At 42.4% G+C, this 72089-nt stretch overlaps 4 protein-coding genes across 4 annotated transcripts; 1 reads left to right on the forward strand and 3 right to left on the reverse strand.

Moving 5' to 3' along the window:
* The first annotated feature begins 5588 nt into the window (after nt 1-5588).
* Nucleotides 5589-10764, forward strand: LOC133916991 (probable protein phosphatase 2C 8). Its single transcript, XM_062360913.1, has 3 exons — nt 5589-6381; nt 9722-9827; nt 10245-10764. Exons 1-3 carry the CDS (start codon nt 5623-5625, stop codon nt 10559-10561), a joined length of 1182 nt encoding a protein of 393 aa, XP_062216897.1. The 5' UTR covers nt 5589-5622; the 3' UTR covers nt 10562-10764.
* A 13843-nt stretch (nt 10765-24607) lies between these two features.
* LOC133889137 (uncharacterized) lies at nt 24608-25922 on the reverse strand. Its single transcript, XM_062329607.1, has one exon. It carries the CDS (start codon nt 25768-25770, stop codon nt 25450-25452), a length of 321 nt encoding a protein of 106 aa, XP_062185591.1. The 5' UTR covers nt 25771-25922; the 3' UTR covers nt 24608-25449.
* An 11284-nt stretch (nt 25923-37206) lies between these two features.
* On the reverse strand, nt 37207-38750 carry LOC133917001 (transcription factor WRKY19-like). Its single transcript, XM_062360923.1, has 3 exons — nt 38337-38750; nt 38124-38255; nt 37207-38011 (listed from the first exon to the last, which is right to left on the reverse strand). The coding sequence occupies exons 1-3, from the start codon at nt 38666-38668 to the stop codon at nt 37441-37443; spliced, it is 1035 nt and encodes a 344-aa protein (XP_062216907.1). The 5' UTR covers nt 38669-38750; the 3' UTR covers nt 37207-37440.
* A 23857-nt stretch (nt 38751-62607) lies between these two features.
* LOC133917009 (uncharacterized) lies at nt 62608-71624 on the reverse strand. Its single transcript, XM_062360936.1, has 4 exons — nt 71468-71624; nt 71265-71324; nt 66659-66836; nt 62608-66312 (listed from the first exon to the last, which is right to left on the reverse strand). The coding sequence occupies exons 3-4, from the start codon at nt 66711-66713 to the stop codon at nt 62819-62821; spliced, it is 3549 nt and encodes a 1182-aa protein (XP_062216920.1). The 5' UTR covers nt 66714-66836; nt 71265-71324; nt 71468-71624; the 3' UTR covers nt 62608-62818.
* Between the last annotated feature and the right edge of the window lie 465 nt (nt 71625-72089).

A 72089-nucleotide genomic window follows, 5' to 3' on the forward strand; every position in this document is an offset into this window, starting at 1 on the left:
GAACACCCTAACTTTATTGTTGTGGAAAATACATGAAGTTAAATAGGACAATATTTCCATGAACTATATTGATTTCATAGAATCAATCAATACAAAGATTATAAATTATCGACATATATTTTTCCTCAAAATTGCCGTACACTTTTAACTGGATCTAGACCAAAAGTCCTAGGCAAAATGTTTCAACACTCAACTGGTCAAACCAAAGGTGGTAATTAAGGAGAATTGCTTTTACTCAATAACAAAAGGTCTTACCTACGGAAGCAAGATGGATTTTCATTCTATAAGTGGTGAAATAGCGAGGCTTGTAGCACAAGAGTTTACGCAGAGATCCGGTATCAATTACGTTGCTACATACCCCATGGTATGTATGGAAATTAAGTTCCCATATTCAATATCATTGGTTGATCAAATGAATTGGATAGATTCAGACATATAAGTCCTTAATGAACTTTGTATTCTGAATTTAAATACAAATCATAATATATATTGTGTACAACTTAAATCACTTTATGATTTTAAGCTGTTAAGTTGATTATGGTATAACTAACTAAATGAGTTCCTTCCATAGAAGGGTTACTACAACCATGACGATTGCATATGTGTGTTCATAATAAAATTTCAATTGAATTTTATATCATCTTCAAACTACACATGACAAAGTTTGTAATCATCTTAACATAGAATTTAAGATAAATGATTTGGGTAAAACCAAATTTCGTTGAAGTCTACAACTAGAGTATATTCCTCTAGGAATATTTATCCATCAGTCCACTAATATTCAAATGATATTGGCTAATCATATCCATCAAAACACTTATGATTACTCAATCCCTAAATATGAATTAAGATCTATTCATATCTTGAGTTGACAATGAAAAGATATTGTACATAAAGTTCTATATCTTAGTATCATCAAAACGCTTATGTATCTAGCAAATCACAATATTTTTGATATTGCATTTGCAGATAACTTGCTAGCGCAAATAGCTCATCTCTAACAACGCTATTAGGTGAGAGTCAAAGATGATATCCATATATATCTTTACGGTACCAAAGATCTAAGTTTTTCTATCAGGAAAATCAAGATATGGCTATAGTGGAATATCCATATTTTGGCTATATAATTGATCCTCATAACGTCAGATTATAGACAAAATTTTATGGTGATATAGTCATCTTATAGGAGTCATCAAAACAGATTCCAATAGCTATTTCTATCTATCATTCTGAAATATCACATACATATGTATGACTTCGCAGAATAGTGAACCACATACAATAGTCTAGTCATGTGGTATTGGTTCCATTGAATCATCAACCATTATCTATAAAAATAATGTTACTTATGTTGCACATATGCAAACAGGTTATATGAAGAGTAATATCACTAAGCCTCATGAGTTATAACAAAATGGAGAGATAAACATCTTGCAAACTAAATCTTGCGATAACATCGTAGATTTATTCTCGAAGTCCTTACCAATTTCAACATCCCAATATGTTCATGGTATTGGTATGCGACGACTTCGAGATTTGTAAGTATAAGAGGAAGCCGCCTCTTGAATTTTAACAGCATATCACCGTATTATATTTCTCCTTAAGGTTTTTCCATAGAGTTTTTGTAGGAGTTTTTTATGTAATGTATACGGACGATCAAATTGATCAAGGTGGAGTGTTATAAAATAACTACCTCTAGTGAAGAGACACCCTTTAGATATTTAATCATATGACCAATTGATCAACTATCAAGAGTTGTGTCTATTAAGAAAAGAGTATCTTTCTAATAGACATATCCTTTTATCATATCTATTCAACATATATAAATATATAACCACCACATGAATTAAAAAAAATGAGTTTTCATTTTCTCTAATTTTTTTTATCTCTATACAATTATTTGTAATACAAGCAATGCATGCTTGCTTGAAAACCGAAACGAGATTAATCAATTTGGTTGCATGCATGTCAATGGTGCGATTGTTCCATTTTCTTTTCATTTGTTTGTATCCAAGGACGCAACACGCACTGATGCACAAGCGCAAAAATATCTTTTGCTGGGTGCATGCCTGGCATTACTGATCGTCGTCAATACGACGTGGTGCGCGTGCATTCAAAAGTAGATATTTTCGCGTGGTCTCAACCAAATGGGAATTCCTTTTCAATACGTACGTATATCCCCCGGCCAACGTACCGGAAAGAATATTTTTATCAGCATACACGCGACTTTGAAAAAAAGAGTTGTGCACTTGGCATTCTTCCGTTGAGCCAGTACCAGCCTTGGAGTTCCCATGATCTGACCAAGCCAAACTCTGGATGCTTCCTTCCTTGGACTGTACGTACGTGTACCCTGAGATCCTGGTCAGCACTGCTTAATTCACCGAGGCATCACCCACGTCCTCTCGAAGCAATTTCTCACCAGCTACCGAACCTCCATTAGAACGCTACGCGACAGGCAGACTCTCTCCGTAGACGAGTACAGAACGAACCTCACTTCACGTCAAACAGGCTGCCGCACCACTCTACGTTCGAGGACCCCGATGACCCATCGAACCCGACGATCAGCCGCGAGGTTTTCAAAAACCAGAGACCTGGGTCTGACACGTAAAGAGAAAGGCATGGCGGGGCGGGGCCCCACGTTTGCGAACTCTTCGGTGTCGCCACACGTGGCGAGCGGCGCAGCGAACTGGAAGACGGCCAGGCCATCCTCGTCGTACCGAGGTCGGCAAGGACGACAGGGGCGCGGAGAGAGAGAGAGTCTGCAGGGGAAAGGAGGGAGGCACGCGCCCGGTATAACGGCCAGGGTCTCCACGTACGCCGCCAGTCTGCGCGCCCACAGTAGTGTGGGCTGTGGGGTCCGGCGCGCAGAACCCTGGGAGAGGGATGCGACGAGGAGGACGTGGGGGCGGGCGCAGGTTGCGTGCTGCACCTGGACCCCGGCATGCCCCCCGCGCCCCGAGCCGTCGACACGCGTTCCCCCGCCACGCTCCAAACATCGCAGGCTGACCGCTATTTCTCCGCTCCACCCGGCCAACCGTCCCACGACCGAGCACCCGATCGCTCTCAACACCCGCAAGGCAGCAATCAAAGAGCAAACGAGACTTGTGACGAATCCCTCTTTCCAAAAGGAGTTGTCACGTGTCCGTTGTAAAATGGCGCTTGATTAACTGGGAGTTAATTTTTGCATCTTTGATTTTCTGCCTTTGTGTCTTATGGATTTGAATTTGTAAATTGAGATTTTTTTCAAAACATTGAGCAAATTTATCTTAGTAGTTGTCCTCATATTATTTCTAGTTTGTTTTTTAATCTAATCTAATTTGCTTATAATATTTAATAAAATTGCTTTTATGTATTTGGTGAATAAGAAAAGTATATATGGTATTACTATATGTACAGACCGTCCTGGCTCTCTATTTGTATTACTATATGTACAGACCGTCCTGGCTCTCTATTTGTGTCACCGACTTAAGGAGAATACCAACTAGAAAAGCAAAAGCTACTCAACAACATATCATCCTATACCAGTTGAATCGGGGTATAGATCGTACAGGCATATGATAACTTTAAGGAAGCCCGTGTTTTGCTTTCTTTTAGAAAACTAAAGCCCCAATAAATTCTTCTTGAACTTTGAGGCCCAATTCTCTCATGCTCTTCTTATCTTGCTCTACATTTATATCGAATAAGGTGAGCTAGTTGCATGTAAAATTTCGAATATTCATCTCAAGGAATTAGAATCAAGAAAAGCCCAAGCTCATGTGTGGGGAAGAGATAGGGGATGTGTTGAGTTTCTTTAGTTCTAGTTTTGTTGGTTTTTTAGTTATGAGTTGACAATGATAATATGACTAATGTCAATGTTACCTAGATATCTGTGTCCAATTTTTTTTATAATTCGGATACTTTGAATACGAATCGGATTTTGACATCCATGTCGGATTTCAAGTTATATTTTGCATGTCTAAATTTTCTTTGCCAAGTCAGTCACCGAATTCGAGTCGTATTCTAACAATTGTGTCTGTGTCTAAATAACACTGACTACCGTTAGCGCTAATCCACATCAAAATCCATAATTCAACCTTTTATTGACTGAGACTTGCTTGCGACACACTGAAACTTTTGATTTTAAAAAAACACTAAAGCATTTTAGAAACTCATGAAAACTCACATTATCTAGCAACATGCCATGAAAGTCCATTAATTGTTTAGCTACTCATTTTCTATGTATAGTATTTTTCAATGGAATGTAAAGTAACTAGTTAAGTGCATGTGTGTTATAACGAAAATATAAATACTAAATGTGGTAACATCAAATATAAACTCATATTATAGATATGTGGATGCGTTATGACAGTGTCACTGAACAAATACATTGGGATCAATACTGTAGTTTGATTTTAGATGAGATCTGAAAAAGGACGAGGAGATTATCCGCTATTTTTTCTCCTAATTTTTTTTATTTTTATTAATAAAATGAGTTCCATGTCCGTAGCCGGTAACAAGGTGGGGAGATTGAATGACAATGATAGATTGCAAAAATGAGTAAATTATTCGAATTTTAGAGTCTTTTTATTACAAAAATGAGTATATTATTCGAATTTATTAGGTTTTTATTACAAAATTTGTAGATTAAAAGGAGAGTAAATGAAGGGATGACATGAAAACCAATTCGTGTTTTATATAGTAGATATTTTTACTTTCTAGAATTCTTTGAGAGACATAAATAAGTTCTGGAAGAGAGGTTGTTATTACCTAATTTGAACATCGTCAAACTCTAAGGTATTGCATCACTCCCAATATTTTATTTCTTAGATGATGTCTAAGGGAAGAGAGAGTAAAAAATGATGTTAAGAAATAAACTTTCAATATATGCATGTATGTTTTTAGTTTCTTGAGGTATTGTAAAAAAAATTATTATCTTATAATCATCTAGACTGCTTAAAGAGCTAGTTTATTTAAAAAAAATAAGTTTATTCTCTCTTATCTTTAAATTACTTACTATATCATTTTTTTACTTACGTAGATATCTAATTAATATTAAAAAACTAGTTTTAGAATAAATTTAACCACTGGCATCCACGTCTTAAAAAAAAAAAAAGCATCCAAAGGTACCTGAATCTTGCACATTGTCATGGCTTAATGGCGTGCGTCTACCAATTCCTTCCTACCAGTCAAAATCACACGACATGCCCCCACCGGGTACCTTTCCTCTCTCCTCCACGTAACCCCTCTCCCCTTCACACTCGGGTCCCACGCGTTACATAAAAGCGCCAAACGGCGAGGCCACTGGCTGCGCCTTCTCCACGCACACTCCGACCACTGACATCTAGGCCCCACAAGCAAGCAGCGGGAACCCGTCTCTACGGTCCACGTGAGCCGCGCGCACCACGCCCTTCCGAGCCCCGAGATCGAAAACCGTTTGTGGAGAGCGCCACGCGACGGGCACCGGCTGATCCGCACCGTCCACGTCCAGTTCCGCGAGATCCACGTTCGGGTTCGGCTCCCGCCCGCGTTGGCGCGCATCGGGGCCATCTACGGCCGATCCGACGGTTACCCCCGTGGTCGCTGGTATTAAAGGCTGCTTGCCTCCCCACCCCCGGACGTCTTTTGCTCTCCTTCACCTAGGAGATGAGCGGCAGTGAGACGAGCACGCGAGATCATGGCGTGCCCGTACGCGAGGCGCTCGCGGCGGGGGACAAGAGGGTGACCGCCGTGGCGCGGTCAGCGCGGCGGCGAAGGCTGGAGCTGCGGCGGCTGGGACGGACGGCGTCGGTGGCGGAGGAGGACGAGGCGGCGAAGCGGATGCGCCCGGTGTCCGAAAGCTCCTCGGACTCGTCCGACTCGGCGAAGGTGGCGCCAGAGCCGCACCCAGCGGCGGAGGCGGTGGCCCGAGCGTCGGAGAGGTGGCCCGCGTGCGTGTCGCACGGCGCGGTGTCGGTGATCGGGCGGCGGCGGGAGATGGAGGACGCGGTCGCTGTCGCGGCGCCGTTCCTGGCCGCGGCGGGAGAGGAGAAGGGCGGCGCGGTCGAGGGAGGGAAGGGGGAGTTCTTCGCGGTGTACGACGGGCACGGCGGGTCCCGGATTGCGGAGGCGTGCCGGGAGCGGATGCACGTTGTGCTCGCGGAGGAGGTGGTGCGGCTGCACCTCGGGGCGGACGAAGACGAGGACGGCGCGCGGTGGAAGGAGGCCATGACCGCCTGCTTCGCCCGGGTGGACGGCGAGGTCGGCGGCGCCGACGACGAGGAGGACTCCGGCGAGCAGACGGTTGGCTCCACCGCCGTCATCGCCGTCGTGAGCCCCCGCCGCATCGTGGTCGCGAACTGCGGCGACTCCCGCGCCGTCCTCTCCCGCGGCGGCGTCGCCGTTCCACTCTCCTCCGACCACAAGGTACACGACACATACGCCCTCCAAACAAACTCATCCCGACTCTGCCGCCTGACACCATCAAGGACGGCAAACTGATAACTCGCCAAGTGTTCCAGATCCGCATTAATTTGGATTTGTGCGCGATCCGGCTGCGAATTAGAGACGTAACGCATGGACGTCGACGTCATGACGCCATCGCCTCCGCGAAGATTGTTTTTGGCCCGGATCGCAGGTGTCGCGCGTAGGCTGCAAGCCTCCAACGTCTCGGCGCGCACCGGACCAACCCCTATTTTCGCGTGCGGCCGTGTCGAAACAGGAGTGCTCGAACGTGCCGTTCGCTTTCGGCAAGGCGCCTTGCACGGCTCGTGCTGAACCAAATTAGAAGGTGATTTTGCTCGTGTCCGCCGGGTGGGGTGGGAAGGAAATTCTATCACACTTTTTATCGAAAGAATCCTACGAAACTTCTGATTTTTCTGATTTAACACTTGACACGTGTAATTAAGAAATAGAAAAAAAACATGTGTCATATGTAAGAAAGAATTTTTACGTGAGATCAAATCTTATAAAATTTCTTAGATGAAAATGGGGGTGGGGATAGAGGTGGTCGTGTGGGGCTAGGCGACCGAGCTTGACTCATTGCGTGAGAAAGGATTAGTCCCCGAGAACTCTCCCACCTCCCCGGCCGGGTTTGTTAAGGTAAAGGCCAAGCGGCGGGTGGCTTACACCTGGCCGGGTCCTGGTCACGCGGGGAAGCGGGCGACACGTAGGGGTGGAGTTCCCCATTGGGCCAAGCCATGGTTCCCACTTCCCAGCCAAGACGGGTCACCGATTTCTGTGTTGGATCGAGGTCAGTGTGGCTGCTTTTTCCTGTTGCCGTGCGGCATCATACATGTATGTTGGCTATCTGTGATGGGCTCCTTTTGTACTAGGAAGGCTGCTCAGGTCATCATTTTTCCTAATCTGTGAAGGGTTTGGTTAATATATTTACATATGCGTACCTGAAACAATTTAGGCTACACACACTTGCGTACAGCTCATACAACGTGGAATTGTCTTCTCACTAGCAAGCAAGATTACTGTGCTCTTTTATTTATCGTTCAGGATATCGACACGGTTTTTAACAAATACGTTTGACTATTACTTTTGACAATTACCTTACAATAAAAGTTGATAAAAATTAGATGATGTTTAAATATTTTTCATAATAAATTTATTACTATCATTTTCATGTGCCAAATCCTAATAGTTTTGTGTATATTAATGGTTAAAGTTTTTAAAGTTTGACCGTACGTATTCTAGGACAACATCTATTTGAGAACGAATATAGTATGTTTGTTGGGCCATTGTCACGAAATTTTGGTTTGATTAGTAATGATTTAGGCAGAACAGATGGGACTCAAATTCGACATGTGGCCAAAAGAAACTGTTCTTCAGACATAAGCCCCTACCTCCTGTATCTTCGTGGCCTGTCTCTCTCTAGACTATGCTCAAGTTCTCTTTTGCAGAATGAAACCGCAAATGTTCCATCCCAGTAATTGAGTCGTCTTATTTAGTTTAGTAGGGTGGTAATTGTGTGCACTGCACCGGGAGAGTGAGTTCGCTTCTTTCTTTCGGTGGTTAGCACGGTTCAGTCCTTGAGATTTGTACTGACCTCTGCTCCTGTAGTTTCGTTGAAAACTTCAAATAGGAATAGCTGCGTTTTCAGTGTCTTTAATTACCATTTGTCGCCATACATCTAGTCTATTATTTCGAGTTCTTTAGTTTATCTCTGTCATATCTCTTGGCAAAGTTGGGTGGTTTTGTGCCTCTCAGAAAAAAAAAAATTCCTCAAGAGTTTCATACATTTAGATTGTTTTTTAAAACTGCCCATGTTCTTGGTTCAGTTGTTTATGGTAAACGTCATACAGTACCGGGACATTATTCAGTACTAATTTGTGCTTAAAATGTGCCATATAGGATGCTTCACCATATGACATCTTCAAAGGTGAGATGTTTAAGCTTTTCTGTCTTTTATCAATGTCAGAAGTACTGGGTTACAGCTTATGATCAAACTGTCAAAAAATAGAGTAGACTGTTGCCAAATGCTTCTGCGACAATGCTTAAATTTGTTTTTTTTTTGTTTTAAAGTGCTAATGGCATGCTGCAGACGTTTACCATAAACAACTGCACATCATTTGGAGGGTTAAAAATATCAAAAGGGTGTAATATACATTCTATGGTATGACATAGCTGGAAACAAGATTGTGGGTACAGTAACAGGGAATAAAGTTCTTGACATTTGGTGTGCGGATAAAGTTGAGGTGGGTGTCAAAATGTAAGTGTTGCACATTAACACTATTAATGTCAAAATGTAAGTGTTGCACATTAACACTATTAATGTTAAAGAGATAATTTGTTTTAGATGCGGGTTTGTCAAGTCATATCAAGTGCGGTGGCCACTTGCCAGGCTGCTGCTTTAAGCATTGCTATCTGTCGGCTTGGTCCTTTCACTCCCAATGTGGGGACCAACCCCCATTCTGGTTTAAGCATTAAACTGTAATGATGTAGGATGTGCAAGGAGATTATGCAACTGTTCTGCAGGTGCGCTTAACGCAATTGGTTAATGTGAGGAGATGGTTTGAAAATGCAGCATAGCTTCTCCTAAATATGTGAAAGCTCCAGTTGCAAAAAAAGGGGGGCATGTTAGCCAATTTTATTTAGATTTACCTTGCCCAGGATGTAGGCGCCAGGAGAATGCATTGATCACCCAAGCGATTAAGGAAAGTTGGTGATATACATTTTTCTATTTGTTAGTCTGGCAATACATGAATTCTGGTGTTTGCTGCCACACTTGATATGACTTGATATGCCCTCATCTAGAACAGATTGTTTCCTTGTCCACATTTCCAGAGTTTTGATGTGCCACGCTTCCGTTAGATACCCACCTCAACTTAGTCCAACATGATCTCTCTATGATATATATTTAGACAAAAGCACCATTGTTCATTATATGCATCATTTTGAACTGCGAATTGTGGAAGTTGTCTGCAGAGTACAGAAAACAGTAACACCTAAAAAGTCTGAAATGTGAAATGAACTATGTTCTGCTCTAAGTTCCATTATATCAATAAGGTTCTTCATATTTATACGAAATGTGAAATGAACTATTCCACTTTAAGTTCTGCTATGTCTAATCATTTTTCAAATCCAGGTTTTTTATTTTGTCAGTCATGTTGTGTCTGTTGTTTGACGATGCAGTTGGCTATTGAATTTCTACTGGGATCACTTTGAGATTTCCTTTCCTGCTACTTCTTCTTTTACAGTTTCAACCTTGTGTAACCTATAACGTTTGCCATTGATAATGCTTATGAATACTGTACAGCCCGATCGCCCTGATGAGTTGGAAAGAGTAGAAGCAGCTGGTGGCAGGGTCATCAACTGGAATGGGAACCGTGTCCTGGGGGTGCTAGCGACATCAAGGTCAATTGGTACGATGTTCCTTTTCTTGTACCCGTTTCCCACGTGAACAGAGACGCACAATCAACATACTCTTAGCTAGAGTTTCAACTGGCTAACAATTGCAGTAGCTTTGGTAAGGAAACAATTAATATTAGCTGAGGATAGCTGATCACGTTGTCACTCGGATCATTTTGAAATTTTCTGCAATGCCATGCTCTGTGTACCCTGAAGGTCCAATAAGCCAAGCTATACCTGTATTGGTCCCTATGATGACTAGTGAAGTAACAAACCTCACTCGGATGAGGTGCAAAACCCTATGTGGACTTGGAATTTGGTGAACTCGAAACGCTCAACACATTATATATCATGTCTACATTTAGATAAGAAATTACAGATTATGCTCTATTTTTTATTGATCACTGAATTTCTTCTATCTGCCATTTCAGGAGACTATTACTTGAAACCATATGTGACAGCGGAACCAGAGGTGACTGTCATGGACCGGACGGACAAAGACGAGTTCCTCATATTGGCGAGCGACGGGCTGTGGGATGTCGTGTCCAATGAGGTGGCTTGCAAGATTGCGAGAAACTGCTTGAGCGGGCGCGCGGCTTCCAAGTACCCAGAGTCCGTCTCCGGGAGCACCGCGACCGATGCCGCCGCCCTGCTGGTGGAGCTCGCGATGTCGCACGGCAGCAAGGACAACATCAGCGTCGTGGTGGTGGAGTTGAGACGCCTGAAGAGCAGGACGGCGAGCAGATAGCGTCCGTCTGTAGGAGTGTATGACGGGATGTTGTAAAAAGGGGCTCTCAGCGGTCTGTCCGTAGAGCTGCTCCTGTGTTGCGACTGGTGAGTGTTGGTAGCTGTGCTGCTGTATTTGTTGGTTCTTTAGCTCTATTCTGTGACATGACATTCCGGCCGAACGAAGCAGCAATAAGCATGAGCTGCTTTTCTCATTTCTGATTATCTCGTTCGAGTCAGATTAGCATCCTATTTTAGCTGAAGCAGTGTTACACCTTGTCTGTTGGACTCGCCGTTGCATCTTCAGGTCAAGCAGCTTATTGTCCAGTCCAGAGTCCAGTCAGAGCGCCAGGCCTTGTCCGTGAGAAAGTACCGAGTTGTTGACGAACACGAAAGCCCCTGGTTTCTGAGCCAGCGGCATTTGAGCGGTGTTGTGCGAGATAGAAATTTTGATCCGATTCCACTGCTAATTGGGTTTTCCTCCCTCGGATAATTGGGTTCGGGATCGCCACAAACACTCGTACCTACGTCACAGTCAGCCTCGTCAACGCACGGGAGCTCGACGTCGACGAGCAGACGATCGAGGATGATACCCGTGGAGTTCAACGTCGCCATCGGCTTCTTGAACCTTGACGGCGACTTCGCAGTGGGCCACGACGGCGGGACCGTGACGATCTCGTATGCCGGCATCAAGCTGGCCGAGGGCAGGGATGGATCCGCCGCTAGGGCGAGTATGGACGGCCGTCCGAGCTCCCCGTCGTCCAGGGGAGGCCCACTGGGCCAATGGCTCAGGCCCACATGATCAGTAGCCCGTAAATAAAACTTCAATCTGCAGCCCGCAAGCGTAACCCTAGTCCCTAGTCCTTCCACAATCTCCAGTCTCCCGACTCTCGAGTCCCGACGGTGGCTTGCGCCTTGTGGTGGCAGCAGGCGGGCAGGTGCCAGGCGGCCAGCGGGTGGGCACTGGGCAGCGCTGCAGCGGCGGTGGTCTGCGCCGTGCGGGCTGCGGCAGCAGTGGGCGCCATGCGGGCAGGGCAGTGGGTCAGGCGGCCAGCAAGGTGCCGGATTGCCGGCACCTGGGCGGCAGGCGGGTCAAGCTGGCCGTGTGCCGTGAAGCGCAGCGCAGAACGGCAGAACCGCAAAAGCGGTGAAGGAGAGCCGGAGAGGGGAGGCGGGACGCGGATTGGCGGAGCCGCGGAGGCTGAAGTGCTTCTCGTCATCTCCTGAGTAGGCTGCTGTGCTCGGTGCTCTGCTCCCCAGTCCGGGTCCGGTAGTCTCAAGCCGTCAGGCATCAGCGTGTCTACGTGGGCGCGTCCATGAGCATGCTGTCAACGTGTCTGCGTGGGCGCGTCCACGCGTGGCTGCATCGGCGGACGACCCTGTGTCACCAGGTGGCAGGTGGCACCGCGGCAGCACTTAGTGGGTAGCGACATCGGCACTACGGCAGGCCGCAAGGGGTTGCATGTGCGCGTGCGCCATTGCGGCAGGCCGGTAGGGGCTTGCGCTTGCGCTGTTGCGCCAGGCGAGCAGGTGGTAGCCGATAGCCTTGCGTCTGCGACTTCTGCGTGGCAAGTGGGTCGATCTTTGGTGAATTGAGATTTTGAGATTGAGCCATTGAGGTGAATTGACTTGAGCCATTGAGATGAATTTCATTCTGTTCCGCATCTTGCAAGCATCAAGAAAACCTTCAATAACATCAGCATTTCTTTCACAGAATATCAATTATTAGATCATCAAGACATTAATTTTTCAAACCAACATCTTTGAATACCCAAAGTACGAGGGAGAGTAGAGTTGGTGAAGGCTATGATGCAAAAAATGAAATAGTAGTTTTCACTCATGCTCCTGCAACTACTTGGATAGAATACAAAGATATTAAGGAATTTAGGCAAGAGTATATTATTGCCGATCCGGGACTTCGTATCTTAATAGATAAATTTGATCATGATATTAGAGATAAAGTTAGAAGAGCTTATGTGTTGAAGGGTCCGACTCAACCAATTAGACATACTTTTCCAAAAAACAGTTTGGTAAAGATTTAAGGATTTTTTGTGCAGCATGGTTTACTAAATATGATTGGCTAGAATATAGTGTGGAGAATGATGCATCTTATTATTTTTATTGCTATCTTTTTAGATATGATCCCTCATAGTCTCATTTTTGGTATGATATATTTTCAAAAGTAAGATTTAGAAATTGGAAGAATGCATATAAATCATTACCTGAACATGTTGGTGGGTCTAATAGTGTCCACAATAAAGCAAGAACAGCATGCGAAGATTTTAAAAATCAAAAGGCTAGTGTGTTATATAAGGTGACGACTCATAGCAAAGAATCAGAAGCCAAATATGAAATCTGTTTGGCATCTTTAGATTGTGCAAGCTATCTCCTAATGCAAAGCCATGCATCCCGTGGACACGATGAATCTTCTTCTTCATCGGACAAGGGCAATTTTCTAGAGAAGATTGATTGGTAAAAAAAAGAAACGAGGAAGTGACGATTGCATTTAGGGAGTTGTGTCCTAAAAATGTTAATATGCTTGCACCATCAGTTCAAAAGGACCTTGCAAAGAGTTGTGCACAGGAAATAACCAAAGAGATAAAGAAAGAGATTGGTGATGATTTTTCTCTATTCTTATTGATGAACCTCGCGATATATCAATCAAGGAGCAGATGGTCGTGATTGTGAGGTTAGTGCTCTTATTTATTTGTTAAATTGTGATATTGTGATGTGTGTGATATTGTAGTAATTGTTTGTGGTGTTGCGCAAGTTCGTGAATAAGGAAGGAAATGTTATGGAAAGATTTTTAGGTCTTAAGCATATCACAGAAACAACAGCAGATACATTGAAAGGAGTTTTGTTTGAGTTGCTTTCTACACACGGTTTGGACATTGCTAGAGTTCGAGGGCAGGGGTATGATGGAGCTTCGAATATGAGAGGTAAACTCAGTGATCTTCAGAAACTCATTAGAGATGAGAACCCATATGCTTTCTATGTCTATTGTTTTGCACATAAATTGCAATTGGTAGTCATTTCTGTCATAGGTAGTTACGCATCTATTCATGAGTTCTTTGAATATGTTAATATGATTGTGACCACTACTAGTGCATCTTGCAAAGGGAAGGATTTATTATCTAGTAAGCACCATGAGAACTTATTGACCAAGTTGAATAGTGGTGATATATTTTCTGGAAGAGGGAAACATCAAGAAACTAACTTGACCAGACCTGGAGATACTAGATGGGGTTCTTACTACAAAACTTTAATCCGTATTGAATCCATGTGGGTTGCAGTGATAGAGGTGCTAGGGCTTGTGTAGGAAGATGCTTGAATCCAACATCAGCGGGTGGTTTGATGAGAATAATGGAGAGCTTCAACTTTGTGTTTATTATGAAGATGATGTTGAAATTTTTTCATATTACAAGTGAGTTATCTCTACTCTTACAAAGAAAGGACCAAATAATTATTGAGGCTATGTCATTGCTGATTGATGTGAAAGCACGTTTGCTTAACTTGAGGAATCATGGTTGGGAGCCATTGTTTGTGGAAGTCAAAACATTTTGTGAACAAAATGAGATACCAATTCCAAATATGGATGAATCGGTACCAAGATGGAGCCAATCAAGGCGAAGTAAGATCAGTGTCACTCAAGACCATCATTATCGTGTTGACACCTTTTATGCAGCTCTTGATGCTATAAACACAGAGATGACTCATCATTTTAGTGAGCTATCTTCAGAGTTGCTTATATGTTTTTCTTGTCTTGATTTGCATATTCTCTAAGTTTGATATGCACAAGATTGCTAGACTTACGGAGATATATGACATAGATTTCTCTATCAGCGATCGTGCCATTATAAAAGATCAACTTGAAACATTAATTCTTCATGTTCAAAGAGTTGAAGATTTTATTGGTTGTCACGATCTTGCAAGTCTAGCAATGAAGATGGTAGAAACACAAAGATATATTGTGTTTCTATTGGTGTGCCACCTTATTAAGTTAGTATTGGTACTACCAGTTGCAATAGCATCTGTTGAAATAGTCTTCTTGGCTATGAACATCATCAAGACTGATTTACGCAACAGGATATGCGATGATTGGCTAATGACTTGATGTTGTGTTATATTGAGCGGTATTTATTCAAAAAACTAGATTCTAATACTATTAAGAACCGGTTTCAAGATATGAAAACAAGTAAGATGAATTTGCCTAATCCTTCTAGTTCTAGACATAATTAGTGGTTGTGGTTCCGTAAGTTTCTTTACTTAATTAATTCTATTGTCTTTGGTTACATTTGGTTAATTTGCTTAATTGCATATTTGCATAATTGTATATATATTTACTTCGATTCTTTTCCATTTTGCAGGTTTATATGATTTTATCGACTTATATTAGAGACCTGTTCGCTTCGTTTAACTATTATCTTAATTAAAATATTTTTCTTTAATTTTATCTTAAAATTCATCCTATCCACTTTGTCTGTCTACTTTATCTGTCTAGATCCGCCAGCCAAGGGCTCCGTGCCCAAGTTCTACGTCGCCGGCGGGCCCAAGTGGGTGGATGCGACCAGGGCCGTTGCGTCGCGCCCGGGGACGACCAGGCGCCGCTGTCGTAGGTGTTCCGCGACCACCTGTGGGTGGACCAGCGGCTGGACACCGAGGCAGAGTTGGACGTCGCGCTGAGCTTCTTCGACGTGAACATCACAACAAGCGGCCAGACCACGCTTAGCTACCACAACTTCTTATCATGTACGTCTTGGAACTATTTTGTACCTTCTACTGAGCAAAATCCCGACTATATTTGAAAATTCAATCGCTTCAAATTCCGACTGTATTTGAAAATACAATTGCTTTAAATTATTGGTCGTAGCTGAAAGGAGTGTAAAATACTAAAATATGGTTAGCCGTACTTGTGTCGTCTATATATTTCTTGGGAGAGTTAGACGTGGATATGCTGTTGATCCCTTCGATTCTTTTAGAATTGTGTAAACCTAAATATTCAACTGATTCCTTTTTCTATCGGTGCAGTTAAAAGTGCTACTCATCACGCTACCATACTCCTATAGTATCGTCATCCTCCTTCCTCCGCTCTTCCCGCCTGCTCCCTCGAGGCGAGGCCTAGACCACTTCCTTTGCAGATCTGACTCACCTTCACCACGGCTATCGGCCCTCGCCCGCTGCACTTTCCATGCTACTAGCAGCACCGCCGGTCGACCGTGTAACATTCTCCACATTTTTTTTGTCCCGAGAGTAACATTTTCCAACTTTGAAGTGGTTAATTCATTATATTAGCATGCAAATGGTTACGCTACTTATGTAGAGTTTCGTAATTGATACCACGACGACACTGTCCAAACAACATAAAACTGTTTAATCTGAAGAATTGGCGGCTGTACTCCAAGTTGCAAGAGATGGATCACCATATTGGGATGCTGGAGTGTTTAGTCTTGTCTCTCTGGGGATTTTATGGCGTTGAGGAACCTGGAGCCAGAGAGTTCAAAGCAGAAGCATTTCTGGAGTAGTTGTTAACTGGTGTGGTGTTGGTTGCTTGGGAGTTGAGTATTTTTTGCTGTGGGTTGATGTGCTAGTGTTGTTATTTTGGTGGATATTTTGTAAGAGCGTGAACGAATATTAATAGCTGAAATTGCAATGAACTTTGGTTTTATTTAAAAAAGAGTACATTTTACAAAACCACATGGAAGTTGGCAAAACTATCACAAAGCTACAGATTTAAGAACTTGTATCATAAAACTACAGATTTCCTAAACCCTTTTATTGGAAACCTATGATTTAAAAAGTTGTATCATGAAAATATAGATTTAATATCTCAATGTATCACAAAACTACAGATTTCACTAGCTAAAATATGTAGTTTTGCGATAAATTGAGACAATAAATTTGTAGTTTTACAATACAACTGCTTAAATCTTTGGTTTTACGATGCATTGACACATTAAATATGTAGTTTTGTGATGCAATTCTTAAGTCCATAGTTTTGCGATATTTTTGTGAAATTTACTTTTAACCAAGATAGGACCAGGGTCTTTGCCCTCTGTTTCTACAAAAACACATCATCTAATAATCCATATTTGCTCCGATAAAGGCTAGACTGTAAAGTTACCACAACTTTGTCAGCATCCAGCAAACATTGTAGAAAAGAGCACATAAAGAAGTCTTTTAGAAACTTCAAAATATGCTTAGTTTGAAAAATAAAGTGCATTAGCAGGTCACCTCATATGTACTACAACATAATTTTTCTGTAGGAAGAGTTCAAAGCATAGTACCTCATAAGGACTGAACTGTGAAAAAGCTTCGGCTAGATCTTCTCAATCATCCCTGTTTAGACCACTCATGAGACCAAAAAATCTAGCTCAATTTGTATTGAGAACCAAATGAATTAGGACGGAAAAGAAACAGAGTAATCAGCTCCTCTGTGGGTGCAACTGTTTTTTGACCCAGGTTCAGCCCTCTCTCCTCTGCAGAAGACACCTCTCGACTGAAATTTGGCACAAGCCTACCATCACAAACTGAAAAAAAGAATCGCAGGTGCGCGTACGGTGGGGTGTTGTAAAAAAGGGCTTTGTCTCGGGATCTGTCCATAGAGTTTTTTTTTGTTAGATTAATCTGTCCATAGAGTTGAGCGGCCTTTTCTCAGCTCTGATCTTTGTTCTCTCTCATCTGGTTCGAGTCGGATTAAAATCTCGTGCTTGGAGCACTTGGTCATGATCAGTATCCTGGCGCCCATGCATCTCCAGGTCAGTCAAGCATAGCATCGGTTTACAGTCGAATCCGAGCACCTGGCGCTGTCCGAGTCCGAGTGCAAGTAGATATAATGAGCAACACGAGATCGACGTTGAGCTGATCGGAGTATTGCGAGAGACGGAAATAGAAACAGGAATATACTAGATTCTGGGTCGCTTAAAAATGGTAGGAGTGATACGCATCAGGTCTTGTCTCGGACTCGTCGTCGTATCGGTCTCGGACTCGGAGTCCTTGCTGCCGACTCGTCCGACGAGCCTACGTGACGGCGGGACAATAAAAGGCACCTCATGTGAGGAAGTGAAGCCAATATCAAGTCACGTAAGCTAATCTCGTCGTTGTTGGTAGTGCGGCAAGTCGAGCAATCTTTACACCGCAATTGTGCACCCTCCCTAGCACCCATGGCAGGCTTCTCTGAAGACCACTGGCGGCGGCGCCGCCTTCTCTTTGATCTGGACGACGAGATGGAAGAAGGCGAGTACGTCCCCGGGTACCACTCAGCGTCGGACACCGAAGAGTACTACAACAACTATTCCTCGAGCGATTCAGACGAGACCGTGAGCGACGCCAGACCGTACTCTATCTCGCCGAACAACGACGGCAACGCCAGCGCGTCCTCCGTCGCGGCGAACAACAACGGCGACGCCAGATCGTCCTCCACCGTCGCGGCGCCGGAGTTGGTCTGCCGAGTTTGCTGGAAGGAATTCGGCAGCAGAAGGGCAGTGTGCGGGCACATGAAGGTTCACGTTCACCAACGGCCGCAGGGGCTACAGGAGCAGGGGAACGGGAAGGGGGAGGAGGTGAAGTGCAATGGGGCGGTCTCGGGGAGCTGGGGCGTCATCGGCAAGAGAGGCTGCTCGGGGTCGAGGTTCAGGGCTATATCTCCGAATGCAGAACCGGACGACTCCATGGCCATTGTGGTTGCAGAGCCCAAGCTAGTCCTGCAGTCGATGCCCTTGGCGTTCACATCAATCAATATGTCGTCCGTGTCCATGGCGTCCGCAAGAACTGATCTTTCCGGTGAGGGCAGCAGCGCGCAGCCGATACATAACGATGCCATGGCCATTGTGGTGGCAGGAGCCAATCCACCCATCGAAGCTGTCGTCCACCAGCAAATTGCGCCACCGCCACTACCTGCAGGGGAGCAAGCCCCACTCGTCCACCGGCCGCCGGCTGCAGGAGGGCAAAATCCGAACGGGTACACATGCAGTGAGTGCAGCATGTGGTACCGGACGCACCAGGGGCTTGGTGGTCACGTAGCCGGCCACAGGAACAGGGAAATCGCCGCCGCGGCAGTAGGAATGCCCCAGGATGGCGCCGTTCCATGCCGCCGCGGCCCCAATACGGAGAAGCGGCACGTGTGCGAGGAGTGCGGAGTGGATTTCCCCAGAGGAGTGCAACTCGGCGGCCACAAGAGAAAACACTACACTGGCCCGCCGATCGTGCCCAAGAAGAAGCAGCGCATTATCCAGCCCCTTCCACCGCCCGCAGATATTGCAGTGCCAGCACTTGACGCCGCTGATGCTAACATGGCAGACCTTGCGCTGCCGGTCAAAGCGGACGTGCAATCGCTTGCGCCAGCCGTGGAGGCGGAACAGCCAGCTCCAGCTCCGGCGGCGGAGGGAAGCCCCGAGCCTGCACCTGGGGCGCCCGTGACGGGCAGAGTATTTCTCTTTGGCGCTGACATTGGACCGCGAGTGCAAATGCCAACGGCCCAACAAGGCTCGCCTGCGACAGAGGACCCGGCGTCCACCGGCGGGTGGCAGTAGGCTGTAATGGAAAATTTCGCATGGACTTTCCCGCTCAAGGGAAATTTCAGTTTTTTCCCCATTTTTTTCGATGTAGATCAGGATGTAATCGTATGGTATTGATGAAGGAGCACGAGAACAATCCTATAGAGCCGGCAACCTTACATTCATATGCATGTACTATGTTGGAACGAATACAGAAGAGACATGGAATTTTTGCAATTTGCCTAGGTGTGTATGCACCTGTTAAAAGTATAGAATAACTTTATCTGTCAGCTTTATCTCCAACCATATGCTTTCAAAGATTGTAACAAATCCTGTAAATCTCAACTGAGTTATTCTCAGATTTTCCTGTTGATTATCTGAAAACAGACTCTGTCTATATAAAAGGTTCAGGCGGCGATAGTTTTGAACATGCCAGCCATTGCCAAAGCTCTATCTGTTCTTTACATGGCATCATAGCCCAATTCAATCTAAACAACTATATCAATCACAAGCAACTCCACCACCACCGGTGCTATCTCGTCCATCTCCAGCACCCTCTCATCCCCATCTTTAACTACTTCCTCAATCTCAAACTCACCTGTGAGAATTACCTATTATGGAGGGCACATATCATGCCCTACCTTTGAAGCCAATTGTTTGAAGGTTTCGTTGATGGTTTTGTCCCATGTCCGAACAAACTCACCACATAGATGACAAAGTTAGGCACCACATAGATCACCAACCCTCAGTATCTTGCCTAGTACCAGTAAGATCAAGTGGTGCTTGGTACTCTGTTCTCATCGCTCTCTAAAGAAGTTTTCTCCCAAGTGTTGTTCCTTACCTCATCAGCCTAGGTATGGAAGACACTGATGTGGATGTTTGCATCGCATTCCAAGGCAAAAGTGATGCAAACCCGTATGCAATTGGCATACCTAAAGAAGAATGATCAATTAGCAACGGATTACTTTGGCAAGGTCAAACGTCTACCCGATGTACTAGCATATGCTAGCCAGCCACTCCTAGAAGACAAGATCATCTCCTACCTTCTCACTGGCCTGGGCGAAGAGTACAACCTGTTTGTGATGTTGATGACATTGTACACTGATGATTTTACTCTCCGTGATGTCGATGCTCATTTTTCTGAGCTTTGACATGCGTCTGGAGTAGTGCCACTTCGGATTACTACTTGATGGTTCCTCTGCCAATTTTTCTCATCAAAGGGTGGCTGTGGTGGAAGGAACAATTGCAACAGAGGGCGCAGAAGGAACAACTACACCGGCTACAGCAACAACAACAACAATCAAGGCAGCAACAACCATAACAACGAGGGTAGTAGCAACAACAACAACTACAATAATTGGCTACCACGTCAGATCTGTGGGAGAACAAATCACACGGCATCAAAATGTGTTTACAGGTTTGATCATGCTTACCATGCAGATGAGAAACACAATGCTGCTTTTGTTACTCCCTCCTATGGTGTTGACATTAACTGGTACATCGATACTGACGCCACCAACCACATTACAAGTGAGCTAGATCATCTCACTATGAAGGAGCGCTACACCGGCAAGGACAAGGTGCATGCTACTGATAGTACATGTATGGCTATTAATTATATTGGTCAATCTCACATATCTACTTCTACCAAAAATCTGAAACTCAACAATATTCTTCATGTCCCTAGTGCCAAGAAAATTCTATATTCTGTCCATTGTTTAGCTAACGATAATAATACTTTCTTTGAGTTTCATCCTGATCACTTCTTCATAAAGGATTGAGCCACCAATAACCTTCTTTTGCGTGGCAAATGTGAAAGAGGCTTATATCCCCTTCCTTATGCTGATGCATCTCTACACAAAAGGTGTCTTTTGACGACGGCCTCTCTCTCTAAAGCATAGTGGCACAGTCGGCTTGGCCATCCTTATACACTAGTTCTATACCATGTCTTGAAGTCAAATAGGTTATCATTGGTGTCCAGTAAAGACAATGCTTTGGTTTATGATGCCTATCAATTAGCAAAGAGTCATCAATTACATTTCAAACAATCATCCAGGCTAAGTTCAGAACCTTTAGCTTTGATCTTCTCAGATGTATGGGGTCCAGCAATAAAATCAGCCAATAGCTTTCATTACTATGCGAGTTTCATTGATTGTTATAGTTGGTATACTTGGGTTTATCTGCTCAAGTATAGGTCCAATGTGTTTGATATCTTTCTTCAATTTCAATCCCAAGTAGAATGAGATTTTTAACAAGAAAATTGTCACTATCTAATCAGATTGTGGCGGTGAGTATCACAAGCTTCACTCGTTCTTCAAAGGGATAGGAATCCAGCACTGTGCCACATGTCCTCATACACACCAACAAAATGGGGCTGCAAAATGGAAATACTATCATATCATTGAAGTAGGGCTAGTGTTGTTGGCACACTCTTCTGTTCCCATGAAATTATGGGATGAAGCTTTTCTCTCGGCAGCCTATTTGATCATTTGTCTTCCTAGCAAAGTTATCAGCAATGCTACCCCTCTTGAGTGGCTAATTGGCATAAAACCTAACTACAATCCTTAATGTGTTTGGATGTGCATGTTGGCCAAATTTGAGACCTTACAATGCACACAATATAATACCGATCAAAGCAAAGCATTTCCATTTGGTACAGTAGTCTGCATAAAGAATACAAGTGTCTTCGTGTTCCATCTAGTTGTGTCTTGTAGCATCTATGCCCCTGGATAAGTGGAAAGTATTTCGGTGATTAATGACAACTGTATCATTGTGACTAACGTGTATGTTTTGAAGGGAATAAAAAATTTAGTTCACAATGTTAATTGGGTATTCTTGGTTCCTAAGTTGAACTCATGGATGATCAAAGGATCTTCTAGTTTTAAGTGTCACAAGGAGATGAAGGACACTTAGAGTAGTATCTGTTCCTTTTTGTTAGTTTTTTTTATCGTACTATAAAGACGGGCTAAGAGTAGTAGCTTGACCTAGGTGAATCTAGACATGGTTGATGCACACTTGTGAAACTCTAGCACTAGGTAGCTTAGAGAAGCCCATTGATAAGTCGTCGAGAAGTTAGAACTCAAAATTGGTTGAATTGGATGAGTTTAGAAGAAAATACCTACACTGGATGGTCCGACGATATTGAAGATGAACTCGATGGAGTATTCTTGGTTTAGTTCAGTAAGTTGTTGAGTGCACTGAATGGCCTGTCGATCTACAAAATCATTTACACCGGAGCTTTTTTTGGGTGACGTGACCAGAAAAACAAGTCCATGCCAGATGGTCCGGTGCTCTGCGGGATAAACACGTCAGAGTGTTTTGACTCAGAAGGGTAATTTTCAGTCTACACACTGGATGGTCTGGCGTTGAGGATGAAGAATACTGGGGCATTTTACGCAGAACATGATTTTGGGCAGAAGAATTGAGTGTGCACGCCGGATGGTCTGGCGTTCACCGGATGATATCGCCAGAGCAATTTCTGCAGAGAAGAAATTTCATATTGGTTTCTATGTTTGTACACGCCGAATGGTCCAGCGTGTGAAGCGGAGGCTTCGCTGGAGTATTTTTTTTACAGTAACGGCTAATGATAGCTGATACATTTTGGGGCTCTGAAAATGTACACGCCGGATAGTCCAGCATGGGTGAGCCGGTGCACGCCAGACCTTCCGGCATTCACAGAAAGTTAGGTTGTTGAGCAACAGCTAGATTTGGACCTCTAGCCTATAAATACCGCCTCACTGGTTTCAGTTTAATCTCTTGCAACTCAGAAGAGTTCATACAATGTGTGTGTCATCAAGAAGGAAGGGAGAGCACTTGAGTGGATTTTCAAATTCTTTAATGCAATATTAATGATGTCATTAGTGCTACAAGAGTAGCGAGTGTGCATCTAGCTGTTGTCTATGCTTGATAAGGATCAAGTGAAGCAATTAACTTGTTACTCTTGGTGATTAGCAACACCTAGCTGGTCTTGATGATTGAATGTGTTTTTGGTGAGCTCTTAGAGTTCATGTGGGAGCTCTGAGAAGAGCTTGTACTTAGTATGATGCTTGCCAATCTGAAGATGGAGAAGTGATAATCGCTAGTGAGTACTTGAGTCTTGGTGACTCAAAAGGGAGCGATTTCCTTGTGTGGATCCTCCAACGAGGATCAGGAGAGAGTGACAACTCTTTGATACCTCGGGGAAAAAATCGGTGTCCTCCTTCTCTACTCACTTACTTTTCCGTAATTTACTTCAAGCATTTACTTTTATGCAAGTTTCAATTCCCCATTACTTTTGAGTTCATTCCTTGCAGGTTTGTTTAATTTGTTCTAGCTTGCTTGCTCAAGTAGTTGTTTTTCTTTCATCTAGGTTAAGGTTACTATTTATTCTAAAAACTGACAGAACTTAAAATTTGATTAGAGCCATATTCACCCTCCTCTAGGGCTTATGTACAATACCAACAACTATGCCATAGATTGTCTGATGTCTTATTCTTACAAGGACCTGATTCTTGGGGTTATATTTGGGGCAGCAACACATACTCATCGATCAAAGCATATAAGCAATTGATGGGATATCAGGAGGTTCACCCGACTTACAAATGGGTTTGAAAATCTTCTTGCCAGCCTAAATACAAAGTTTTGTTTTGGTTACTTCTAAAAGATAGATTGAATACAAGAGGTATCCTTAACCAAAAGAACATGGAACTTCCATCGTATGAATGTGTCACTTGTGCTTCTCCAGACCAGGAAGAAGAAACAAATGAACATATCTTCTTGTTCTGTAATTTTGCAAAATCTTGTTGGTCAACTTTCGACCTGACAATAACACAACACCTACAACCTCTGCCAATTCTTATCTTCTTCCAGCAAAGATTGGGGGTACCTTTCTTTATGGAAATAATTATCATGGCCAGTTGGAGTATATGGACTACAAGAAATTAAATTAAATGGCATTAGATTCTTAATGCATTATTACCAAACATAAGCATAGTTAATTAAAAGGTTGCCCATACACTCTACAGACTTCACATTTACACCCACACCACCTATCATGTCTAGGAAAACTGATTAGCATGCACGCACGAGCTGGGGAAGTCACGGCCCAATGCCGGTCGTCCGTGTCCGAGTCGGGCACGCGGCGGGTGGACCGCGCACTCATGCGCTTGTAGGCCGGTTGGGCCGCGCGCTCGCATGCGTGTGTAGGCCAGTTGGGCCGTACTGGTCTGGGCGGTTTTTTATGTTTGGGTTGAATTTTTTTTAAGAAAGTTTGTGTTGAAAAAATTGTTTGAGAAAGTTTGTGCTGAAAAAAATTATCGAAAGCTTTTTCTCGATAACTTATTGTGCTAAAAAAGGTTTGTGCAGAATTTTTTTTCCTTAGTAACTTTTCCTTGTTAACTATTCATCAAAACCTTTTTCTCGATAACTTTTTCTAAAAACTTTTCTCGATAATTTTTCTCGGTACTTTTTAAGAATTTTTTTCAATAACTTATTTGGAGAATTTTTTTGAAAAATTTCCGAAAAAAAAGTTGCCAAAAAACTTTCCGAAAAAGAAAAGTTACAAGTTAACTTCCTGGAGCCCGCCCGAATTAGTTCCGTCCTATCATGTCCCCTATGCATACAAGAAATTTATCAAAATCACCCGAGGACTCACCATAGCTGGCGCATACAATTAGATGGCTAGGCGTGTAGATATACGATGGGCCGCAAAGCGAGCGAGCGATCCGACGCTTTGAGGCCACGGCTCACAGGCGGAAGCACGGTCGGCACGAGGCCGGATGACTCTGGCCTGATGCTCGCGCGGCGTGGACCGGTGGACGCCTGGACAGTGCATTGCCGGTGGGCAGACGAGTGGTTTAACCGCGGCTAAACGTCGCGAGTCGAGTCGCGCGCGCGCCTTTCTGGAGGCAGCAAGGCCCTTGGCCATGGCCTCGTACTAGACCTGGCAGGCTGGCGGATCCTTCAGAAGCGCAGGCACACCTGGCCTCGAGCCCAAGGGACTGGTGCTAGTTTCAAGGAAAGGCGTGTCTGATACAAATCAGAGAAGAGCGGTGAACGGCCGTCAGTTTTCCGCGACATGAGTATAGCGTGCAAGATCGAACCGAAAGGGTTTGTGAAGGGACTTGTGTGAGATCTTGAGGACGCAACATACCATACCGAAATGAAAGTTTCACTAGGAAACACATAATTTATCAGCACTTTTTGTTTTCGTTGAGATTCATGTTAGATAGGTAGGTAAAAAATTCTTAAAACATATAAGAGAGTTAATAGATAAATAAATATTAAATAGAAAAGATGAATAATCAAGATAAGCCTGTGCAGAACAAGCGGAATTACATTCCTTCGTGCCACGCCCCAAACAAACAGGCGATTCAACCGATTAATAGGTCGTACCTTCCAGAAGGGCAACTGTGTATACACGTACCTGTACAGAGTCACCCTACAAACTCTTCCAACATGTAACAGTCCTGAATATCGCCGCCGCAGCCTTGCTGCCCCTCCACCCCGTCCTCCTCCGCGCCACGCCGCGGCCGGTCACATCGGGCGCGGCTGCGCCCCGATGATCCAAACGCCGCGGTCGCGACGCCGCGCCGGGGAACGGCAGGACCATCATGTGGTTCTCCAGGACGTGGTGCAGCGACGCGAGCTCGAAGGAGTCGTAGAGCGGGCTCCCGCAGTCCCATGTGGCGGACATCAGCTCCTCCTCCTCCTCCTCCTTCCCTCTCACCTGGTCCGCTCCTCCTGCCTCAGCCTGCTGCATCCTGGAGGTCTGATCAGGCAAAGCAAAAGCCCAGAGCTGGCTACTACCGTCAGAACGGTGTGCATGTGCCGGTCAGCTACTACGGTACAGCATGACAGTGTGGTGGACTGGTGCGTAGGTTCAGGAGTAAGCTTTATGTTCAGGGCACCCCAGAGGCCAGATGTGAGATCGATATATACTCGTTTGGTCATGTGTGATCGATGATTCCAACTGTGGACGACAGTGTCAGGTTCCTAATCCCATGATGAGGAATTAATAGTGTCGGATGTCTAGTGGACCGCATCTAGAAGTGTCAGTGTATAGGCTGCTGGCATGGCAGAGAGTCGCGAGCATGCATGCATTTCATGTTCCGGATGGAACCCTTCACCATACGAGTACAATCATTTCGGTGGTCAAGAAAATTGGTTGCGGTTTACAGTAGTTCATATATATTGATACCCTGAATAGAAGATGACTACCTTTTTATTGAGTTTGAGTTTGACACAACGATTTTTAGTTATCCGGTGAATCGATGATGTCTTCCACTTTGTCAAGGTGGAGACCGGAGAAGATTTTTGTAAGAGAGAGGAGCTGAAGCTGATCTTGTCATCATAGGTTGCGGAACATAAGGTGACTAGATGAGGCAGTTGCCTTAACGGAGCTGTTGCCGACTGCATTATCATGTGGTTAGCCGAACTAGCTAGATGTTGGACCAGTATGAGTGTATGGTATATGCATGCATCTACATTTCTATACTCTAATAAATACACAAATTATAGTAGATTTGATCGATCTCTACTCTCTATCTGAATTGATCAAACGATCACTGTATAAAATTGGATCTCGTTTCTCCTTTAAAAAACATTTAATCTCTTGTTATTTATTTTTCATATCTAGGTCTCCAATATTTGCTTTCTATACATTTCAAAAATACATTCAATATGCTATTATTTATCTTCCATACATCTTCAAATTGCTATATTCTAAATTGATTCTACATGTGCGAAACACATATGTAGTGGCTAGTGTATCTCTTGTAGCTAACTTGTCTCCAATATTTGCTTTTTATACATTTCAAAAATACATTCAATATGCTATTATTTATCTTCCATACATCTTCAAATTGCTATATTCTAAATTGATTCTACATGTGCGAAACACATATGTAGTGGCTAGTGTATCTCTTGTAGCTAACTTGGCTCACACATGGCCATGTGGCTGACTTAGACACATTGCATCTAACTATCCCTTTTGCTGGTTGCCCATTGTTTTCTTTCAGATGAGTTTGTTGCTTGGGTTGTCCGTCCCTTGTTTCTTCAGGCCTTCTGACATGGTGATCTTAATTCCAACGTTCTTTTTTTTATTACCAGGTCCTTTTTACCTAAACCTTCTTGAAGACCATTTTAAAGAGGCGTGCGATACCGGAGTTTGAACCCCAATGGACGTGATCACTCCCATACATACGGCTTGCCATCGGGCTACTTGCCCGTCTAACGTTCTCTTTTGGATATGTCTTAAGAGAAGGGCATTTGGTTGATGGGTTCTACGCAATAATCTCTTCCAAAAAGACACTTGGACTTTGCGTTATCTTTTTTCCTTTGATGCCACCGAACTCTCAAAAGTTTTTTTTTCCCACTCTGAAAAGGTCGAAACAACATTGACCATTGAGAAAAGACAAAAGTATCCTCCATATTTAATCCGATTCTCGTCCAACTGACAGGATTGTTCTAGTCCGTAGTTCATGCTCTGAATACTAGAAAATATGTATGTCAGTTACAGATAAATTAACTAAAGGGCAATCTGGTCCTTTTACAATGGTCCATATTGTTGTTCCTTGCCATATAGTGGCAAAACCTGGAGAATATTTTTATAATGCTGACACCAGACCAATAAATGATAAAATGATTGCAAAACCAAAAATTGTTTTAGGAGTGAGGCACAGAACGAAAAATCTCTAGAGAAAAACATACACCAGAGCATGGTTTATCTGAAAACTCAAGAGTCAAGAGAGCAGTAAGACCTTAAAGAGGCAAGGAAAAAGGGTGGCCTCTAGTGACCTTGCAGCTTGTTAAACAACTCACGCCATCGAGTATAGTCCCAAGGGTTGCTAATGCACTCAATCACACACAAAATATAGTAGATGAACACAATAGACCAATATGGGAGGCACTTCTTTCCTTCTTTCATTCAGCTCAATTCTGGTATCTTACAATGAGGGTGCTCCCTTGTATTTATAGAGAAAATCCAGAATTTTAATAGGCACCCATTAGGAAACATTAATGACCTGCATGGGCCTAATTAAGAGGTTTCCCAATACTCCCCTTTGGACGCTTAACGCGAGATTATGCCTCATTAAAACTCCTGAAAACCCAATAAAAAAAATAAGGAGAAAGAGTACATAGCATATGCTTGCTATGATGCACAAATTGCCTCGTTAAAAACATAAGTTTTGAGAAACTTTATCGAAAACTCATCTTACGGAAAAAGAGTACAATTCACCTATATTGCATTAAATCCTTCCAGGGTCGTTTTTGGGTACTTGATCTTCATAACCAAGATTCATTGATGGATTAGCAAAGATTCTCCCCTTTAGTTTCACACTTCTCTAAGCCTCATCATCCCAATTACTCCATGGACATATATTTCAAAGCTAGATGCTGAGAGAGACTTAGTAAATAGGTCCACGAGATTCTCACATGACTTAGTGTGCAAAATATTGATTTTGTTCATCTTATGTAATTGATGAGCATAGAAGAACTTATAGTTAATATGCTTGGTGAAGTTGCTCTTAACATAACCCATCTGCACTTGTGCAACACATGCAACAATATCCTCATAGATAATTGTTGGGGTTCTTATTGTATCAAGCCACATGATTGCAATATGTGGTATGACATAATGCGAAGTTGTGCATATTCACGGGAAGCTTCATACAAAGGTATGATTTTCGAGTGGTTCATCGAAGTTGATACAAGACTTTGCTTAGACGATTTTCAGGAAATCGCAATTCCACCACATAGAAAAGCATATCCAGTCTGTGACTTTGCTGTATGCGGGTCTGATAGGTACCCAACATCTGCATATCGTACGATTGTCATATCTTGGTTCTTTCTATACATTAGACCAAGGTCTTTAGTTCCTTGAAGGTAGTAGAAAGTGTCCTTAATACCTTTCCAATGCCATTTGGTAGGCTCTACACTGTACCTTGCCAATAAATTCACTGTGAAAGCAATGTCCGGTCTTATGCAGTTTGCGAGATACATAAGTGCTCCTATTGCACTCAAATATGGGAATTCTGGTCCTAAGACTTCCTCCCCCTCTTATGCAATTCATGAGCATACATGGACCTTTTTAGCTTCATGATATATATGTTTCGATGGGCTCTATCTTGGTTTGGAATAGGAATACCTTCTGGTGCCTTTATGTAAATATCCGAATTCAAGTTCCCATATAAATAAGCGGTCACATCATCCATTAATTTCATCTCGAGATTCAAATTTACTATCATTGAGATTAAATATCTAAAGATAATTCTACCTATGATCGGGGAGTAGGTTTCCTCATAATCGACTCCTAGATGTTGAGTAAAACCTTGTTCAACAAGCACTGCTTTCTATCTTACAACCTCATTGTTCTCATTCCTTTTTCGAACAAATACCCATTTGTAACCTACAGGGGCATATATAGGGACCTGTAGGACATATTGGTCCAAATACCTCTCTTGTGTTCAGAGATTGTGATTCTGTAGATATTGCTTTCTTCCATTCTTCCTAATCTAACCTTTCCTTGCATTCTGCGAGTGACGTGGGCTCTCGATCAAGGTCCATGACTGTAGCAATATTCTTTGCGAAGTAGATATCGATATTGGTTGCTACTCTATTCTAAGTCTCACTCGTATTTACATAGTTTATGGCTATTTCATCATGGGATGCCACTTCAGGGGCTTCTATTTGCTCACCACTATTTCCCATTAAGGGAGCAAGTTCGTTTACTTTACCAGCACTGATATTTGTGTGCGCTTCATCGCTGGTTACTTTATTTACAGGAAGATTAAGGTCTGGTAAGCCTGTTCCCTCATGTTCTTTACCAATTTCTGCTCTCAAATAGCTCCTCTTCTTTCCTTGGGCATTTCTATGATTAGTCGTGAATCATTCTCCTTCCCTGGCTTTACAAGATGTCTCCAATTTTTGGGGTTGCGGAGTCAGAGTTCATGTCCTTTTATCTGAGGCCTCTAGACAAGAGTGGGAATACCATGAGGTACCTTCGGTATTTCAACCCTCTCTGGTGTATTGCGTGTAGGCATATGCAACTTAGTTATGCATCGGGAATTTCATTTGCTAATTTTTGCAAATCAATAATCTTCTGGACTTTCCAATTTGCTTTGCTAGTACGTGGGTCATGTGCTGGAATTCTTGTTGCTTGCCACATAATTTCTCGATATTTATCATCTAGAGGTTGACTTTCTCCCCTTAATGATGGGAAGTTATCTTCATAAAAAATGCAATAAGAATCATAAGTCGGCACACATGCCATTATACAATAACATAGCAACCTTTGGCTGAAATTAACCATGACTCGCAGGCCATGAAAATTACACGCATGCATCATATACACATAAAGGCCATACTATTCACATCATTCCCTGCAAAAATAAGTTAAGTGCATAATCGAATTCTAATAGGATGATGAAAACATCTTATCCTTAAAAGCCCTATGCTCGGACAGCACGGCGGTCCCGCTAGCTGGTTAGCGGTTGGGGGTCGAGGGGAAAGCCGCCCCCGCGGGTTTCAGGGTAGCACCCTGAAAACCTCTAAAAAATACATAGATCGTATCTATGAAATCGCTATGAAAATCTTATCGGATTGATCATATCAGGACGATTTTGAGTTATTCACAATACCTCAATTTCCATTGGATCAATCATATTAATCATCACGTGAGATTTTCTGGAATTGATGACAACACACACAAACTGGATCTGCTATTCTTCCGACCATGCATCGATGCATGTTGTTAGCCCCGATGGTGATTCCAGCCGGTAGGGGCAAGTCGCATGCACGAGCAGGTAGGAGAGCAAGCTAATCATTTGATCATATGGTTCCATTGACTCACACCTCATCCGACCCCTATTATAATAAACCGTGCAATAACTGATCCATCATATGAACTGATCAAGATCCAATCTTTTATTACCACATATCATCTATATGTGACTGATCCAGATCAAAAACTACGCATGATGACTCTGATACCACTGTTGGGGAATGGGTAGGCTACGCTAGCCTAAATCAAAAAAAAATTCTACCACAATCACCTAGGAAACCATGCTAGTAAGAGATCATAAATTGTTACCACTCGACGTATAGTGCAGCGGAAGAAGAGTTGGAGTAGGCCGATCCAACGTCATGCGCGTTAAACTCCTTGAACAGCTTCTCGATCAGATCCGCAACCAGCCCCGTGCAGGTGGTCATGCTTGACCAACTCCGAGCAGGTGGTTATGCTCCTCAACCAGTGGTCACGTTGTGCTCCACAACCAGATGAGCAGGTCTGTCGACCAGTGCATCATGGCCAGCGACTAGTCCCGAACACATCACGATCAACTCGCCAAGAAGATCAGTGCCACAATAGTAGCAGCGCCTCTACGATATTCACACGTACCGGATAGAAACACCGAGCGCCATGTTCTAGCACCTCGCGCACGGCTAGGGTTTTGAGAGATCATGTGGAAAACTGCGGCTAGGGTTTTCGAGTGGCTCAACCTTACCACGCCCACCCCATGCCTCTCCTTATATAGAGCTTGCTAATGGACTCCTACGTTGGAAGCCCTTTAGGACTCTAACACCTCATGGATCACAATCCAATCAAACCCATATATGAATCTAATTCGCATGTTTTGTTCCAATCTATTAAGTGTGTAACATGTTAGGTTCATGTACAAACGGCTACGACTCAGAAACCCTTTCCACACCAAAATCAATAGCAGTCCCTAGGACGACATGTTGACTTCTGAGTGTACACAAAAGATCATATCGACTGAACCTTGATATACACATGCACCGATCCCTTTGCCTCACAATACCAATCAAGCTCAAGGCGAGATACGTGCCACCCTTGTGATAGCTCGACCATTCACTCGATCAAATAGTGGATTCATCATGATTAACTCTTTAATCATATTGCAATGGCTATGCACTTTCTCAATCCAACTACCTTGAGGGGCTCAGAGATATCTCTCATGTTATCAAGGAGGGAAAATTTCATCTTGATCGCTCACACCCTACGACATATTTCATGACAAACCCAAAAACTATCTTTATGACTAGCCAATTACGGAATAGCGTTTGGCAGCCCCAAAGTATGTCACTACACATTTTGGCAATCAATGACAATCTCAGATCTAAGGATCCTGCAAGTACACTATTTGAGATAACAACTGATGGCACATCATAATAACAATCTCAGTAGTATCTCAAGGTGAGTCTATCCAATATTATGTTCTCCAACATAAATGTCCACATTATAGATCTGGTATCTCTATACCTATGATCCATGAAACATGATCATCAATCAATACATGTGCTAGTCTTATGTATCATCACAATGATATACGAACAGGGATCGACTAAGGATAACATCATGATATAAACAAAGAGTTTCATGAACAAGTCACATACTTGCCAATCAAAGTAAACGATAATCATTCTTGGAATAACACATTATTCATAAGTACATGAACATAGATGTGTGATACAATCATCTCTATGATTGTCTCTAGGGCATATCACCTTCACCTGTAGCAATCACTTTGAGGTGGGATGGTAAAAGAAGATTAGCGCGAGGTGAGAGGTCACGTGTTTGAATCCCTTGAATCGCACACACACATATTTCGTGTGAAAAATCTTGTGACTTGTGACCAGGGTGCAACAAAAAATTTGGATTTTCTCGATGTCGAAAAAGTCACATTCTGTAACCGATTTTCACTGCCAGTTCCGAACCAACAATTATTTCAATTATATATGAACCGATAGTGATGATGTTTTCTGTAGTAGATACGATAGTAGTGGATAGGCTAGTAGTGCCCAATGCCAGATTTGTGCAACCATCTACACGGGTTAACAATCTTTTAGTCGCGTCATGTAGCAATAATTGGCAGCACAAAAGAGAAAAATACTACTCCCTCCGTTCAGAAATAGTAGGCGTATTTCTGTAACATCCTAGTTTTTAGAAAACTCAAATTCAAAATCAATTCAAAACATTTTCAAATCATTTCCAAAATTCAAATATTTTCTTCTCTTCCTGGGCTCAATCCATTTCTTTCTCTCAGCTGAGCCCACTCTTCCTTTTCCTTTTCCTCGGTCGGCCCATTTTCTTCCTCTAGCCTGCTTTCGCCCATCCAGGCCGCTCTCTCCCTCCCTCTCATTCCTTCCCATGCATTGGTCTAGTCCACAACGTCATTGTCTTCCTCCTCTCGCCGCATGCGCACACCGAGCTCACCGACCATGGACCCCGCTGAGCCCGACCGCCACTGCCACTGTGGTAGGTTGTCGTGCAGCCCTCGCCACCTTGTCCACCACCTCTCTTTGCAAGGTTGCCGCGGACCGCCAAGCGTACGACCGACAACGAGTCACCGCTTACCACCACCCTGCCTCCTCTCTCTCTCCATGTGTTTGCTCGCGCAAGCGACGATACCAGTGAGAGTTGATGCCAGCCCCGCCATTTACCAAGCTGCATGCCACGGCCGACCTCCATCGCATTTGCCGACCGATTGCCGTGGCAATCCTCCCCCTCCGCCTATAAAAAGGCATGCTTAAGCTCCATTGCACTCCGTCGCATCCCAACCGAGCCTAAGGCAAGCTCCGCTCTCTCTCTCTCTCTCTCTCTCTCTCTCTCTCTCTCTCTCTCTCTCTCTCTCTCTCTCTCTGATTTTCCCCTCCATCGATGGCGATCGCCGTCAATTCACTAGCCGGAGCCGCTGTTGGCCAATTGGACCTCACAATGAGCTTCACATGACTACCCTCTGCCTCCCTAGCCCCTCCACCTAGCCTCTCTCCCTCTCTTTCGAGCCGTCGTTGAGCCACCATCACCATTAAAGCTCCATCTCCATCGCCGGCCGCCGTGGATGCCCCACCGACCAAGCCAAGCGTAGAGAAATCTTCCCCACCTCACGTACATACTCTTGATGCCCAAAATCTCGAGCCGAATTGCCTCTCAGCTGGTTTTCCCGATTAGTCGTAGCAGTTCTCAACTCTGGCGAGCCGCTAGCACTGTTCCGACCGCCATTCACCGTCAAGATGCCCCTCACCAACTCCGCCATGTCGTGCTGGTCCTCTTGGACCATCTCTCGATCCAACCCGCAGCCAGGAAAAGCCGGTGGTGTGCTCTCTGGCAAGCCCCCCCCCCTCGCGGATCCCTCAGCACCGCCGTCTCTACGCTGCCCCGATGACCATTCACCCAGTGTCGACATGTGGCAACCACATCAACTGCCACCCCAGCCGGCCCCACCCCCTTTAGCCTAGTCATCCGTCACGTCAGCACATCCATGCCCCCAGTCCACCATGGGCCATAGACTAGAGTTGCTCCGATCCACCAATTCCCTGAACCGAGTCCATATCATAGTAGCATTTTTCCTTTTTCCTAAAAATCCATTTGTTGGAGAATATTCCCTAGAATATTCTCCCATTTTCTTTTTCTTGAATTAATTTGCCTGTCAGCTTCCAAAGCCCATATCTCCTCCATCTCAACTCTGATTTTGACGATTGTTCCATCAATATTCATCTAAATTCAAATTCTATCTTTTTGCATTAGTTTCATATTTATGTCAAATTTATTTGTATTTTGTTTGTATTTATTTGTGTGTTTGTGTTTTGTGTTGTTCGTGTGACCGCATTTTTTAGACCGGAGAGTTCGAGGAGGAGGAGGAGGAGCCGGGAGCATCAAACTTCGAGCAGGACCCCCTTCAAGGACTTCAACAAAGGCAAGTCTCAATCTGTTTCCCCCGTTGGTCATATTGAACCTAGATTTTATCACCGCAACCCGTAGCATCCATTTTTTCCATCGAATAATTGCATGAAGTATTACTTATCAGCTTAATTTAAACTATTGATCTAGTTATGACCTATTATAGATTAGTCAACCTAATTGTTACCAACCTGGATATAATCTTAGTAACCCTAGGACATTCGTCTTGGCTACCTTTACGTTAAGACGATCACCTTGTTACTAGTATCCTTAGGACTGTACTGTAATCTTTACTATTACTTCATGTGTAAACATAATTAGTATTACAAAATGTGTGAAACTTGGTGCTTGGTGTTGTGTGAGTTGTTGGAATGGGAAAATTCATCGGTTAATGATAACAACTGAGAACCTGATAGAGCTAGGGCAAATCAAGGTTCCCTATCGGGAATATCTTGGGAGTTTAAGTGTTGCATGTGTGGCAGACTTTGCATGGAGATGTTTGCCTTGGGTCGATTAAGGATCGAGTTGGTGTAACATCCTACCTAGTCTTCACCGTACAACCACTCGACCCTGTATGTGACAGGGCATAGTCCAAATCCCACCAGCTAGTCTACTGGTCGTTCATAGGCAGGAGTGTAACGGGAGGCTATGGAGTAGGTGCAGGCTTGTCGAACTGGTTGGAGGTCTAGTAAAAGCCAGGAACCCTGGTTAGCTCCCGTAGGTGGCTAGTGGGGTGATGCTTGGGTGGGTAATGGCTTTGTTGAGTCACACTGCCACGATGATGGTTTGTTGCCAAACTCAGTTTATGGGTAAAGTGGTCCACTCTGCAGATGTAAAATTATTTGAATAGTCATGCCCACGGTCATGCATGAATTATGGTTCAACCACAACAACTAGCATAGGTTGCATGTGTACCCTTGGTGTGTTCATCATGCTGGCCCTGTTGTGCACTCTGACATCGTGGACTGTGTTTCTTGTATGTCTTAGCATAATCCTTTATGTGTTATTAGCTTGGTGAAGTTATTTCACCACACCCTTTTATTATATGACTCAGATTCCACCTATGGTAAGATTTGTATTTACCAGCGATTGATCTACGGATTGATAATAAATTTTAAGCACCAGGGCTTCAATTTCTTTTTGGAAAAGTCAAACTTTGTGTATTTTAACTAGCATTTAATCAAATTATACGAATGTTTTTAATGTATACAAATTATACAATTAGTTTCACAATTCAAAATGATTTTACACTATATATGTTTCGTGGCTATAAATGATATATTTTGTGAGAAAATCTTAATTAAAATTTAACTTCAAAGACAAGAAAAAAATATGTATATTATTTCTGAATAGAGAGAGTAGTATGGGCGATGTCAATTGACATCATTAACTAACGATCTCGATCTACGACCCATATACATACAGTGGTAGAACACATATTTCATACAGACTCAAGTTGAGTGTGCGCATAAGGCATGCATAACAAGACGCTTCCCCCACAGCAATACATACTTAATATGTATTTCCGCTATTATATTTCCGCTCTGATCTTTCGACCAATCGCTCAATGCTGCATCTCTCACCGTAATAGCGTACACTGCGTGCTGAGCTGATGAAGTGATACAGATAAAGACACATGCTGTGTACATTAATTTCTTCTTGATATAATAACATCTGAGGCCGTGCAACGTAGGACGTACGGCCGGCCACAGGTGCCATGCATGCATCCTAAAAAGCAAGCGTTCAAGTGTTAGTTCGCAGTCTTTCTGTACCGATGAATCATCGAAGGTGAAGCCTCTCCATGATACTAGATAACTAAGAGTACTGCGAATGAATCGATGGAGAGTAGCGGAGGTCCCTATATTGTACTACATTTTCAGGAGTGTGTACAGTATCAGCCATCCAGATCCCAGAGCCAAGCCTAGCCCCCTGGGCGAAGCCTTCGTGCAGGTTCCATGGCCACAAGTACAATGGTAGACTTTTCTTGCCAGGAAGCGTAGGACAAGCCCACGCCCATCCATGGCTGCCTAGCATATATGTTCTATGACCTGTATCCCCGTCACCATGTGTGTTAGACGATGACATGCGCCTTCTGCGCAGAACTGATCCTTGTCTACAAGTATGTCGTCCTGCACGAACATATATGCTATATTGCGCTAAGTATAAAGTGTGTCAGCGTCACACTGCACTACCTCGTCGTACGGCAGTCGCCGTAGCTGCTGTCTTCACTCGGCCAGTAACCTGCGGATGATGGCAAGAGATTCGTGTGGCGACGGGAGGGAGACATTATTTGTTGCTAGTGCGACCGGAATCTCTCAGTTATCCGATCCGTCAGGATACATGATCCGTCCCTGTGGATTAAATCGTCACTTACCTAGCTATCATATCGTACGCACAATTCGATCGATATTTCAAGATCACATCATCCGTGGTGTGAAGTCTGCTTAATTGTGCCTCCAAGTTGGTAGAAACATAATACTATGTGCACAAAAAAGAACATGAAAGAAATCACGATTTCAAATCGAAGTGCATGCAAAAGATGAAGCTGCGACAAGCGGAGGGATTGGAGAAAGGCTTGCTTTACAGGCTCAACCTGTGACGTACTTCTAGTTAGCGTCACACACTTGACGAGTAGTGGATAGGGAAGATAATACAGCGAGCGCTGGCACGCTCGTTCGTTTCGCCTTGCCGGCTTTACCTATTACCCATTGCGGCGCTAAGGTACGTTCTTGCTTAGAAATAGCCGGGGTTCTCCAAGAAATCGGCGGCGTCCAGCGGGAACATGAAGTCCATGTCCCCCATCAGGGAGGTTGTCGTGGAGGTGAGTTCGATGCCAGGCACGTTCCCGACACCGACCATGCCGCCGCCGCCATCCACCGCGTAGCTGCTGCTGCTGCTGCTGCTAACCAGCTGGTACTCTGGCTTCGTCGGGGCCGGGGGCATGAATGTGGACGCCGTGACACAGCCGACGGGGAAACCGCTGCTCGTCTCACCGTCGGTGGTGTTGGCGCCCGCCGGCTTGGTGGAGGGGAGCGAAAACGGCAGCATGGGGCCCCCTTCCAACCCCGCAGAGGCGGACGCCTGCTCCTGCCCAGGCTGCCGCTGGGCCTGGGAGTGGGAGTGATCCGTGCTTGCTGCAAGTCGCGGCATCGGGTTGTTGGGATGCGCGGCGGCCTGAGCCTGGCCGCACGTGTGGCTCCCGTGGTACACGACGTCGAACAGCAGCGGATCGCCGTCCGTGCGCTGCACCTGCTTGCTGGCGTGGCAGCCCTGCGTGTGCCGGTGCGTGCACCGGAAGTAGGCTCTGCGCGAGTTCAAGTTCAGTTTAATAATGAAACACAGGTCAGGGACTCAGGGTCAGCATTGCTCGTGCGCCCTCAAGCGCACTGAAAAAGGTACGTATGGGCGGCGCTGACCTTGGGTACTTGGCGCCGAGGATGTCCTTCTGTCCGTACTTCCTCCAGCTGAAGCCGTCGTCGAGGGGGGCGACGTGCACGGCGCTAACCCTCACCTGAGTTGCCCACTTGGGCAGCGTCTTCCTGCGCTCACTGAAATCACAAGCGCATGCATAAGAATGAAAGAACCGCGCCCGCGTGCTACTAATCAACTAGGTTTTTGTTCGCCCTCACCTCTTCTTGCACTGGCCTGCCGCATTGCAGTGGCCCCGGGAGTCGCCGGCCTGGTCCGAGCCGGCGCTGCGCGGGCTGCCGTCACCACCGGACGGCGGCGACTCCGGCTGCCCAGCGGGCAGACGTCCCTCGGCGCAGCAAGACCTCGCGATGTGTAGGCACCTGTCGATGGCGGCGCGCATGGTGGACGCCAGCGCCCGGCACCGCTCCCCTCCTGCCACCGCGACGCCGCCCTGCTGGCCCGCCATGTGCGCCTCCAGCTGCCTCGCCATCTCGAGCACCTGCACCAGCTCCGCCACCAGGGCGCACCTCTCCTCCGACAAACCCTCCATGGCAGCTTGCTAGCCCTGCTTTCTCACTTTGCAGTGCTTGTCATATCTATTGTCGTCGAGGTAGCTGATGAATTGTGTGTCAGTGTGGGAGAATGGGAGGGGTTCTTATAGAGTCGGAGGGGCCGGGGGAGGTAGCATTCCACGGCGGCATCCGTATCTTTCTTAGCTTTCTTGTCGGGTGGAGTGGAAGAGTAGTAAGTTTGACTGGACTAAGCGAAAAGGGGATTTTTCCTGGGCGTTTAAAAGGACATGCAAACTGCACGGTGCGTAATGGAGTAATTATTCGAAGGTTTGGAGTTGGCCCGGTCTTCGGTCGTGGAACTGGATGGCGATGGAGGTGTCACAGCATGCTAGTCAAGTGCACCCTTTGACGGGTTCCCGCTCGGCTGGATCGCTCTTCTGGTGTTAGTGGTGCTGGGTTTTACTGTTACCCGCTCCGAATGGATCGAGGTTCTAAATGCATGCTCAAATGAAACGAATAACCGGAGACAGGAGCTGATCGAGCTAATTCATGCTAATTTCTTGTCAAGTTCTAGCTCGGCCGGGTAACGAATCTGTACAACTGTTTTCAATATTTCACGCTGCTAACGATTGAGACAACTCCTACAGTAATGGTGTGTTTGATTCTCCGAACAGGGTTCGGTAGAGTTGCATTGTACAGTCTAGTTAAGCAGAAACAGTTTGAGCGGAGTTATATTTATTGGAAAAAAAATAGTATTTGGTTGATTGTATTAGTTTGGATATACTAAGTTGAGTTTGTGTTTGGTTAATCAAATTTTAGTGCGTATGAGCGGATGTAGAAGTTAAAGATTATGATTATTGGTTGCTCGTATAATAATTTTGTGACACTGACAAGTGAGCTTGTCTGTATGAGCGGATATAACCATGCAAGAACCAGCATCCGTCGAGCTAGTCTAAAGACGTATATTTGCATCTGTCGAATTAGATTAGAACAGTGAATATGAGCAATCTAACATGCTTTTTTTAAAAAAATTATACGTATTCACGATCCAAGCTAAAACAAATTTAAACAACTAAATATATTCTAAGTGGAGTGGTGTGGTGAGGCAGACTTTGCGGACCACAATAGATAAGTTGCCTAACAACCCCGAGTTTTTAGCTCTAGTCTAATCCGACAATCCAAATATCCAAGGGCTTGCCATGCAAGGCGATCGGAGGTCCCTTCCTGTCCTGACTGACCAGCAACAGGCTGTGCAAAAAGGACGAGGCGTCGATCCAAGCTGGTTTGTGCGTTCTGGCACTAGCAGCACAGGACCCAGTAGCTAGCTAGCTAGCTGCTTGATTGGATTCGGACGGCGGCGTGGCATTGCGGAGCCTGGAGCACGTTCTTCACCACCGCAGCACTTGCTCCTTATCGGGGAATCTTTCCTTGCGCGCGTACGGATCGACTACACAGTGTGCCGGTTCCACTGAGTGTGCGCCGTGCAATTGTAACGCCCTACTATGCAGCTTAAGTTTAGTTTAACCAAAATACAAAATTTTGGCAGCATCTTTTTTAATTTGGGATAAAATTGGCAAAACATCACTAACAAGTTATAATATGATACAGACAATATCAAGATTCCTTATGAATCGATCAAGCCATACAACCTTTTTCAACGCAAACAAGATCAAAGCTCCTTTACACCAAAAGCTTATCTCGAGAACGAGCATCACACTTTTAGCTAAGTCATAAAGTGAATTAGAATATTAACAGTGTGAAATGTGTAAGCTTCTAACCCCAAATTCATTATACTCATCAAAACAACATAAATGTACCTACAAAAGAATTAACAGGATTATACTCATCAAAACGACATAAATGTACCTACAAAAGAATTAACAGGGTGAGATAAACTCAACCAGCAACGATTAAAAAAATATAAACATATATCATATATTCAAAAGAACAATTTTATAAACCACAATTTTGTCACAAAGATAGACCAGGACATAGCAATTAAAATGATATTTTTCCACACGATATAATATCTGTCAACACACATCTTGGTATCAAATTCTCCAAGGTTCTACATTCTTCAAATATTATTTAAATATATGAATGCCATGATGCAACATCATTTGAGAGTTTTGTACTAGACGATGCCAGTCTCTGGTGTAACTCCATGTACCGGTACGAATCACGGCACGATGGTGGTGACCGGCCTTTATCTCCATATGAAATGCATAAATTTATATGTATGCGTGTGAATTGACATCAATTCTAATTATTCTTTTGATAACTCCTCATGATGAACAACACCACTACCTATCCATGATGCCAATGTCATAATCACATTTGTTAAAATAGCAAAGATTTAATTCATCAAATACAATATTGTTCATGGTTTGAATAAAAATAGAAAAAAGCAAATACTTCAATCTATTCATAAAATAAGTAAGATATGAATATAAACACAACACTAAATTACACCCCTGCATTACTTGCCTTTTATCGAAGGTGACCAAGGAACCTTGTTTATGCACGTTTGGAAGTACTACCACCTACACATGTATATTTTTAGTACTAAAACGCAACAGAAACACATATAACACAGAAGGACGCTTCCTACACCTGAAAACGTCGCATATATGGCATTACTTCAAAAGCATGCCAAACAGAAATACTCATACAGTAAGAACATATATGACACCTCCACCTCAAGGTCGAATTAGACTTCCCGTACTAACTAGACCTTGCTCAATTAAAATGAATTACTTCAGATGTCACATCTTCATCTCAAATAATGGCTATTGTAAGCAAATTGGATTACCGATCAGATATTCTATGAAAATTACCTGACTTAACTTATCTACAAGCGTCGAGGGATTACTTAGGAATAACCTTCGAAGGATTGATGAGGAATTTGGTGAAATTGGGAGAATTCCAACTCTTCCCCTTTTTCTCCCTTTCTCCTTCTTCCTTCCTCTTTCCCTTTCCTCTTCCTTCTTTCTCTTTTCTTTCTTTCTTTCCTTCTTTTCTTTCCCAACTCTCTTCCCTGGTTCTTCCCTCTTTCGGTGTCTTTTGGCTAGCACAAAGAGAGAAAGGAGGGAGAGAGAGCATGACGGTGGGCAATGGCGAGGCGGAGAGGGGTGATGCGGCGGTGGTTGGGCAACGGGCCGATGGGGTACGGCTAGGGGCGGCGGTGATCGGAAGGGAAGCGGTGGCGAGGATTCAGGGCGAGCTGACTCGGTCGGTTGGGAGGAGTCTGGATGGATCAGGATGGTGACCGATCCATCCACAACTTTATCCCCTTTTTTCTTTTATTTGTTTTAAGGTCTAGGTTTATTAGGCTCGCTACAGGTCACAGGGTCTCTGAAACGGATGTTTAAATAGCAAAATGAATTCATCTCAATGAGTCTACGCGACTATGGTCTCCAATCATTCATCTGATGAACGAGTTTAAAAGTCAACTATTTGGTCCACTTGGTCAACACACTCTTTTTTTTTTTGAAAATTTGGTATTACATTCTCCTTCCCTTAAAACGATTCGCCCTCAAATTATGCCGCTTCCACAACATCTATGGAACATAGGTAAATCATTTATTTAAAAACTTATGACCCACCATTGTCAAAAAGCTCGGGATACTTTTTACGCATATATTCTTCAAGTTCCCAAGTCGCTTCTCACTGATTTGTCCAAAGGACTCTTACAAACTTGATAGTTCTCCTCCTCATAAATCGCTCTGAAGAGTCAAAGATGTGTACGGGGCGACACTTCACAGCTAAGTCTTGCTCCACTGTGATTGGTTCAATGTAAATTTTCTGCTCAGGGTCTCAGATATTTCCTTGGCATAGAAACATGGAAGACATTATGTACTGCACTCATCGAGTCTTGTAATTTGACATGGTAAGCCAAACTGCCTACTCGGGCTATGACAAGAAATGGGCCAGTGTACCTTGAACTAAGCTTTCTAGAGGTACTAAAATGTACAACACCTTTGGTTGGCGATACTTTGAGAAGAACATGATCACCAACTGCAAACTCTAGGTCTCGTCTCCGGACATATGTATAGCTCTTTTATCGACTCTGAGTAGCCAACAGGTTCTGAAGTATTTGGTGTACCTTTTCAAATGTTTGATGAACCAAATCTGGAGCATGTAGTGATCTTTCTCTGATGGAGTCCCAGCATAAAAGGGAAACACACCTTCGGCCATATAATGCCTCAAAAGGAGCCATCCGAATACAAACCAGATAGCTATTATCATAAGCAAACTCTGCTAAGGCTAGATGGTCCTCCCAATTGCCTTTCCAAGATAGGACACGAGCATGAAATATGTCCTCCAAAGTTAGAATGGTCCGCTCTGACTGACCATCCATCTGAGAGTGAAAAGTCATGCTAAGAGAGAGTTTTGTGCCCAAAAACTCTACCAAAATTGGGATACAAATTTGGAATCACTATCTGAAATCATCGACTTTGGCACACCATGTAACCTCACTACTTCCTTGATATACAAGGGAGCCAAATCATGTGTCGAACTGGTCATCTTCATTGGGATGAAATGCGCGGATTTGGTACCTCCATTTTAGCAAAAGAATAGGAGCAGCCAATAAAAATCTACTCCATCATTGGAAACCCTCAAGCCAGAATTTGGCCAAATATCTCCATAACTCCACTCAATCCATGAGAGCTAACAAGAAACAAAGTCCTTGATTGGACCATATTAAGAATCACTTGAAGAAACATCGTGACAAGTTCTAGTGACACCTCTGACTATATGGTCAGGAAAAGTTCAAGCAACCGTAAACTTTGGGATCCATTGGACAAGTGAAACTTGCTGGGCTCGGCCATCAACACTCAACGGTGACAACTCAATTTAGCATCTTGTCTTGATGCTATAGGTTACAGTCTCTACGATAAAGCCAAAACAACATCAACAATACGGGCCAGGTATAACCTTGGCATACTCCTCTAGAGCAAATGAATACCCATGTCAAACACGATGGATATGTTAAGTGAACATAAGAAAACACAACACGATTTCATCAATGACTCTACCTTGGCCCTGCAAGGGCCAACCTTTAGCACTCAAAATTCAGAAACCTCACAAGATAGGTTTAAGATCACCGATGCCACCTTAATGAAGCTGTCACTCCACTAGTGTCGCTTTGACACAACCCAGATGCCTTGGCGCAACCGTTAAACTCCAACTCCCATAGCTAATGGACTATTCCACTTAGGCTAATCCAACAAACAATTACTGAAAATTACAATGTATCCATTATGGACATAAAAAATAACCATCAAAAAATTGCTTAGCCATTTCTACTACAAAAGATTACACTTGAACATTAAGGAATCTGGCACAAAATACATGCAAGCCTTTCGGCTTAATCATGTAATCTCAACTAAAATCCCAAGCAACATTAATTAGGGTACAACCCTAGCAAAAATATTAAAACCATCTCCCAAAACCTCTCTCGGGTTTCACTCTCAACACATCTTCACGACTGGCAAAAAGATTGCCTCGACTACACAGGGGAACTCTCTACACCATTATAAGGTTTAGGATGAAAACCTCGTCACTCTGCCATCTAGGGTAAGGCACACATCGACCCACTTCTCTGATATCCCAAGAATGAATAGTTAGGGTAGACAAGATGAGGGTCAGTCCATCTCGTACCCAAAACATTCACTCTGTATGTGGATAGTTGGATTGCATACCTAACACTCGGTCAACCTCACCTAACAGTGCAGAGGAGGCATTATGGGGGGCCTCCACTTAATTCATCTGCAATGCCACACAACAATTATGCTATTAATCCACTGAAGCTTCTCAGGTTCTACAGGCCATGTCACTTCTTACTATTGAAAAGATGAGCAACAACATCAATTAGTCAATTTGTTTGATCTATATACATATATATACATACATATATATATATATATATATATATATATATATAGAGAGAGAGAGAGAGAGAGAGAGAGAGAGAGAGAGACTGAGAGAGGGGGGGGGGGAGTGCAATCATTGGATAACTCTAACACATAGTAGCATAAATAATAAATACTGCATAGAAACATGAAAGCGTATGCAATGAAATGCAGATCCCTCTCCCATCCTATTTGTGCATAGTGTAAAGCCTAGGCTCTTGTACTAATTGCAACGCCTAGGTTGTTGCCTTCTAGACAGCTTGGAGGTGGTTGCATCTTTGAGCCCTTTAAAGAAGTTTGTGAAAAAGTCACGGTGGTGACTGTGAGAGGTTATGAGCACGTCTTACTGGAGCGATTAAGTGCTACTTTAGTAGAATTGAGATATTGAGTAGTTCATTATTCTATTCAGGTTTAAGATCAAATTGCTCGATGTGAGCCTTTTTCTTGTTGTGAGAATTGCATACTTGATAGAGTAGGAGTTACAAGCCTGAACTCATCTCAACGTAGATTAGGGATGATCGGTAAATCATTAATACCACATGATAAAATTTGGGTGCCATCTCTTGTCCTATTTATATTCATGCTATTTACTTTATACAATTTATCTTCCTAATATATAAATTGTTGTATGTCATGCTATGATTGGAAACCTTGATATAGTTCTAGTTGCTTTATATTGCTATAGTGATCTCTAGTTTAAATTTCGCATGTTTTATTTGATCGTTAAGCAATTAATTTTAAAACCGTCTATTCACCACCCCTACCACCTCTAATCGGTATCCTAGATCCTACACCTGCACATGTATATTTTTAGCACCAAAACACAACATAAACACATATAGCACATAAGGGCGCTTCATACACCTGAAAACACCACATATATGATATTACTTCAAAAGCATGCCAAATGGAAATACTCATACAGCAAGAACGGATGTGACATCTCCACCTCAAGGTCGAATTAGACTTCCCGTACTAACTAGACCTTGCTCAATTAAAATGAAATAACGGATTACTTCGAATATCACATCTTCATCTAAAACAACGGTAATTGTAAGCAAATTGGATTACCGGTCATATATCAACGAGAGTTAGTGACTCAACTCATCTACAAGTCTCTACGAGTCGCAGGGTCTCCGGAACAGATGTTTAAATAGTAAAATGGATTCATCTCTACGAGATCTACGTGATTATGGTCTCCGATCATTCATTTGATGAACAAGTTTAAAAATAAACTCTTTGGTCCACTTAGTCATCACTCTCACTCTCCTTTTTAATATTTGGTATTACAGCAATTACATGTGGGTTCCACATGTATATGATACGTTTTTTTCATCATGTAAATACACTTTATTTCTCTAATACCGGTAGTGATCTGCCGTTTTCAAAAAAAAAAAAAAAGCACGCACATGATGATTGATGTTCTTGTTTACCCTTGATCGGACGACTCAAATATCTTGTTCACACTTTGCTCCAGTCTATGTGGTGGCCGGTTTGCACAGCCGTTGTCTACGCTTGACGTTTCTCGCGGTCGTTACATGAACATCTTCCAACGAAAAAAAAAAACATTCAGAAAATTACACGCGGTTTTCTACTTTTGACATGTTCCAACGAGCTCGACCTTCTTTTACCGTTTCTCGCTTCTGCAGCTACCTCTTGCTAAGCTAGTGATCACTTTCATGTATCCTTTTCTTGGGGAATTTATGTGGATCCGGTAACGTCACGGGGCCTACGGCACGTTCGTACACTTGTGCATGGTTCGCTTTCTTCACGTGATCCCCCGTGGTTTTCCGCCTTGATCCCGTCCTCTCTTCGACAAATTAATTTATGTCTGATCGATGACAAAGACGGACGAGATGGATATCAACTACTATATACTGAAGTGTCTGAATCGGTGAAATCTTAGGCCCCTGGTACTGTAGCTACTGTAGTAGTGGCCTTTTGTATGTATATACCTATATATCTATATAGGTGTATATATATATATACGTATAGGTATACATATATACATATGTATATATACGTATAGGTATACATATATACATATGTATATATACGTGTACATATATATATATATATGTAATTTTCTTTTTCAAAAATTCTAAAAATGTCAAAATAAATATTAATTACATTAATAAATCGGCTGAAAAAATCTAAAATGCAAAAAAAAATATCTAAAACTCAAAAAAATATAAAACAAATTATTTTAGATTAGTATTACTTCCACCTACATGTTAAAACTATGTGCATACATAAAAGTACTATTGTTTTCTCTATAATTAATTAAATGTGTTTAACATTAATAATTCCATGAATAAATATTGAAATGTATAAAATTTGTAAACTTAATTTTTTTAGTGTTTTTTGTCGTGCTCTACACAGCAAAATATAAACAGGTACGACGTAGACACGCCAATCAAACTTGTATAGACTTAAACTGTACTCCATTTGAACATAGGATAGAATCGTGATAAAGATGTGCACATATATCTAGGCGGTATACTGATTCAGAACCTGTGTGCACATATATCAAAGTTTCTGAACTCTGTTTTTTCTTGTTAGATAAAGATAATGAGAGAGAGGAGTCAAATTTATAGAACTCGCCGGTTGGACTGATGATTTGGTTATTGATGATCCGACAAGTTGTTCTTAAAGTGCGTTGATTTCAATGGCCAGGAGTCGATCTCTGGACAGCTAGAGGAGTTGCAATTTTAAGAATTAAAGAAATCAATCCGTATGAATATGTGTTGGACCTAAAAATTAGTCATCAAGATGTATGACCCATACCTCAGTATCGACCACCTGGTATGACGCGTCTTCGTTGAATCTATGCATAAATTCCATTACATAAAAATCATATAAATTATTATTCGGACCCTGCTTCCTACAAGGAATGTCATATGGGACTATCCATTCTTTTTGTTATTTACCGGTGTCTAATACTCTTCTTGATATATCATAGATACACTTTGCATGTGTGTGATTATTACCGTAAGTAGATTTAGAGTCAATCAAATCAAATATTACAAGAACAATAACGAAATGGTCAGATTTTACCATTGTAGCAAGTCAATGACGGGTTAGTAGGTTTTTTTTATTATTCTGTGAGTCGTAGACAACGATCTTGCTAATGTCTGCCTGAATGACAAAGAGGATCCAGTGATAACTGCACATAAGTCACCATAGGTTAGTTGATCCTAATTTCTAACGATGTATTGCTCAAAAAGAGTAGAACATTCATGGAAGGAAATACATATCCAAAGTGGTAGGCCAAAAGTATGTATTTCTTCGATTGTAGCTCTAGAATACACATCAATGCATAGTTCTCGGTTCGTTTTGGATCAGATTACACCATTATCGGGTTTACATGATGTGGGTCGATGAATCCCACATGGTCGATGCCCTCCGTCCTGCATTTTTGTACCTCCATTCTACATAAGGAACAAATTCAAACATTCTATCCAATGGTACATGAATGTATACTGTGAATTATACATATACGACACTTACAGAGTCCAACAACTCAAGATAAACACGTCGAAACTATCTTGTTGGTACAGTCGATACATTTTCTCAAATAATATATAAACAGATCTGTCTCCATGGAGGAAATCACAATCCTTGTATCTGGCCTCAAACATTTCTCTACCCTCCCGTGACTCCTTCAAGTACCACGCATGGAATTTCTGAAGTTGATATATCAGTTTGTCCCACATATTTGGCACGACCAACAGTTTGCCCAGCTTAAATTGCCATCTCTCGGCTACTTTTGGTGCCAAGGACTCATCTAGAAATTACTCTTTTATCATTTTGTCATCTTCAAGAAATCTTTCTAAATTCTATTCTTGTCATATATATTCAATAGAAGACTCCTTCAAGTATTCCTTGCTTTTGATGTACGCGTAGTCTGATTTACTCTTATGCTCAACAGGTTTGGCCATCTTCAAGAAAAACTTCTGCATTTCTACATGGATTGGTATTTTCTTCTCAGGCTATAGCTTTTGAAAGAATTTCTTGACACTGGTGTCCACTGTCACTCTGGTTTTCTCTGGTGTTTGTTCATAAGGCAACTTCTAAGGTGATGCCACATTCTTAGGTGGCATTTGCTTCTAGGACGAAGCCGACTTCAAAGATGAACTCAAACTCTTAGATCGTGCAAGTGTTTTCAACTTTAGAGAGAGAGAGAGAGAGAGGAGTTGGCTTTCTTAGTGGCGGTGGAGCTAACTTTGGAGGGGGAGAAGTTGGCTCTCTTGGTGGCGGTGGTGCTGACTTCAGAGGGGGAGGAGTTGGTTCTCTTGGTGGCGACTTGCGTGAGAGAGGAGTTGGAGATCTTCTTATTGACGGTGGCGGTGGCGACAACCATGGAGGAGTTGGAGATTTTGTTGGTGACGTTGGCGGTGGCAGCAACTGTGTAGGAGATGGAGATCTTCTATGTGGTGGGTCCGACTCCGCATCAGACGACTCGTTTGTCTCTTATTCAAACACTATGTAGCATTTGTGCCACAGAACGAAGCCACCTACGTTTGATCTGAGCATCTTGGAATCCGTCTCTCTGGGGTAATCCATATCAATCTTTGGTACAGCCTTCGCATGGAGTCCACATGGACCTTAGCGTACCCCCGTAGTATTGAGAGATCATTGTAGAGAGCCCCTTCCACGCATTGGTTGATCTGCCCCATAGCACCGTGGTGGTAATGTTAGAGGTGGGCATGAGAAGCTTGCACACTTTGCTTTTGTGATGTCATCCACGAGGTAACGGGCTAATTCTTCTTCTGCAAACCCCGCGGACGCGCAGCTGCTCTGATGACCACCAGGGCTCATAACATTTTCTTCATCTTGCTACTATCTATTTCTTCACTGAAATGCTTCTTTGATTTTAGCGTCTATCATGTGTCACTCTTGTACAAGTTCTTGTCGTACTATAGCCAGCAGCTCTTCCAATTCTTCTCTCCTTCTCTTCTGATTTTTGTAACTTCCGGCGGCTTCTGGGAATCCCTCTTTCCAAGGAACCACACCCTTACCTCTAGTGCAACCGGGGTGCTCCTTGGTTCCCAGTGCTAAGGTTAGCTGGTATTTCTCCCTTTCTATCCTGAAAGAGCCTTGGGAAGACTGGGCATGGGCATCTGTAATTCTTTACGTCACTTCCTGTTCTCTGTCGCTTTTGAAGATTAGGCTGCCCTCTGCCAACAAAGTCACCCCTCTCACGTACAGATAGTGCTTCGCTCGTTTAGTCCAATCGGTCATCTGAGGTGTGGTACCACTGCAGGTTACTTGTTCTTCCATCTCTTTCCACTCATCAATTTTCCTAACTTACCCACGCGAGCCAGTTCCGTGAGCATATAAGTTCTTGTGGGAGTTAGCCTTGTTTGCCTCACTACGTCGTTGTGCTTCCTCTGACCGCCTGTGCTCTATGAAATCGTTCCAAAATGATTTGACCGTCGGATAATCCTCCCATTTCGGTGTCCTACCCTTTAAGTAATAGTTTCTCCACAGCTTTCCCTTGAAATTCCTGAACACGATACCCATTGTTGATAAGACACGACTCTTCACTTTGGCCATATTGCATCCTTCAGGGCATTCGAACTTTGCCACCAACTTGCCCCACATAAGTTCCTTGATGTTATTGGAAATCACCCACATGTCATCTCGCCTGCCTCTCCAATTTCTATATGTGACTGCAACATGGTCCCTCACGAGACACCCGATTCTTGTCTTGAACGGCCCCAAAACAACTTTAGGTCTCGTAGGCTCCCTGACTGAATTGACCTACGTGATGATGAAACGACCCTCAGGCATCCTGTTGGGACCTCATTCACTCCTCTCTTCTCCTATCATCTCATCACCCTCTGGAACATCAGCATCAGGATCGACCTGACCATCCGGAGCATCATCTTCGGTCGTGCCCTGCGCAGCATCAACGACTGTCTCCAACTCAAATTGATCCATGTTGAGGTACGCACTTAGGCTACTGCCTCATGTCTAGTTTAGCTCCATGTTTGCAGGCTCATCTTGTACCAAGGCTGGATCCGGATCTAAGAAGGGGCCTTGTATTGAAGGGGGGATGAGGTGGGGCCATGTGCGACTGTTGGATTTTGTACGTGTCATTCCTACAAAAAAATTTAGACACGAGAAGCTCTTGATTTAGAATTAAAAATAATGAGATATGAATTAATCAAGCTAATAGTATCTGTTATAATTTTAGACACGAGAAGCTCTTGTGTGTGTGCGCCCTAGGTCATATGTGTTATAATGGAGTGGTGATAATCTAGCTAATACTATAATCAAGAAAATGACACAAATCAATCTCTCCAATGCTACGTGCTATTACTCCTCCGGCATATTTTATTTATTACCTAGGACATGAACACAAGCTCCAGTGAATTACCATTCCTGAGTACATATAAAAAAGTAAGAATACTATATATAATGATATAGAGGTACTTATTTGAACAATCACCTTGAACTTTGCTTGTTAAAATTCGTGTTGTATCTAAATCCAAAATGACATCTCACAGCATAAACTTGAAAACATGCATACTTTTGTCAATTTCTAGTATAGTACTTTGAAAGTGCCTAGAGGGGGGGGGGGGGTTGAATAGGCTTTTCTGAAAATTAAAACTAAAACAGCGGATTAAATTTGCCGGATACTCCGGTATGGTCCGGAGTATCCGGTCTAGTCCGGAGTCTCCGGTCTATACAGGAATTTTAGAACAACTACGAATTAAAGAGCTAATAGCTAGAATCTAAGGTTGAAGCTAGGTCTACTGGATATCACAGAGCTAGAATAACACTTAACACTAGCAAGATGATCACTAGAGCAATTTGTATGACAAATCACAAATTTCACACAATAAAGCAAATTGCACAAATACGAACAAGAGAGATTATCCCGGAGTTCGGCCACCTCACAAAGAAGTGCCTACGTCTCCGTTGAGGAGCTCACAAAGAGCCGGGTCTTTTCCAACCCTATCCTCTTCTAGCGACCACCAAGATCAAGCTAGAAATTCTTACTCAATTCGAAGATGTTTACAAACTTCCCGTGGCACTCCACAAGTTTGGGTGCTCTACGGGCGACGCCTTGCCGTTTAGAAGCACAAAGCTTCAAGAGAAATGATCACAGCGAATGCTCGATGAAAAACTCAATGCTCAAGTGGCTTGAACCCTCTCCAAACACAAACTCTCTAAAAATTTGCAAACTTTGCACTAGAGGTGGTTGAAGGGTCTTTGAATGCTCTTAAAGTGCTCAAGAGGTCTAAAGTTCACCAACAATAGCAAGCACTAAATGTCATGGGGTGTGGGAGCATTTATAGCCCTCTCTCAAAAACTAGCCGTTACTGTTTTGTCAGAACTGACCGGAGTATCCGGTGAACACCGGAGTATCCAGCCCTAAATCCAAAAATAGCGTCAGAACGGTCACAGAACGTGTCAGAACTAGCCGTTACAGTTCTGTTAAATTACCGGAGTCTCCGGTGAACACCGGAGTCTCCGGTCCTGACAGGGCTTCAAAAACATTAAGTCCGGAGACTAGCCGGACCCTCCGGCCTCTCCAGGTACCGGAATATCCGGTGCACACCGGAGACTCTGGTCTTTTTATCAAAAAGATTAAAAGCTAACCAAGAGTCTCTGCCGGAGTCTCCCTCGGAGACTCCGGTTAACACTAAATCACTTACCAGAGTGTCCGGTGAATACCGGAGACTCCGATCCTTTTTAATTAAGATAAACACCTTAACCGAGACTCTCTGGCGGAGTCTCCCTCGGAGACTCCGGTCTGTTAACCCATATATTACCGGAGTATCCGGTGAACACCGGAGACTCCGGTCTTTTTTCAATAAAAATAAACCGTAACCGAGAATCTCTGCCGGAGTCTATCTCAGAGACTCCGGGCTAAATACTGAGTACCGGAGTATCCGGACTCAGTGAATTTTTTCAGAATAAACTCGATGTCCGTGAGTGATTGTGTCTCTCAACTAGTTGGTTCTAAGGGATATCTTGAGCATTGAGACACTAACCAAGCAATCAAATACAACCCTCTTAATAGAGCGGCTATCCTAAACTCAATTTCAAAAATAAAAGATTTTAAATCCTATTGAGTACTCTTCATTGATTCTCCATTTGTTTCGACGGGCGTCAAACGTCACTTATCTTTTCACTAATACTTAAACCTGTTCATAACTTAGATAAGCATGTTAGTCCTTAATCGTTTTGTCATCAATAAGCCAAAACCCACTTAAGGGGCCTAGATGCACTTTCATACTTTAAGTTTCTACAACAAAGAATTTCCTTGTTTTCGATCCATCAGACAACTTCTAAAGAAGACAATGATCTCTTTTCTAAATATAATGATTCTTTAATTAATATAATGTATTGTATGTGTCTTTACAAAATTAGTTGCTTTTAGTTGAGAGTAGTGAGTGCAATGAAGAATGGAGGAAGAACGAATAATATTTTGTTCTCCCCTTGTAAGAAGTGATATATCATATTACAAGTTACAGTCAAGTTAGAACTATTATATAGATCATAGCTGTATTAGCAGAGGAAAATTCGCTAAGCAACAAGGGAAATTCGGTGAACAACAATGCAATAAATGTAGAGTAGTTGCTCCAATTAAGCATTGCTCAGATTTATGACAACACAAATTTATGACATGATCATAAATAGATAAAAGCATTTCTGGACAGCATGGTGACAATGGTCTTTTGCTCTCAGATTCAATATTCTAGTTGGCCCCAGGGCTGCAAGGCCCTCCTCCCTAACTATACATCGTGTCTTCATCATTAGTTGGGTATATAAATGACCATCAATAATTAAAGTGCCCTATTACACAAACTTTCATCTAACTTGCAAGCTTTCAACAACAATCCAATAGATCATAGCTTTTCGCACACCTCACATACAAACACTTGCAAGTTTCAAGTGCAATTATCATCCCTGTAGAGCTATTCACACACCTCACATACAAATTTAGGTTACCATCCCTGTCATAAGTCAAGGGAAATTTGGCAAGCTCTAATAGTGCCAATCTTAGAGGTTCATATAAAACACCAGAATTGTAATTACAAAAGAATCATGTGATTGTAAGGAAAATCAATTGACTTTACACAAAGTTTATCACTAAGCTTCATATAGTCACTAGCTACTTGTTAATCTCCGTACGCAAAGTTGTTGATTCACTCTTCACTTCCATGGCCTGACAAAAAAGTGGTTTGTATAAGCAAAACAAAACAATCATATTAATTGATTAAAGCATATAATACTAAAATAACATTTGGGCTCAAACTGAAAGTTCAGAACTGTGCAAATGATCACTCAAAGAGATCAATAACTAGCATCAAGTAGTATAATCACTCAAAGGGGATGTTGAGAGTACCGAAAGGTTTCCTTCAGAAAATTGTGGGCTCAATTATTATGATGAGGTAAATTACTTTGTATAATTGCAAATGTAGTATCAAGTAATTGCAGTGCTAACGTTTCCAATTTATATGTATGTTGAATACAATTTCTATTATTCATGTATGCAATCCATACACATGGGGCTCAACAAGTAGGAATACTTCATGTATCAGGCAGAAGAACAACAATTGGATGAGATGAGTGTAAGGCAGTCATTTTACATTTAAAAGATATAATATATGTACTATAGAAACAAGATAAAAAATGTAACTAACTTCTGGATCATGAAACATACACAAATTTAATAATATAGATTTCCAACAAGAGAAAAGTGTGGTGTCATATAAGTGCGATCGCCTGGTCCGACATTCAGATCTGAACTTTTAAAAAGCCACTCTTCATCATACATGTCCTCGATACAAATTAAAGCTTATCTTAAATTTATATAAATTTCACCAAATACATGAAAGCTGCTTTCATTAAATAATTAATGCTTTGTTATGGTCGCGGCGTACGTAGGTAGCTTCCTCAGTATCATCAATGAGAGGAAGTTCGGCATTCTCTCTAAAAGGAGGCAGATCATCAAATTTGTCGCAGTCTTCTTCATCAACAACATCTTCAATACCGACAATCTTTCTTTTTCCTTGAAGAATCATGTGACGCTTCTCCTTGTTAGCCAGGTCTGAGTCCTTTATATAGAAGACTCGTGCGACATCCTTGGCAAGCACGAATGGTTGTTCTCTGTATCAGTGAGTTTGAGGTACACGGTAGTCATACCATACTTGTCAACCTTGACTTCCCCTGGGAGTCTGACCCATTGGCACCGAAATAAAGGAACCATCAACTCGCCATATTCAATCCAAATCTCCTTAATGAATCCATTGTAGGTCTCCCTATTGACAGCGTGGTCATAGGCATCAATACAGACACAGCTATTTTGGTTAGTTCTCTTGTTGTCTTGTGCTCTCGTATAAAATGTATAGCTATTAATCTTGTATACTTGGAATGTGCAAATCGTAGTTGACAGGGCCATTAGCCAGCAGTTCCAACAGAGCATCGTTTGTATCCTTACCCATCATGTGTTGACGTAACCAATTACCAAAATTATCTATGTCCCCTCTTGCGATCCAATCATCTGACTTCGTTGGATTTGTGGAACGTAGCATGCTCACGTGCATATTGACATACGGGCTCACTACAAGTGACTGTTGTAGAACTGCGAAATGTGTTTGAGTGAATAAAACACGATCTTTGATATGTATTGAAGTATGACCTATCGTCCCTTTCCCCTTTAGCCTCCCCTCATAGCGAGATATAGGCATACGAATCGTGTTCTGTTTCATGTAGTCAATGCAAAACTCAATGACCTCCTTCGTACTCCAACCTTGGGCAATGCAACCTTTCAGGCGACCTCGGTTACGAACATATTTCTTCAGAACCCCCATGAACCTTTCGAAAGGATACATCCGATGCAAAAATACAGGGCCAAGGCTCTTTATCTCACCCACAATGTGAACAATTAGATGAGGCATTATATCAAAAAAATGTCGGAGGAAAAATAGTCTCAAACTGACATATAGTATGGGGCACGTCTTCCTATAGCCTTGCCAGTTTGTTCAAATCAATGACCTTCTGTGAAATTACGTTGAAGAACAAATACATCTTTATGATTGGGTCTCAGACCTTATGCAGTATAATACCTCTAATTGCAACTGGAAGTATCTATATCATCATCACGTGACAATCATGAGACTTCATGCCAACTAACTTCTTATCTTCCATGTTTACCAAGCTCCTGATGTTGGAGGAGTAACCAGTCAGAACTTTGACATCATGCAAGCAACCACACAGGCGGATCTTCTCTTCGCTGCTCATAGTGTAGCAAGATGTGGGAAGTTTCTTTTTACTATTGTCTAATTGTATGTAGTGTAGGTCCTTCCTGAGGTTAATTTCTTCTAGGTCCAGTCGTGCATTTAGTGTATCTTTTGTTTTGCCGGGTATGTCTAGTAAGGTATCAATCAAGCTATCAAACACATTCTTCTCCACATGCATGACGTCGATTGCGTGTCGGACCATAAGATACTTCCAATAAGGCAACAAACAAAATATTGATATCTTTTTTCACATAGGAGCATGTTGCCTAGCCAGGATTTTTGTACTGTCTGGCCCCTTTCCATGTTCAACTCTAAGTGTCTTTACCATCTTAAATACATGTTCTCTAGTGTAAATCTTCGGAGCTTGACGATGCTCCATTGTCCCATCAAAAGCTCTTTTATTCTTGCGGCATAGGTGATCCAGACGAAGGAACCTACAATGACCCATGAAGATCATTTTTCGACTGTTCGTCAGCCACCGCCCCCCCCCCCCCCATTTCCTTCAAACACTGAACACATCCATTGTACCCTTTTGTAGTCTACCCTGATAGGTTACCAAGAGCAGCCTAATATGAGATAGTTACGAACAACATTACGCGCAGGGTGAAATTCTCACGTCTGTACTCATCCCATACCCGTACGCCATATTTTTGTAGTACTAGAAGATCTTTAACTAATGGTTTGAGATACACATCGATATCATTGCTTGGTTGATCCAGCCCACTAATTAGCAAAGGCATCATAAGGTACTTCCGCTTCATATACATCCAAGGTGGAAGGTTGTAGATACAGAGAGTCACAGGCCAAGTGCTATCAGTACTTCTCTTATTGCCAAAAGGATTCATCCCATCCGTACTTAACCCGAACCTTATATTATTCCTCACTTCATCTCTGAATTCCTTGTATTTTGAATCGAATATCCTCCATTGCATGTCATCAGCAGGGTGTCTAAGCATTCCATCTTTCTTGCGCTGTTCGGTGTGCCATCGTATCAGCTCGACATTCGCTCTGTTAGCAAACAATTATTTCAAATGGGAGATTATAGAGAAATATCAAACTACCTTAACGGGGGATCTTTTCTTCTTTCTCTTCACCCTCATGAAATCTCTCTCGATATCAAATGTTGCGCTTGTACGGTGATGCATTGCAAACGTGACACGCTTCCAAGTCTGCAACCTCGCCGTGAAACAACATGCAGTTATTTCCACATGCATGTATTTTCTCTACTTCTAATCTCAACGGGCAGACAACCTGCTTGGCATGGTACGCGTTTACGGGCAACACGTTCCCTCTTGGAAGCAATTCCCTCAAAATTCTAACAATTTATTGAAGCCATTATTGGCCTAACCATTGCTAGCCTTCATTTGCATCAGTGTCAGCACCATATGCAACCTGTTGTGCTCATCTTTACCGTTCGGGTAAACTAGTGTTTTAGAGTTCTCTACCATGTGCTGGAACTTTTGATGTTGTCTTTCACTGGTGAAGTCCCACTCCTCATCACGCAACATTTGCTCTAAGTCGTCTTCATTGTTGCCAACAAAAGTGCTCCCTCCATCGTCCTCAACAAAAGTATCTTCAAATGCTGAGATGTCGAAGTCTTTGTTAGCCGTCATATCGTTATTTATGTCTTCTTTGACTGTTGGTTGCCCTTCACGGCCAACATCTTCAAGTTCACTGTGCTCAGTTCAACGGGTATAGCCAGCCTTGAAACCCCTAAAAATTAAGTGTGCACGGATCTGCTCTATGTTTAAAAACTACTTCTCATTCTTGCAGTTGACACACGGACAACATATATAGTGATCGACACGCTTCGTTTTTGGCTTCTTGTATGTTATGGCAGCCCTCAAAACAGTCTTAATGCCAACAAAGAACTCTAGCCCTCGATTCTTGTGCATCCATGACCGGTCCATCTGTAAATTATTATAATTAAACACATTCAACTTATAATCATTAAACATTTTAAAATCTAGAATAAATTCATTTAATTACCTCACATCCTGATTGATCCCCATTTGAGGGCTCATCTCTTTTCGGTACTTGGGCCAGGTCGGGGGACCCGCCTTTCAAAAGCCGATGTGTCTAATTGCGACACATGGGTGGACGTGTCATCCCCATAACATAGTATTATATTAATTGTGTTAAATTCACTATGTTGATTAATAAATAGAGGAAATTCACTCGATTATTATTTAAATTCAAGACTTTAAAAATATACGCAATCCACATACTAGAAAATTGGAGCTAGATTTTAGGGCATTTGAAAATACCTCCCTGATTTTTTATTCTTTACGAGGATGCCACTCGAATGATAGTTATAGTGGTATTTTTGTAATATTTTAATGGCAATAACGGTTCAAGTAGTGGTAAATTTGCAATTATTCCTAGATTTTAATATACGCACCCACATCTAATTATATGTTATTTTAATATACTCCTTAAATCATCTACAATGACAAAATTATGATCTTTCTCTAATTTATATCGATATTAGAGCTCTTGCTCATTCCAAAATTCAACATGAAGGAACAACCACCTAAATTTAAATTTAGAGCAATCTAGCAACTAAATCTAACTAAGAATAAAATGTAGATCATCTCTATACATCTAACAATTACAAAGTTGTAAACTTTTTCTAAAGTATATCTCAATTGCATCTCTAAATCCATAACCATAGAACAAGCACCAACCATCGACTCTAGAGCAATCTACTAAATAAATCTATCTCAAAAATAAATAAAGATCATCTTACTAACATTAGAGCACTTGACTTCTCCAAATCTTGAATCCTGCAAAAATGGCGGCCAGCGACGCTATTCTAGGTGGCTTACGGCGACTCTGTTCTGATCATACTTGGAGGAGAAAGTGGGTGTTTATACTATAGCACTAATTAATACCGGTTGGTATATGAAATTAGCACTGATAGTCGCTATCAGTGTCGGTTCATGTATAGAACCGGTACTGATGTATCAGTACCTGTTCCAACTAAGAACCGACACTGATAGTGACTATCAGTGTCGGTTCTTACCACCTCAGTCATGGTTCGTGCGCGGAAGTTTAAGAACCGGTACTGATATGTCAATAATAACGATTACGTCCGAACCGATAATAATGAGATTTATATATGTGGTGTTCTATAGAAGTGAGAGATAACTGGAAATAGACTGAAACCTACGCAAAATAGCCCTTGTCGAGACGTGCTAGTGTTACTATCTACACAGTCAAAGCGCGTCTCGTAGGTATATATCAGCCACTCGTTCGTCAGCCCGACGATTAGTTAGTCATCGTAATGACTGGTTTAATTAATCATGGGGTAAGTTACTAATTAAATTTTCTTTTTCTGTTTGTGAAGGGGGTAAGTTACTAAGTTACCACGTGTGCTAGCTGATGTGAGAGAGACATCTCCGTGGACCGTCCAGCACTGCATGCTAACTTCTGGTAAGATGAGCACATATATGAACCATGCGTCACTCATGCACACAACAGAAGAAAGGAAGAAAGAAACGGAATAAGATCGATCGATCACACTGACACAGTCATGCTTAATGGAGTATATATCAGTCCTCTTCGATCTTAGAAAAAAGGGTGATACAAAGATGGACATGTGAACCGAACTGTAGAATCACTGCAGACGAATCCCGTTCCTAACGACCATTACGTTCGCGAGAAAGAGGGAGGCGCAAAAGGAAAACGGGATGTCTCTATACCCAGGCTACTGCTACTACCAGTAGCCATGCATCGGAAAATTCTTCTAGAAATAAATTGTTCTACTGCGGACATGAGTCGGCCAGCTTAATTTGCACCTAATCAGAAACGTTCCCTAAAGTCGTAAATTAGTAAAAAGAGATTCTTACATAACTGCATTCCCTACAACAAATTCAGATGAATTTGAAAGCAAAGGTACACTCCAATTTGCGTCCTCTCAAGTTGCAAGTACAAATATAGGTTCAAGAATGTTGATGAGAGTAGGGTGAATAGTCGTCTTATAAATTTTTTAGGAATAAATAGCCTACTTCTTGTTCAATCAACGCTCCTTAAAAATATACAAATAAATGTATAAACTTTAGAGAGACAAAATGAGAAAAAAAAATTCTAAGGTAACATGGCTCCACAGATGAACTATGAATTATAGGCTCTATTCAAGACTATTTCATATATCTTTGAGTATAAAAACTTAAACATGAATGAAGAAGAAAAAAAACAGTTATCAAAAGAAATAACTTACAAATTGATAGTATAAAGATATGGGGATTCAAGACTCTTAAATATATGAGTATATGAACATTTATACCTCTAGCAATAGAAAGAATAATTTTTCAAGGTTGAAAAATCGTAACTCAGAGACAAAAACAAAAATCAACAAGGGAACCACAACCGAAAAAGAAAAACTTGTAAACTTGCAAGGGAATAAATAGAGAGACTAGAAAGATAGGATTCAAGCATATGCAAAAATAAAAACTTTATTATTCAAAGAGGATTATAAAGATTTTTCTCTCAAAAACTCTCACCTATTACATAGGCTAAGTACTCATCTTTTTCTTCTCTAAAACCCTAGCACTAGCCTCTTAAATGGATAGCACAAGGGCTCAAGTGCCTAGTTCAAATTCTCCTATAGCCCTACTCCTCTATTTGTAGGCCTAGAAAATTTGACCTCTAAGTTTCCTAGCTTATTACCAAAATACCTCTCTCTTATAGTACACTTATACCTACCACCAAGGGTATTTTGGTCTATTTCTTGCTTCGTCCATCGAACAGTTGCGACGCCTTCACGACTTAGCTTCGTCTCGACGCAAGCTTCGCGATGGTGTCACATACTCCTTAAATCCCCTACGATTTTGAGACCCAATCGTAAAACCCTTTGCACGCTTCTCAAAACGTGACTCGTCACTTACACTTTAAGCAAGTGCTCTGATATCCACATATACTTCATCTTGCGATCCTGACCGCCGATAAGTCTCTTCCGGTCTCGATCCCTCGGGTCGCCTTATCACTTACATCAGCATTCCTTTCGCTTAACTTTGTCAACACGTCGTCTTCATCCTCTATTTTATGCTTTGCTTAACCTCTACTGTACAACTAGGTTCACCCTTAACTCCTAGCATTCTTGATCGTTTGGTACTAAGTACCTGCTTAGCTCCGATCACCTACCGTCGACCGCCAAGTTGCATCTGTCACCTGGATACCATGAGACAAGTAAACATATTTCTCCAACTTCAACTCCAATTAATTCATAATTAAAATGCTCAAACCAAACTCAAACAATCCAAAACTCAACAAGCCAAATCAACAGCCTTGTTAATCACTCATCACATATAAATTAAAACACATTTCAATTTAGTTTCTCATATATCTGCATGCCCGTTTAGAACTGATTGTTATACGCTTCTACTTGAGTTCGAGATGAACCCGTAAATCAAATGAAAGTTCTTTTTTGTGATTAAAAATCAAATGAAGTTCTGAAAAAATTAAAAACATAGAAGTGTTTGACCAAACATCAAAATACATATGCAAGATGGTAACCAAACAAGTCATAGGACGGACTACTACGATTGAACTATTCCTATTGCTATTGTTAGGCGAGAGGCGGGCGCGCTGATGGCGGGTGATTGGCGGTGGGGGCACACGCGTGGATGGCAGGTGGCGGCGGGCCTGCACGCACACTGACAGTGGGCGACTGGCCATCCACCCGCACCTGGCACGATCCCTTCTCCTGTCCGTAACTACCCTAAGATTTCATGAATAGATTGTTCTGAGAGTGGTTTTGCTCTCAATTGAATACAAATCTTACTTTCTTCTTCTTCATTCAGTTGTAGATTTCTGCATTGCGTCGTGACATACTACAATCCAATCCAAGGTTCTTCAGCCACTGGATCTAACCGTGACTGTAACCCTCTCCATTTCTGAGCTTCCCACTCTGCTTGCCTAGCTAGCTCATCAACAACTATGAAATCCTTCCAACAAAATCCGAAACTTAGTCCAATAGTTTTGGAAACCTATTAGCAACATCTTGCACTATATTTCAAATTTGAACTATTTATATTATAGTTTTTGAAACTTTCAAACTTATTTGTCAAATTTATGATGTTGAAAACTTTTAATATATTTATATTATATTTTTAGCAAATATTATACTTATATATTAGATTCAAAAATTTCTAACGGGCACTTCTACCGATAAAATTCTGACTATCCGTATCCCCGTTTGATTTCACGCAGTCGTTTCGTCCCCTGGCCCTGGCTGCAACTCCCGTTTGCGGCCGCTGGTTGATGCTACGAAGCGCGGCCGCATGCCCGCATACAAGCCGGTGGCTGCGTTACCAGCCCTATTGAGGTATGCTACTCGAATTCCCAGGAAAGGAATTCACCCCAGCTCCAACGAAACCTTTCGTATTAGTATTCACACAGTCCAGCATTGCGACAGCAAAAAATCATGGAAAAATGTTTCTAACCAGAATTGCGTGCGTCACAATTAGGTTACAAGGATTATTACAAGTAGGAAGCAAAACTGAATGGCTTTTATTTGTCACCTGGAAGACGAGCAACGTATAGACGTAACATAAACTACAATGCATGAGAACAGGAGAATTTGAAAGGGGCAGGCAAATCTAAATCAAAACGAAGAAAGAGTATGAAAATAATGCTGCAATCTGTCATTAATGAAGAAAAGGTGCGCAAGACCTGAAGAACCTTGGATTGAGAACAGCATACCTGAAGATCTGCAATCTGTCGTAGGAATTTGGACTGAGAACAGCATATCTGAAGATCTATTGCATCTTCAGCCTCAGTTGGTCACTCCAATAATAAGATAAGGTGGAATGATAAAAATAATCACTACAGCAATCCCTTGTGCCGACAGAATACACAAGCCAACCTATTTGGCTACTCCCACAGAGTATTTGAGCACTATTTATAATACATGAGAAAAATGGCAACAGTTTCCTTTCTGCCAAAATTCGCAGCGAGAATCAAGCCTTTACAACTTTAACCGACATTGAATTATCGATAATAAAATTTACAAACAGAACGGGAGGCATTGGCGATTGTGACTGCGGATGTAACGCACCAGATCATCGTTATTGTTCTTGTGGTAAACAATTGCATCACTCAGCTGCTTGATGGCTTCTCTTTTCTCCTGCACTCTAGCTGCTACCTCTTCTTCTTTCTCTTCCACTGTTTTCTCAAGCTGGGCCATCTTGTCTTCTGCCTCAGCAGCATTTTTCACCATTTCTGAAATCATCTTTTCTTTCTCTCTCAACCTAACAGCCAGCTCATCATTCTCCTTGACAAGTTCCTTCTGTTCATCAAGATGGTCATATAACTTGTTTCTCAGGACCTTAAGCTCTTCACTACATGCAGATGAACGGTTAACAAAGCACACAAAATTCTGACTGAAGAGTGATTCTAGCTCATCCAACTTGTCAGCCAATTTGGAGACCCCTGACTCGGCATGTTCTTTTACTTGCATGAGAATTTCTTCCAGCAATCTGACTCTTCCCGAAAATTTCTGTACTAGTTGTTCAAGATACCGGATCTCTTCCTGCGATGTCTCCACCGCTGTTGCAAAGCTATCTTCTTTGCATTTACTTTCTGCCTCAGTAACTTTAAGCTTCTGCTTGGCAAGCTGGAGCTGAACTTCAAGGTTTTGGACATGCTTTTGTAGCTTTGTGTTCTCCTCTTCCAAAAGTTGATGTTTGTCTAAAATTTCTGTGTTTTTCTCCTCTAGTTGACCTATCTGCTCAATCTGATTCCCTTTAAGTACCTCGAGCTGGGATGCCCTTGTGGAGACCTCATCATATGCATACTGAAGCCCCTGACAGCTACTAAAAACCGCTCTAAGGCTCTGGTGGAGAACAGCAAGTCCTGTCTCATGATCCGTAATTCTTTGTTTAACTCTATCTTCAAATTCTTCCATAAATAGCATGTTATCTGTGCATGATTCAATCATAATTTTCAGATCATCCTCCACCTTAGTCTTTTGAGAAGACAATAGATTGATTGTCTTCTCTAGATCTTTTGTTTTTGTATTCATGTCATCGATTTGACTTGCCGCTTCATCCTGGGCCTTCCTGAGTTTCTCTTGTAAGTTCGACACTTTCAATATTGCCTCTTCCAATTGCTTGTCCAAGGTGGAATTGTTTTCCAGCTGCACTGAAAGTTCCTCTTTCAGCTGTGCCACCTTATTCTCAAGATGTTTTGTAGTAGCCTCTGACTGCTTTAGTTGTGTTAGTGCTGTATCCTTCTCTTCTTGTGTCGCCTTAATCTCCTTCTGCAGCTCAGCCTTGGCTTGTTCTGATTGCTCAGTCAAGGTCCAGATGTTCTTCTGTAACTCATCATTAGTTTGCTGCAGAGTTGAAATGTTCGCACTCTGCTCTTCTAGCACACTCTCAAAGTTCCTGACAGAAGCCTGAGACGTCTGTAACTCCAATAGAGCTGTGTCCTTTTCTCCATGTAGTTCTGCAATTTCAGCATGCAGACTGCTCCTGACCTCATCCAATTGCTTGTCCAAGCTAGCATTGTTATTTTTCATATCTTCATTAGCTAGATGCAAGATACAGATTTGATCTTTTCCTTGCTCTAACTCAACTCTAAGATTCTTGATAGAAGCCTCGGACTGCTGCAACTCTGAAAGTACTTTGTTCTTCTCATCTTGTAAAGCTAAAATTTCAGCATGGTGACTAACCTTCGCTTCTTCCAATTGCATCTTCAGGTTGGAGTTACTCTTTTGCAGATCTTCATTGGCAAGCTGAAGAATCGAAATTTGTTCTCTTTGCTGCTCTAATTGGCGTTCTAGGGTCTTGATTGAAGCATTTGACTGCTGTAAAATGTTAAGGGCCTCTTCCTTCTCTCCTTGTAGAGCAATGATATCCTCCTGCAGATTAGTTCTACTCTCTTCCAGTTGCGTATGCAAGCTAGAGTTTTTCTCCTGCAGTTCTTCATTAGCTTGTTGGAGAACCGAGGTTTGGTTGTGTAGCTGTTCCAACTCACTTTGAAGACCCTTGAGGTTAGCCTCTGACTGTTGTAACTGAGCAAGTGCTGCACTTTTCTCCTCTTGATGTGTCGTAACCTCATTATACAGATCAGTCTTTGCTGCTTCGAGGTCTTTATTGACTTCCTGAAGATTTGAAATATGTTGGGTTTGCTGTTCTAATTTACTTTCAAGGTTAACAATAGAAGCAATAGTTTCATTCTGTTCTCCTTGTACTTCAATAATCTCATTATGAAGATTGGAATTTGCCAACACCAGGCCTTCATTAGTCTTTTGCATATCTGAAATCTTTTCAAGTTGTTGTTTCAATTCGTTCTCAAGATTCTTCAAAGAAGCCTCTAACTGCTCTATCTCTGACACAGCAGAAATCTTTTCATTCTGTAGCTCTGCAATATTACCATTCAGAACACTTATTTTTGACTCCAGTTCCTTAACACTAGACCGTGCCATCTCCAACTCATCCAAACACTTGGAATGTTCTGATGCTAATCTCTCCTTTTCTTCTGCTGCAGTCCTGCGTTCGTTGTCCAGATTATTCACTAGCTCCTCTTTCTCCACTTTGAGACCATCTATCTCCACCCCTAAATGCCCAAGTTTGCTTTCAGCTATATGTTTTTCTCTGATCAAGGATTCATTTTCAGCTTTGGTTTCCGAGATACTTGCCTTCAGTTGGCAACACTCAATATCTAAATTCTGCAGACGTGCTTTCAGGTAGTCATACTCTGCTGACAGCATCAGGTTATCATTCTTCAGCTTCTGGTTTTCTGCCAACAAGGTATGCACTTCTTTCTCAGCCAGACAAGCCTTCTCAAGTTCGGATGACAGGAGAGTGCATTGGTTCACTGTATCTTTCAGCTGATTGCTCAGATCCTCCCTCTCCTTCTTCAGATCTACAACTGACATACTCAGGTTATCTCTCTCCTTTTCAACAATTTGCTTCTTACTAGACAATGCTTTGATATCATTCTCCATGGATTTTAATCCCTTCAGTGATTCTCCTGCCTCCCTCTCTGCTGTTTCAAACAACGATTTTAAATTTACATTTTCAGATGACAGATTTGCAATCTTTGAACTTAATTCTACTCTTGTAGCTTCTTTATCCTTGATTGTGTTCTCTAATAGCTGCTTCAGATCATATATTTCCTTTGCTTGTTCTTCAGTATTTTGTTTCAACTTCTCAATTTCTACCTCCACACTAGGATCTTCAGAAAGCATATGTTTCCAGCCATTTTCTTCATTTACTGCCACTTTTTGAATAGTAATATCATTGTCTGATATGTCTCCTTCCTGGTCTGAATCAGATGAATCCGAACCAGAAGAACTGTGCCCAACATTTTCTATTTTGCTGATTAGTTGTTTGTAGTGCTTGTGAAGGTATTTATAGTCCTCATGGAAGCCCTTTACAAGGGAAGATAACTTTGATTTCTTGAAGGAATTTCCAGAATCATCTTGTTCATTCTCATCCTGCTCATTCTCCTCTCCTATCATTCGTAAAATGTTCTCCACATTCTCATCGACATCTGAAAAACCAAAATAGCAGCTATTCTTTTCAGACAACGAGTTGCTAGAAATAGAAGAAATACTAATTAAAGCACAAGGCAGGGGTTCATCTAAAAGAACTAAGTTATCGCAATGTCAAAAGCACTAACGGAGAAATACTAAATATATAAGACTTATGCAGGTTTTCTTGGCATTGGAATCACATTGAGTTCATCCAATTAGAATGAACAAGAAAAATCAACAATAGATTACAAGGATATATTCTCTTTATGGTGAACAATTTCATCTATGAAAAAAACTGCACTTTGAAATCCTTGTGCCAACATAATAACTTGTATGAGTAAATATTAGTTGAGAAAAGAATACCCTTTTTGTTCTCCAGAAGATGCTTGGACTTCCTAATTTTGTGTTTCTTTGTCATGTTGGTGCTCTATGTATCCACAAGATTATTGTTTCTATGTGGAAAATCCTTCTCAGACCAAATTGATCATATGCTGCTGCTACTCCTGGTTATAAGCTTTGCTCCTGAACTGGATATGTATGACTGCATATTAAAAAAGGACAATGAATTGGAAAATTATCCCTGGATAATAACTCAAAGAATAGCAAAATTTGTTTGATAAAAAAATAACAAAATACAGATTGTTCAATTAACCAATTAATTAGTTAATAATAAAAAATATTCTCTGCAAAATTTGAAGCCTAAACAAGTATAAGCTAAAGGATCCAAACCCCGGCCGGCTAGGTACAACACAGCCTGAACAAGTATAAACTGGAAAAGGTTGAAGCCTATTTGGAGGGGTATATATAAGCAAGTTAGAAAAAAAAAGAGAATTGGATGTACAACTAGAATTTCAGCATGCACAAACCACAAAGACATCAATTGTATGAAGCTTATATGCAGAATTTGGAGCTTAAAACAGTAGCAGCAGTCGCTATTTTGACCATTATGCCTTTTTACTAAGGTAGAATGGCAACATTAGAAGCATAGATTGTATGTTTTGTACCTAACATGCACTTCAAATGATCTCAGTAACATAATTTATGTTAGGACGTCTTGATTAAACTTATATATAATTGGTTTACCTGGAGGCCTATTATGATGTCATGATCTTTACCAGCATTTCTATAAAAGAAAGGGAAAATATTTCTTCTTCATTTGTATGTTGCGATATATTCATGGATTGTAAGTGATCTATTAATCACATAACTGCAGTGGCTGCTAAAAGTCTAAAGCGTTAATTTTTACCCTCAGCCCTGCAGTCTTTTCAAAATATCAACTATATCCTGAAATTTTTAGTACAATCTGTTTAAGTCATGCTTGAACAATATCTGGGTAAGTGGAAATGTAATTTCAGTGATAGAAAGGGCAGATAAGATGACATGATGGTGAGTTGGTGACCTGGAAGACAAATCGTTTTGTGTACATTTTGCGTTTGGGATGGCAATTATGCTCGACAGAAACACCTTTTATAGACTACCACAGAATGTCCATTAACAGCATTAATGTTTCTTTAAGAATAAGGTACTTGCGTAAGACACTTTGGAAGCTCCTTGCACTGCTCGCATAATCACATATATCTGTTGTGTTATCTTGGTTTTGTCAAAAAGAAGACCGTCTTGATGATGGATTTGCAAAGATTGATGATAAACTAAAGAATTGTCAAATCCTTCAAAAGAGCAGCAGTAAGTAACCACATGAAAATTTATGAAATCTTCTTTACTACTGAAAGTCTGAAATTTCATCTTCCACACCTAAATGGCCATCTCAAAACCAGTCTCACTGAACTAAATTGCAATATCTGGACGAATACATTTTAAAACATTTGATCCGGTTTCGATTTACGGGGTCTCGTAGGTTTCCAAATATACATATACAAACCTCTTGGGCAGCATGAGTTTAGACACATAACTGAAATGCATATGGGTAGGCCATAGTGGACCGTGCTGAGTGTGGAATTCCTCCCAACAGGAGTACAGCATAGTACAATTCTTGGCCTAGCACTAGCGTGCTCTACCTTAGAAAACAGTACGCATATGCGATCTGATTCAGAACATAGCACCGCATAGGATTATGTCTTACGAAGTCATCACGAATAGTAAAAAATTAAACATGCGGTACCCTTAGTGAAGAAATTTCTATCTCTATCTACTACTTTAAAAAATACGCAATGCTCGTCGTTCTAAGACAAGGCAAGCCGTTCTACCTTCCCTACGTCCCACTCCTCTCCCACGCGCCGACAGGTGGGGCCTACACGCCTAGCGCCCGCTCTGCACCCCCCACATGGCAGCCTTCCATCTCGCTCCTCTATTGCTCCCCCTAATTCCGCTCCATCCCCCTGATCTTCCTCCCACCCTATTCCACTCTCTGCCAATCAAGCACGTCAACGTCCAGCAATAGCAATCTGTGCACTGCCGTGTTCCTCCTCCGCCTCGCTGTCCAGGTGCGGCCTCCGTGCTCGTGAAGACGGTCTCCTCTCTCCTGCCCAATGATGGTGCCGGTGAGGTAATGCCACGCGAAGCCCTCCTTCAATCTGAATCGAGCGAATCGAAGCAGGTGATCACGAGATCGAGCGGATCACGTCCTCTCTCCCTCCGGTAGTTCTCTCGTGCTCCCCACGCAACTATCCCCAATCCCACCTCCCCTCCTGGCCTCACCGAGCATGAATCGTCAAGATCGACGGCTTCTCACTGCAGCCAAATTGTCGAGATCGCAGCTTGCGTCGGCAACAGGAAAGGGAAGGGAAAGGAGTTTGGAGAATCGAATCAAGAGAATCAATCCATTGCGCTCCCAAGCAAACAGAAGGCGGCTGGTCCTAACCAATTCAATCGAGTTCTTGTCAACCTCTTCTCGATCCACTCCAATCGAAGCCCTATCCCTAGGACTAAGGATCAAATATGAGTTTTCTATTCGGGAAGCGAAAGACGTCCACCGGTAAATTCCTCGATCCAATCCGGAATTTTCAGCTCAGTCGCTCCAGATTCGGTTCGATTTCTCGGTCTCAAGCTGCAGTAGCTTGTTCCTCAAAGGATTTGCTTGAGATGTCAAGATACCACTCGGGAAAGGTTGGGATTTGTCTTTATTTTTTGTGCTGGGTGAAATCCAAAGGAGGATACCTTGGCGTGTAAACCAATCATCTGGACTTACGCCACACTCTTAGTATGTTGCAGTTGCACTAGCAGTAACTGGATATTAGCTTTTTACGTGTTCAAGCCTTCTGCTTCTTTTAGCTCATGAATAGAATCAACGTGGCATTTACTCATGGAATAAATTCAAGTGAGTATATTTCATTTGCAGATTATTCATCAAGATAGAAATATGCCCCCAGTACAACTTGCACATCCTTTATATTACATTTCTCATTGTGAAACGAACTTGTTGAAAAGGTTTACGTATCATTGACCTTATGGATTATGTTTTTCCCCTTTAATGGTTGTCTCTTTCAGAACTCTTTAGAGAGAACAAGAGAATGTTGGATCGGTCCATTAGGAAAATTGAGCGAGAGAGGCAACGATTGCAAGCCCAGGAGAAAAAGCTCATTACTGAGATCAAGAAAACAGCTAAAGAAGGCCAGATGGTATGAACTCAAAATTATATTCTAATTTTGTTCTTCGCTTGACATATGGCAATGAGGTCAGAGAAAAAAACATTTTTAGAGGAAGGATGTCAATATAGAGTTTAATGATTTAAATATTATAATGTAATTTACAGTTTTACCATGGTGCTCTACCAATTTATGTTAAATTCATTCACTTCATTCCACTGAGCATACTAATTTTTCAGCCGTTGCAATATTCTTAACTTGAAATTGGTCAGCATTCCATATGTATGATCTAATAATCTATTCTTAAACAATAAATAGCTGATGTTGAATACTCCCCAAGTTCATCTGGACACCACACTTATGCTAAAAGTTAGCATAAGTCTTGCAGCGCCTTTTTTTTTCTATTTTCTTGCCAACCCCACATTGAAACATCCATTTCCGATGGATTGGAATATGACGGGCACACTAATGAGAGGTGCTATGTTGTTACATCAATCATTTCCTCTGCATGCAGGTTAGTCCCTCCTTTCTCTTTACACTTCCGGTTGATTCAAGAAGTCCCTTCTTTCTCTTTGACTTACGATTGATTCATTAAGTGTTTTGTTTGTTGAGCAGATTGAAGTTTTAGCTGTTTAACTATGTAGAAGTGCATAGACAATTTCGTTGGAGCAGTTCAGTCCATTGCCAAGGTTGCTTTAGAAAATTGTATAGGATGGTGATTCATTCCTCATTTTGAAGCCAGATCCTAGGCCTGCTCTGCACCATATTAGACCTTAGAACGAGCTGCCTCCTGTACATGAAATTCTTCTCTTATTTTATTTGGATTGCAGAGCTCTATAAAGGTAGTCTAATTACATGTTAATTTGTTGTCCAAGAAAAACTATTTTAGTTAACACGTGACAACTATTTCAGTTAAAATGTGACAAAGTTGTGAAGTAATGTGAAGATGTAGAAACATTGCTTAATGTATAGTTGAAACTTGAGACGATATTATGTTAGTATAAAATTTTGGTTTTCCAACTCACGGGTACTCACCTATAGTAAGAAAACTAATCCAAGAACACAGAAAGAAAACTAATCCAAGAACACAAAATTAACAAGTAACAACCGCTCCGCAAATATATTCACATATCAAGAAAGGGGGGGGGGGGGGGGGGAGACAAAGGATCAAGAAAAAGAAGCGAAGGCTAAGACTACGAACATAGAGAGGTGCTTACGACACTCGCGCCTAATCTTGCATCTCCATCACTCCATGTCAGTTGCCACATCAGAGCGCACGCGCACCACAACGATCTATCCGAGAACGAACACGCACTCGTGCAGAAATTTCTTCACTACCCCCAAGAGGCCAAGAACAAGGGCGTCACAGTAGAACACCCAGATCAAGAGAACACCCAGATATGGAGTGGGTAAATCAAGAAACGTACCGAAACGCTGCCTCCTCCTCCTCTGTAGCCGCCTCCCACAACTTCTTGCCCGAAACAAATCTGGTAAGAAGGGGGGGAAAAGGAAAACAAACCAAGCATGATCAAAGATACAAACCAAGGAAGCAAGCAGAGATAGATACCAGATCAAAGAAGAAGAAACCGAACAAGCGGAGATGGGAATCGAAGCAGAGAAGGGAAGTCACCTCGAGCAAGGATGAATCGCTTTCTCGATGAAGCAAGCAGGCCGCGAAATACCTGCCCAGAGGCTGCTCCAGTAGGCTCTGATAAAACCTGTGGGCAGCGTTAGAAACGCACAGAAGTGAACAACTAGAGCTTTGTCCCTTTGATTGAGGCTTTAGCCGCATCTACCTGAACCTGAGAGCCCTCCGTTTTGGTACCTTATTACGGGAAACGCCACCAAACCCAAACAGCGCTCCCGCCATTGCGAGCGCGAGGCGATATATGGGTACGGCCACCCGGAGGCGGAGGCAAGCCCAGCGTGCAGCCACTGCCATGCGCGGCCCGAGAGGCGGAGCTCCGAGCTGGTGGGGCGTGGGAGCCAGCTAGGCAGAGCGGCAGGGTTTTTGTCTCGTCCGTACGCTGACGCGGCGGTGTTTCTGTCTCCGGGTTCCCGCCTAAAGGCCGGGGACGAGGATCTTCTGCTTCAAAAGGCAGAAACACGAGCCTATTGCCTATAGACCAATAGCAAAAGCAAAAGTGCCACAGTACACCCCTCTCTCTCTCTATATATATATATATACACATCTATTCGCACGTAGAAATAAATGAAAGGATCGGATGAAATAAATGGACGTAAATACGATG

Source organism: Phragmites australis, chromosome 1 (assembly GCF_958298935.1).
Source record: "Phragmites australis chromosome 1, lpPhrAust1.1, whole genome shotgun sequence".
In the NCBI taxonomy this organism is placed as follows: domain Eukaryota; kingdom Viridiplantae; phylum Streptophyta; class Magnoliopsida; order Poales; family Poaceae; genus Phragmites; species Phragmites australis.

Excerpts from the sequence above, each read along its gene's own strand:
- LOC133916991 (XM_062360913.1), top strand. The coding sequence starts at position 5,623 with ATGAGCGGCAGTGAGACGAGCACGCGAGATCATGGCGTGCCCGTACGC. Across the intron at positions 6,382-9,721 it reads CACTCTCCTCCGACCACAAG|CCCGATCGCCCTGATGAGTT; the intron begins GTACACGACACA and ends AATACTGTACAG. Across the intron at positions 9,828-10,244 it reads AGCGACATCAAGGTCAATTG|GAGACTATTACTTGAAACCA; the intron begins GTACGATGTTCC and ends CTGCCATTTCAG.
- LOC133889137 (XM_062329607.1), bottom strand. The coding sequence starts at position 25,770 with ATGCAGCAGGCTGAGGCAGGAGGAGCGGACCAGGTGAGAGGGAAGGAG.
- LOC133917001 (XM_062360923.1), bottom strand. The coding sequence starts at position 38,668 with ATGGAGGGTTTGTCGGAGGAGAGGTGCGCCCTGGTGGCGGAGCTGGTG. Across the intron at positions 38,256-38,336 it reads GCAGGCCAGTGCAAGAAGAG|TGAGCGCAGGAAGACGCTGC; the intron begins GTGAGGGCGAAC and ends TTGTGATTTCAG. Across the intron at positions 38,012-38,123 it reads CTCGGCGCCAAGTACCCAAG|AGCCTACTTCCGGTGCACGC; the intron begins GTCAGCGCCGCC and ends GAACTCGCGCAG.
- LOC133917009 (XM_062360936.1), bottom strand. The coding sequence starts at position 66,713 with ATGACAAAGAAACACAAAATTAGGAAGTCCAAGCATCTTCTGGAGAAC. Across the intron at positions 66,313-66,658 it reads TCTTCTGGAGAACAAAAAGG|ATGTCGATGAGAATGTGGAG; the intron begins GTATTCTTTTCT and ends TTGGTTTTTCAG.